The sequence below is a fragment of the Perognathus longimembris genome, chromosome 14 (genome assembly GCF_023159225.1).
Source record: "Perognathus longimembris pacificus isolate PPM17 chromosome 14, ASM2315922v1, whole genome shotgun sequence".
In the NCBI taxonomy this organism is placed as follows: domain Eukaryota; kingdom Metazoa; phylum Chordata; class Mammalia; order Rodentia; family Heteromyidae; genus Perognathus; species Perognathus longimembris.
In genome coordinates, this window is record NC_063174.1 from 17407983 (window position 1) to 17465253 (window position 57271).

The 57271-nt window shown below is 42.1% G+C and overlaps 1 protein-coding gene across 1 annotated transcript; it reads right to left on the bottom strand.

Annotated features, from left to right (window-relative positions):
* Positions 1-24161: 24161 nt before the first annotated feature.
* LOC125362877 (melanoma inhibitory activity protein 2-like) lies at positions 24162-40784 on the bottom strand. The gene is given in 7 exon segments (XM_048361791.1): positions 24162-24432; positions 24545-24742; positions 29558-29707; positions 29710-30808; positions 35294-35380; positions 38192-38325; positions 40400-40784. Coding segments are annotated over 7 exon segments (2073 nt in total). The 5' UTR covers positions 40677-40784; the 3' UTR covers positions 24162-24304.
* Between the last annotated feature and the right edge of the window lie 16487 nt (positions 40785-57271).

The following is a 57271-nucleotide window of genomic DNA, read 5'->3' on the forward strand; positions in this document are numbered from 1 at the left end:
ATACATGAAGCCCTGGGTTCAATTCCCCAGCACTACATATACAGAAAATGGCCAGAAGTGGCGCTGTGGCTCAAGTGGCAGACTGCTAGCCTTGAGCAAAAAGAAGCCAGGGCAGTGCTCAGTCCCTGAGTCCAAGCCCAGGACTGGCCAAAAAAAAAAAAAAAAAAATAGAGAGAGAGAAAAAAAATTTGAATACATTTTGGAAAGTATGAGCAGTAGGAATGCTTAGAATAAGATAATAAGGGAAAAGTTAGTTTGGGGCCAGTAAGAGTGAGAGTAAAACCATCTATAATAAAGTGGGTAGCAAGTTATGGCACATCGGGAGAAAGTTTCATGTGTAGAGAGTGGTTAGAGAAGCCTGTGTGTGAAATGTTTTAGCTGATACCTGGTGGAAGTGAGGGAGGCAAACTGGGGATTTCTGGAAGAAGGATTACTGTAGGCAGAAAGAATAGCATGGTCCAAGGACCCTATTTGTTAGTTTGGTTAGTTTTATTAAAGATCAGTGGACTAGATTAGGATGAGTGAGGGTAAGAGGTGTGCAGATGAGCAGTAATGAAGGCCAGATGGTGTAGGGCTTTTATTTTCCCCCTTCAGTTCTGGGGCTTCAAACTCTTGGCCTGGGCACTTGCTAGCACTCTACTACTTAGAGCTACAGTGTCACTTCCTGTGTAGGGCTCAATTACTTATTTGGTGCTGTTACTAAGACTTGAATTCAGGATCATTCTCTTGCTTGGCTTTTTTTTTTTTTGGCCAGTCCTGGGCCTTGGACTCAGGGCCTGAGCACTGTCCCTGGCTTCTTCCTGCTCAAGGCTAGCACTCTGCCACTTGAGCCACAGCGCCGCTTCTGGCCGTTTTCTGTATATGTGGTGCTGGGGAATCGAACCTAAGGCCTCGTGTATCCGAGGCAGGCACTCTTGCCACTAGGATATATCCCCAGCCCCTGCTTGGCTTTTTTGATATTCAGTGTGATGTTCACCAGATTGATAGTTTGGAGACCAAAGAGGGTCTAGAAGGGTGTCCTGAAGATTAACGTCTACAGAGTTTAAAGCAAAGCAGTCACCAAGGAGTTTGAGAAGGAAATGGAGAAGTGTATGGGAGAAGTAGGGAAGAAAACAACAGTAGCAGTAGAAAGAGTAGACTCTGGAACGCTTAAGAGAAATGTCACAAGAACTACCAAGTTTTCCTTTAATATGGCAGTGTGGAAGTCATTGATGCCTTTGATAGAGCCTCAGTGAAATGAGAGTAGAGAGGCCGGCGCTAGCAGGTTAGAGACTGGATTTGCAGTGAGAGTAGCAGGTTGTCAGGTATTGATCACACGCAGAAACTTCATGCTACAATGATTCAGAGCAAGTATGTTTAGAATAAGTTTATTTGCTATAGTTGCTTCTCTCAGCTCTTACTTTTTGCTTCTTTTGTATTGTGAACTATCACTGTATGGATTCCCGAGGAATAGTCTGAGCCAGTTCTTAATAAAATGGATTATTGTGAAAATGAAATTAATTAATTAATTAGTATATACAGTGTTTGGTTACTGGCATTTGTATATGATGAATAAGGAAGGTAAAGGCATTGTCAACCTGACTGTACAAATGTGCAATCTCAGCATACAAGAGGTTGAGGCAGAAGGAGTTAAGAGTTTGAGGATAGGCTGAGCTACATAGTGAGACCCTACCTCAAAAAAGAAGAACATATAGGCTGGCAGCTGGTGGCTCACACTTGTAATCCTAGCTACTTAGGAGGCTGGGGTCTGAGGATCCTGCTTCAAAACCAATCGATGAGACTCTAGACTTTATCTAATAAACTACTCAGAAAAAGCCAGAAGTGGCACTGTGGTTCAAGTGGTATAGCAATAATAGCCTTGAACAAAAAGAAGCTCAGGGACAGAACCTAGGCCCTGAGTTTAAGCTCCAGGAGCAGTACAAAAACAAAGAAAAAAACCACAGACACAAGGAAGAAAAAAAAATTTCATTTGAAGTTCCATACCAAGCTTGAAAGCCAAGGCAAACAATCACAAAAATATCTGTGTAACTACCTGGCCTTTATTATCCCATTCATACTTCCATTTTCTATTTCATTTAGTTGCCAGTCCATTTTATTTCATGTTTTAGATTATTACCTTATTTTCAATGTTTTCTATTAACATGAAGTAGTAGGGATAATAGTATATTTTAGATAAGACATATCACTTAGAAAATATGTTGCTTGATCATAAAATTCATGTTCATCTTCGTGCATTCTGCTGGTTACCAAGAATAAGCATTGGCAGCAGCTTTAGAATTGACTAGAGGGTATTCTGCAGTTATCTTTTGTGAAGTTGAGCATGTGTGGCCAGGTTAAGAAGGCCTTTAGTGAACAGGAGGGAAAGTTGTAGGAAACTAGTGGTAGCTCTGCAGTGTGTTTTTCTGTCTGTCCAGAAAGTTAAAGGGGAGAGTCAGTCATGCCCTGTGTTAGGGGCTACTCAAAATGACTCAGACACTTAATGGTCTTCTTTGGAACTTTATATTTCATTTTATGGGTTATAGGGTTTGAACTCAGAAGCTGGGTGCTGTCCCCGAGTTCTTTTCTTCGATGCTAGTGCTCCACCACTTTGAGCCACAGCTCCACTTATGGTTTTCTGGTGGTAAATTGGAGTCTGATCGACTTTTCTGCCCAGATAGGCTTTGAACCATGCTCCTCAGATGTCAGCCTCCGCTGAGAAGCTCGGATTACAGGTGTGAGCCACCTGTGCCTGACTACAACTTTATGATAGCCTATGAGAAATGGAGTCAAGATTGTTAAAATTACTGTGTAATGCAGTAGAAAAAGACGTTAAAACTTCTTACGTATATATTAAAAATGATTACTTAATATTAATATATGGCTTCAGGGTAGTGTTTTAAACTAGTTCTTCTGTAAAGACTTTTGAAAAGTTGTAACTAAAGTATTTTCTGTTCCACAGCTACAAACACCTCTGAAAAGAAATATGATGACACAAGAGTTATGATTGTTTTCTTGATTTCGAGACAGTGTTCAGGAAATTGCAGAAATGCTTTTTTTTTTTTTTTTGGCCAGTCCTGTGCCTTGGACTCAGGGCCTGAGCACTGTCCCTGGCTTCCTTTTTGTTCAAGGCTAGCACTCTGCCACTTGAGCCACAGCGCCACTTCTGGCCGTTTTCTCTATATGTGGTGCTGGGGAATCGAACCCAGGGCCTCATGTATAGTAGGCAAGCTCTCTTACCACTAGGCCATATCCCCAGCCCCAGAAATGCTTTTAAAGCATCAGCCAATTATTAGAGTGATGACGTTTGTTGGCCATGCTTCAGGGAAAAGCATGAAAGGTTTTACCCAGAAGGAGCAGTTGGAGGTAATTTTGTAGATGGTGAAACAGAAATAAAACCAATTAACATTTAACTTTTTTTGTAAGCACTAGTCACTTGGCTACTGAAATAAAATTTTATAACAAATGTGAAAAAAAATGACAAAGTACGTTTTGAATAGCCAGATAAAGTCCTTTATGAGACTACATTTTTACTCAATGATGATACTTTAAAAATTATTATTAGGGGGCTGGGAATATGGCCTAGTGGCAAGAGTGCTTGCCTTGTATGCATGAAGCCCTGGGTTCGATTTCCCAGCACCAGATATATAAATAACGGCCAGAATTGGCTCTGTGGCTCAAATGGCAGAGTGCTAGGATTGAGCAAAAAGGAGCCAGGGACAGTGCTCAGGCCCTGAACCCAAGACCAGGACTGCCAAAAAAAAAATTATTATTAGGGGGCTGGGAATATGGCCTTGTGGCAAGAGTGCTTGCCCCGTGTACATGAGGCCCTGAGTTTGATTCCCCAGCACTACATATATAGAAAATGGCCAGAAGTGGTGCTGTGACTCAAGTGGCAGAGTGCTAGCCTTGAGCAAAAAGAAGCCAGGGACAGTGCTCAGGCCCTTAGTCCAAGCCCCAGGACTGGCCAAAAAAAAATAAAAAAATAAAAAAATATATATATATACCTATATATTATTATGGTTATTCAGTTTACTCAATCAAATTTTTAAACCTTAGCTTTCAGTTTGCAAACTTTTTTTTCCTCTTCTCAGTCCTGGAACTTGAACTCAGAGCCTGGGTGCTTGCTATCCCTGAGCTCTTCAGCTCAAGGCTAGAGCTCTACCACTTGAGCCACCGCACCACTTCCAATTTTCTGGTGATTAATTGGAGATAAGAGTCTGACAGACTTTCCTGCCTGAGCTGGCTTTGACATGTGACCCTCAGCTCTCAGCCTTCTGAGTAGCTAGGATTATAGGCATGAGCCCACAATGCCCGGCGTTGAACTTTTCTTTTATCACTCAGTAATAAACAGCTTTTGGACTGATCCAGATTCTTGGACCACACTTTGAGTAGCGTCATTAAAAATGAAGTGGAGGGGCTGGGAATATGGCCTAGTGGCAAGAGTGCTTGCCTCGTATACATGAGGCCCTGGGTTCAATTCCCCAGCACCCCATATACAGAAAATGGCCAGAAGTGGCACTGTGGCTCAAGTGGCAGAGTGCTAGCTTTGAGCAAGAAGAAGCCAGGGACAGTGCTCAGGCCCTGAGTCCAAGCCCCAGGACTGGCCCCCACCAAAAAAACAACAAAATGAAGTGGAAACATTGAAGAAATAATTGAGTATGTAAGTCTTGAATTTAGGGGGAAAATTCATGGAAGTGAATATTCATTCAATGACAGATCAATGCCAATAGGAGGTACATAAATAACAGCTTCCTTTCTCTCTTTAGAAATATGTTAGCTATAAAAGAATAGTATTTTTTCAGGTGGGATTGGCTTATACCTATAATCCTGGCTGTTTGGCAGACAGAGAGCAGGAACATAAATGTTTGAGGCTAACTCCAATAGAAAAGTTCTCAAGACCCTATAGCTCAAAAATTTCCAGGGAATAAAACAGAGCTGGAGATCATGTCATCTGTGAATAGGGATAGCTTGATTTCTTCCTTGCCGATGTGGATCCCTTTGATATCCTCCTCTTGCCTTATTGCTATGGCTAGGGATTCCAGCACTATGTTGAATAGAAGTGGGGAGAGTGGGCATCCTTGTCTTGTTCCCGAGTCTAGGGGGAATGATTTAAGTTTCTATCCATTTAATATGATGTTAGCAGTTGGTCTGTTGTATATGGCTTTTATTGTTTTGAGGAATGTTTCATCTATTCCTGTTCTCTCCAGAGCTTTTAATAAGTATGGATGTTGTATTTTGTCAAAGGCTTTTTGGGCATCGACTGAGATAACAATGTGATTCTTGATTTTAGTTCTGTTGATGTGGTGAATTACATTGATTGATTTACGGATGTTGAACCATCCTAGTGACTGTGGGATGAAGCCTACTTGGTCATGATGTATGATTTTCTTGATCAGTTTCTGGATCCTGTTAGCTAATATTTTATTGAGGAGCTTTGCGTCTGTGTTCATTAGTGATATTGGTCTGTAGTTCTCTTTTTTGGTTGGGTCTTTGCCTGGTTTGGGAATGGGTATGATATTAGCTTCGTAGAATGAGTTTGGGATTTCTCCCTCTGTTTCTATTTTGCGGAAGAGTTTGAGGAACATTGGTATTTGGTCATCACTAAAGGTTTTGTAAATTCATTGGTGAATCCATCTGGGCCTGGGCTTTTCTTTGTTGGGAGGTTCTTGATTGCCTCCTGTATCTCACCGTAAGTTATTGGTTTATTTAGTTGATTTATTTCTTCTTGGTTCAGTTTGGGCAGTTTGTACTTCTCTAAGAATTGATCCATTTCTGTAAAATTATTGTTTCTGGCTGAGTAGAGGTTTTGGAAATAGCTCCTTATGATTGTTTGAATATCGTGTCTACTTGTTGTAATTTTTCCGGTGGAGTCCTTGATTTTACATATACGAGTCTCTTCTTTTTTTTGTAAGTCTTGCAAGGGGTCTGTCAATTTTATTTATTTTCTCAAAGAACCAGCTTTAGTCTTATTTATTTGTTGAATGGTCTTTCTATTTTCAATCAGATTTATCTCCTCTTTAATCTTGTGATCTCTCCCCTCCTAGTCGTTTTAGATTCTGTCATTTCTTGTTTCTCCAGTTGTTTTAGTTTCATCGTGAGGTTATTCACCTGCTCTGCTTCCATTCTTTTAATGTGAGTGCTGAGGGCAATGATCTTGCCCCTCAGTACTGCCTTAGCTGTGTCCCATAGGTTTCTTTGTGATGTGTTTTCATTGTCATTGTGGCTTATTAATTCGTTGATTTCATGTTTAATTTGGGTTCTCTGACTCAGAAGTCCCAGTTAAGAACTTACACCGCACATTTGCTGGCCCACGAATCAGAGGGATTGTGCATCACCACAGTGAAAGATTAGATGCCGCCCACATGTCTAAATAGATGGTGTCCATTTTGTGCCATTATATATGCTTGTGAATTAAATGTTGGAGGTTTTCTTTGGAAGTGGGGGCAACAGTGAAAAGGAACCCAGGGATTTGGGTATAAAAGGCCAAACCTTTGCCTCTTGAGTGCTGGAATGACAGGCATACACCACCATGCCTGCCTATGAGCAAACTGTTGATGTGTTGTCATGGGGTTATTTCTGAGCTATCTTAAGCAAAGAAGGTACCCCTGAGCAATTAGTAGTATGCGACTTCATGTGATCGTTTTATTGATTAGGGTTTCATGTTTTGTTTTGTTTTTGTTTTGCCAGTTCTAAGGCTTGGACTGAGGGCCTGAGCACTGTCCCTGGCTTCTTTTTGATCAAGGCTAGCACTGTGCCACTAGAGCCACAGTGCCACTTCTGGCCTTTTCTCTATATGTGGTGCTGAGGAATTGAACCCAGGGCTTCATGTATAGGAGGCAAGCACTCTTGCCACTAGGCCATAGTCCCAGTCCCTAGGGGTTGTTTTTTTGTTTGTTTGTTCATTTTGTTTTAACAATAACTCTTGATGTTCTGATGCATACGAAAGGCTTTTTATCCCTTTACAATAAAAAATACATCTAAAGGAAATAAGAGAAAATGTCAAGGTCTGACAAAGCTGTTGTGATGGCTTCCTAAGTATTCAGTATTTCATTGTCTTCCCTCATTCACCTATACACAAAAATATCTTATATCTTTCAAATATCAAAGTCAGAAATGCTTATAGATGTCCTGAGAATAACGACAACTAAGCAAGTTACATATAAAAGCATGGCATACATATGACAAATAAAAATCATAGCTTATATTCATAATTTTTGAAACACATACTGTCATTCAGATGCACATATTTTTGGTAAGTTCAGTTCTGTTGATCAAAGATACAATGGAAACAATTTTGCGCAACTATGATAGATGTTTAGAAATAAGCCCCACTCTACCTGTACCATCTTTCCTGTAGATGAAGTCAATTCTTTTAGTGGCAAAATTTCACTGCAGTCAGTCTGAGTGGCGTGGTCTGTGGTGAAAAAGCCAATCTTTAGTTCATCAGAAATGTTAAGTCTGAAAAAAAAAAGAAAAACTGAAAAGGTCAAATGTGCCTTGTGCTAGAAATAGGTGTCAAAAATGTCCTCATGAGCTGGGAATGTGGCTTAGCGGTAGAGTGTTTGCCTAGCATGAATGAAGCCCAGGGATTGATTCCTCAGCACCACATGAACAGAAAAAGTCAGAAGAGGTGCTGTGGCTCAAGAGGCACAGTACTACCCCTTGAGCAAAAAGAAGCCAGGGACAGTACTCAGGCCTTCAGTAACAAGCCCCTGGACTGCAAACAAACAAACAAAAAGTACTCATTACCTGACTCATGTAATTGGACTCTTTCTGTAACAACAATAAATTAGTAATAATAATAATAATAAATTAAGAATAATAATTTTTAAAAAAGAAATAGGTGTCATGCAAACACTTTGGGGTAAATTCCAGACTCTTTCAAAGGAATGGGGTGTGGAAGCTAGTGGATTATCTGCTCTTACCCATCTACTGCAGGAAACTATTATAAGTTTTGCATGGGTATATCCAGCAGAAATACTTTGAGATAGGTCTTACATCTAATGTGAGGACACAATGTTCAACTAACTTCCTTCCTTCTTTCCTTCCTTCCTTCCTCCTTCCTTCCTTTTATCTCTTTCTCTTTTATATTTCTGTGAGGTACTAGGCTTGAATTCAGAGCCCAGCTACTCAGAAAGCTGAGACCTGTAGTAATGAGGTTCGAAGCCAGCCCTAGAAGAAAAGTCTTCAAGTTTCCTTTTCAAATTTATCAGGAAAAAGCCAGACTAGAAGTGTGTCTCAAGTAATAGAATACCAGCCATGAACAAGAAAGATGAATGCAAGTTTTTAAGGCCTGGTACTGGCACGTACACACACACACACACACACACACACACACAGACCACACATACACACACACCATGGGTGGTATGGTAGTGGTTGATTCCATTATCCACATGATGTTTTGGAACCTCACAATTTTTTCATCATCTTTGCAGAAAACTAGGCAAGTGCAGGTAGAAAAGTCCATGAGATTCTTATTTCCAATTGCAACAGCCAGAAATGGAGCTGTGGCTCTAGCAATAGAGTGCTAGACTTGAACAAAAAGAGTTCAGGGATAGTGTCCAGGCCCCAGTCTAGAGACATGTACAAATATTGAATCCCCATGCTCATCGCTCCTCTCCTTCAGCTCAACTCACAGTGCCTGTAGGCAAGTGATGGAACTTTTGTGCCACCCTGGTCCATGTTAGGGGTAGGGAGAATCCGTATGGAAGATCATGGAGCTCTAGGTCACTGCTTTTTGATAAAGTCCTTTGTCTCTGACCAAGGAATCTTGTGTTTTCTGCCAAGGGTCACAGAACAGTTACAGGCAAACTTACAACTCCTTAAGTAAGGCAAGAGCTCAAATACTATTCAGTACTGGACCATTATCTAATTTAAAACCAATCCTTCCAAATTCTACTTGCAAACTGAGCATGGTAGAATATGCCTGGAATTCCAGCATTTGGGAAGTGGAGGCAGGAGGATTGTGAATTGAAGGCCAGACTAGGCTAGATGGAGTGAATCTGTTAAAAAAAAAAAAAAAAGGAAAAAGAAATAAAGAAAAGAAGAAAAAACTCCTTCTTACATTGTGTGTGTGTGTGTGTGTGTGTGTGTGTGTGTGTGTGTGTGCCAGTCTTGAGGCTTGAACTCAAGGCCTGAATACTGCCTGGGAGCTGCTTTTCTCAAGGCTAGCACTTTACCACTTTTTTTTTTTTTTTTTTTTTTTTTTTTTTTGGCCAGTCCTGTGACTTGGACTCAGGGCCTGAGCACTGTCCCTGGCTTCTTCTTGCTCAAGGCTAGCACTCTGCCACTTGAGCCACAGCGCCACTTCTGGCCATTTTCTGTATATGTGGTGCTGGGGAATCGAACCTAGGGCCTCATGTATACGAGGCAAGCACTCTTGCCACTAGGCCATATCCCCAGCCCCGCACTTTACCACTTTAGCCACAACTCTGCCTCCAGCTTTTGAGTAGCTCACTGGAAATAAGAATCTCATGGATTTTCTTGCTTAGTCTGGCTTCAAACTGTGATCCTCAGATCACAGCCTCCTGAGTAGCGAGGATCATAAGCATGAGCCACCAGCACCTGGCTGAATGCCTTTTACGATCATGATGAAGTGATTTACTGAACTGAATACCAATATTTATGTTCTGTCTACCTAAATCTATAACCATCCGTGAAACTCATGTGTGCAAACCACCAATAAATTATAATTGTCACACTAAAATTACACTGTATTAGGGAAATAAATGAGTCATATAATAAAAATCAAATAAACTTTTTTTTTCCAAATAACTTATAACAAACTAGGAGAAAAACAATTTTTTTTGTCAGTTCTGGGCTTGACCTCAGGGCCTGAGCACCGTCCCTGGCTTCTTTTTGCTCATGGATAGCACTCTAGCACTTGAGCCACAGCGCCACTTCTGACTTTTTCTATGTATGTGGAAGATGGAGTAGATATTGGAAAGGAATCAAACCCAGGGCTTCATGTATATGACGCATGCTCTGTACTAACAGGCCAGATTCCCAGCCCAAGAAAAACAATTTTTAAGCAAGGATGACATAAAATATTTTTGGTACTTTTCAAAATGACAATTTTTATCCATGACAAAGGTACAGGTAACACCTCCCATCCTCTACCCAACACATGGAAGTTTTAAGTTTTCTTTTATGATATACTTGAGAAAATTAAATAAAGCAAAAATACAAACATTATACTTACAAATACGTATCCTGGAAAACTCAGGTAATAATGAAAAGTTTTCTAGAAATTATTATATATCTCTAAACTTTATGTATTTCTTATCAACTACTCCCATTACCCTCAAGATATTTGACTAAACATTGATTTCTACAGTCACCCTTTTACAAAGCTTTTCTCTTTCAAAGAGAGAAACTCGGTCTTCTAATTCTGACTCTGCAAATCTGGGCCCAAACTACCCAAGCTTCATACATTTAACTTATTAAAAAATGAGTGCTAACGTTTTACCAAAGATAACAGCCATATTGAGTTCGGTAGGGTTTTAGGAAGCCCAGAGACTGAGAAGATGGATTAGATGTTGGAAAGGTATCACATCCTGGACTGCTGACATTAACAGAACAGCTTATGCCACCCTACAGGACCTTTCTGACATAGAGAGCTCCCAGAAAATGATAGTCCCAATCTGACCATTCAAGACCAAGAATTCCCTCTTGTCCACCTGTAGGAGGAATTGATGATGCATCATAGCTCCCTCTCCAGAAGTGCATGACTTCTACGTTTTCGAGAACCACCTTCATGTCCGCAAACTCCAGTAAAAGCTTCCTGTGATCACCTGCTGACAATCCTATCAAAAAAAAATAATCTGCACTTGCGGACCGGGGGAGAGCTGAGAGAAGAAACGAGGAAGAAGCCCGAGTCCGGTCCAGTGTGCAGGAGGCCCGAGTCCAGACCGGTCGGAGGAGGAGCGGAGCAGTGACCCATACTGGACAGGCCGGAGAGCTGAGAGAAGAGAAGAGCCTCAGGAGGAGGAGGAGAGAGGAGTGAGGCAGAGCGGAGCGAAAGCAGACGGGCCCGAGGAGCAGAGCTGAGAGTCCAGCCGTGCCAACGGGAGAATGGAGCCTTGAACCGACCCTGGGCCGGCCAGAGGAACGGGGCAGAGCTGAACTGGGCTGACAGGAGGAGGTCTGAGGACTAAGGCCTGAGGGAGAGTGTGAAGCCTTAGGCCTGAGGAGGAGTCTTAGGCCTGAGGCCTGTGGGAGAGTCCTGAGCCTTAGGCCTGAGGAAGAGTCCAGAGCCTTAGGCCGGCAGAGAAGCCTAAAGCCTGTGTGGAGGTTTGAGGAGGCTTCAATTTAAGCTGGAGGAGAGGCGAAGCCCACAGGAAGGAAGCTTGCTCCTCTGGAGGCTTGCAGATTTGGAGGCCTGGAGGCTGAAGTGATTAGAAATTAAGGTGGGGGGTCGTGGTTCAGGTCAAGACAGGTCTCAGGTCTGGGTTCTGGGTAACTAACCCAGGACAAGGTATTGACAGGCAAGCATTAGGAGGGGGAGGGTGGCTCTGGTTCTGGGTTTTAGATTGTAAATAGAATCCTTTTGTAAATAAAACCCCTTCCCACCTTATGTTGTGCCTCAGGGGATTATTCTCCCTCTCAGAATACAACACTGAGAATGCCCTCTGAGAGTTACTCTGAAATCTACAAATAACAGATACAAGTGTAGAGACCATGTCTACAAAGAATCACTACTTTTGTTCTTCCTCATTCCCCTTCAGTGGGAATAATTCCCTTGACTTCTGTAGTTTTATAAATGGGGCCTCCTGCCTCCCTCACAGCCACCCAGGGCAGGCACCCCATGCGTGGAAATCCTTTCCTTAAACTGGATTAACATCTCAGCAAATCCAGTGAAGTCTATGCTTAAGACAGGGGCAATGTTATATTCTCGTTATTGTCGCACTTCACCCAGGTTAAAGAGCAAGTGATCCCCTTAAATCTATCTACCATGGTATCTACCATTTTCTGAATAACGACAATGACGATGATAACAGCCATACTCATAGGACAATAATGACATATCAGCTATTATAGGATAAAGAAGGATTATGGACTGAATATCTGAGGACTCTCTAACTTTATATGTTGAACCCTATAATAGCTTTTGTTAGCATGGCAAAATAGCCGAAAGGAAAAAGGAAAGAATTCTTTTTGAACATGACTTCAGGGGTTTCAGTCAGTGATTCACTGGCTACTTTGTTTAGAAAGTAGAAGCAGAACTTCATGGCAGAAGGTCATGGAGAGCAAAGTCACTCACCTCCTGGAGTCCAGTGGACAGAGACAGGATACCCTTCAATAAGTCATCTCAATGATTTACTACTTCCTCTAACTAGGCCCCACCTCACATCACCTCCCAATACTGCCAGCGAATGATGTATCCATTAATGAATTAGTCCATTGATTAGGTGTGATCTCATAAGATCATCACCTCTCAATGACTGGATCCAGCCGAGGATCAAGGCATAAAAATATGAGCCTCTTGAGGGGATACCATAACCAAGTCGTAACATCTGTTGGGGTAGTATTTGAAGATGGAGCCTTCAAGGAGTAAGTAGGGTCCTCATGGGTTTGTAAGAAGAATTGTTACCTTCAGTCATTGAAGGCTATGTAAGAACATAGAGAGAGGCAGATTTGTGCAAATCAGGAAGAGAGCCTTGATTGAACTTCTCAGCTTCAAGAACTGTTAGAAATGAATTTTTATCTTTTAAGCCAGCCACTTCATTGTAATTTATTGTGGGAATTCACAAAGACTAGAACAGTATCCAGGAGAAAGACACTATCTGTAATTTATGACCTTTCTTTCCAACCCCTGCCTCACACCTGCTAAAGAGAAAAGCCTTATATGATTGCTGACATTGGAGAAAATGTTGAACACAAATGACTATGAACCTCTTAAGCTCTTCTTACCAGCCTATTCACGGAACAAATAAATGTGTTCTGATTCTTTCTCAAAAAAAATCTGCAATCACCTTCTTTTCCATCTTTCCTTTCATTTTTTTCCCTTCTCTAGTGGAGGCCAATGACATGAGATGATGAGAAAGGACAGGAGCTGTACAGAGAAAGTCAGCAGGCAAGAGGAGGAAGAGTGGACCGGCTTAGAAGTGACATGGAGAGGAAACAGCTACAATGGTGGGAAGATCAGATATACTGAACAAGAAGGTAAGTGAACTGAAGATGACAGAAGTTAAGCCTTTTCACTCCCAGGAGAGGTATTTATAAACATAGAGAAGGAGGACACTAGCTACTGCTCTGAGACAATGGAATGAAATTGAAAGGATTGGTCTAAGTGCATAGTCAAACCACTTAGCAGAGCCTAGAATAGTTTTTTAGCTAGAAAGTGAACAAGTACTCAGAAAATGATGGGGACATGAAAATGATGAAAAATCATATTGAAGCGTGTCCCACTGGCCATATCCAAGACAATGTAAGCATCAGAAAAAGCAGAAAAATAGAGAGTAAGATGCAATTGTTGGCTGGAGGAGGAGATACATGCCTATAGACCCAGATATGGAGTAAATGAAGATGGGAGATTCACGGTTTAAGACCGGCCCAGGCCCAAGACCTTACCTCAAAAATAAACTGGGCATCAAGATACATACCTGTATTTCCAGTGATATGAGAAGTGGTATAGGAGAATAGCAATCTGAGTCAGTCCAGGGAAAAAGTGAGAGACCCTTTCTGAAAAATAACCTAAAGTAAAACAATATCTGGAGCTTGGTTCAAATGGGAAAGCATTTGCCTAATTAGTGCAAGGCACTGAGTTCAAACCTAATTACCACCAAAAAAACAAAACAAAACAAAAAAAGAACCAAAGGAAGGAAGCGAGGGAGGGAGGGATGGAAGGAAAACATGGATAATGATGGGTAGACTGATCAGTTGAGTTTATGAAAAGGAAATCTTGTCATCCCTATGAACAATTTAGTCACTTATTACAGAGGGAAGTGTCACAAACTTAAAGTAGAGAACCTTAGAATCTACCAATTCCCAAGGTCAAAGTGAGTGGAGAGAAGTTGCACAGTGGTCCCACTAGCATTGGAGCCCTGAGAGACATCTGGCTTCATTTCTGTGGCACTCCTGCCATGGATGCCTGACTTCAGTCTGGATTTGATAAAACAAGATATGAAACAGGGTAGAGCTGATCATCAGACAGAATGGAACATCTGTACTTTTAAAGTGACAAGGATATAAAAGACAGGGCAAGGCTGAGGAACTCTCCCAGACTGAATGTGGCATTTGGCCGCAAGGGAAGTCAGGATCACTTGACTGAAGGGAAAAAACTGAAGCCTGATTAGCAAATGGATCTGTCACCCAACAGTAGATGTTAAGCACCTGAGTCTTACCACCCCACTCAGAGGCAATCCTGAAGAGCATACCTCGCACTGAGCAGAACTTGAAGAAGAGCATTTGTTTGTGTACTTCTTAGATGAGAAAGGGACAGAAACACATCTCCATGTTAATTTATGGACAAGTGCAAAAGGTTCAGCTGAATGGTCAGGAATCAGGGAGGAACAAAATGAACAGGTTGATGACAAGAAGATTTATGTGGCTGAAACTTTAAGACTGAACAGAGACATTTCTAAATGTCACCATATCCAGGTAGACACAATGATACACTCTAGCTATCAGTCATTTTCCTTAGCTATTCCAATGTCTGCCCAATGATCCTTGAATAAAATGACCTTGGTGGCAGGGATAGAGTTCAAGGCAAGGATTTTCCTTTATTAAGACTGTCCAAGGGGCTGGGGATATGGCCTAGTGGCAAGAGTGCTTGCCTCGTATACATGAGGCCCTGGGTTCGATTCCCCAGCACCACATATACAGAAAATGGCCAGAAGTGGTGCTGTGGCTCAAGTGGCAGAGTGCTAGCCTTGAGCAAAAGGAAGCCAGGGACAGTGCTCAGGCCCTGAGTCCAAGGCCCAGGACTGGCCGAAAAAAAAAAAAAAAAGACTGTCCAAGTCACCCACCAAAGTGCAAGAGAATCTCATCAGTCAACTGTTCAACCACAGACATCAATACAAGGCAATATGAACCAGAGAAGTGAGCTGGCTACCTAGTGGAAGGTTGATAGCATTGAATCTCTGCCATCATTCTCAAAGGGACAGACAGCAACAGTCTGGGTATGAATTGGCGTTTCCTGAATTTGCATCTGCCAGGCCCACCATACATGCACTTACCCAGGTATCTTATCACCCTTACATTATTCTGTAAAGCATCACTTATAATCACAGAATTTATTTCACAGTAGAAAGAAGTACAGTAATGACCTCATGCCCTAGGAATTACCTGGTCTTATCATGTAACTCTTGGCCCACAGCGGGTGGCCTAAGAGAACAATGCAATAGATTGACTGAAGATTCAATTGTGAGAAATGAAGAGACATCTCCATGAATGAGTGCAGTTCTGTCTTTAGGATCTGCTTTGAATGAGTATATGGTGCTGCCTCCCCTACACTCCTAGATCCAGGACTTAGGAGAAGTGGAAGCAGAATCAGTTTTCTGGTCATGATCAATCAGTTTTCTGTGAGATATCCCTATTAATAACTACGTCCATAGAAAAAGGAAAGGGGCTGGGAATATGGCCTAGTGGCAAGAGTGCTTGCCTCCTACACATGAAGCTCTTGGTTTGACTCCCCAGTACCACATATATGGAAAATGGCCAGAAGGGGCGCAGTGGCTCAGGTGGCAGAGTGCTAGCCTTGAGCAGGAAGAAGCCAGGGATGGTGCTCAGGCCCTGAGTCCAAGGCCCAGGACAGGCAAAAAAAAAAAAAGAAAAGAAAAAGGAAAGAAGAAGCAATATAGAATGCAGATCCACAGAGAGAAGGAACAGAAAAAACCAGAACACTGGTAAGATAATCATAGGTAAAATGATTACAGCAAAAGAGGAAATTACCGTTCAAAGAGACTGGCTTCAAGACACATTCTCCTGATTCTTTCCTGCTTCACAAACCTCTTGCTTTCTCCATAACTTTCACAAACAGCCAATGGAATCGCCATCTGTCTTGCTGTTTCAGAAGAGAAGCCATCCTGGGATTTTTAGAAGCAGGAGAGAGACATCAGATTTAGACTTCAAAAAGGCTACTCTAGCTCCAATGTGGAGACAGCAGATTGTGCAGAGGGAGAGAGGGTGTTTGACTTTCTTGAGGAAATCCCGTTCCGAGCTACTCTTTTCTCTTGCTTGGACTTTCAATTGAATTAGCGGACCATCAAGCTTTCTTTGGGACTTCTTTCGGGAGTGGAATCAGTGGAGATGGCATTAGATGTGCTAAGTTGCTTGGGGAAATATAAGATCCATATTGTTGCCATTTTTTCCCTCTTCAAAGAACATCAGACTTTGCAGTGCCCCATGGCTTACAGACATCTCTATTTCATGGCCCATCTTACCAAATCTCACAGTTCTACACACCATCTTTATGTCAATTGTTCCTACATTGGTGAATCAAGTTGGTTCTTTTACTAGAACTTGGAGCTCCTAATCAACTACTTATTTAGCAGCTTAAATGGGTGCTTAATAGTCCCACTGGCATTCTGTGTCTCTAGCTTTATCATCTTCTTATCTTTCTCAACAGAGTTAATGGTGACTGCATTCTTTCAGTTAACAAAGTAGGTCCAAAACCCTAGAGCTTTTTTTTTTTTTTTTTTTTTTTTGGCCAGTCCTGGGCCTTGAACTCAGGGCCTGAGCACTATCCCTGGCTTCTTCCTGCTCAAGGCTAGCACTCTGCCACTTGAGCCACAGAGCCGCTTCTGGCCGTTTTCTGTATATGTGGTGCTGGGGAATGGAACCTAGGGCCTCGTGTATCCGAGGCAGGCACTCTTGCCACTAGGCTATATCCCCAGCCCCCTAGAGCTTTTCTGATGCCATCAGCCCTACCAGTCATGCTTTCAACACATATTTAGACATTAACTGTGCACCTCAGGACCTCCAACTGCTGCTTTCCCATACATTTTTCTGTAGGTAATAATTTCCTACCGGGTTTCCTGTTTCTGTTCTTGTCCCTATAATAATCTAACACCAGTCATGAAAATCTCACAGACAGCTAAGTTAGACAATGAGATTTTGGTCCTCTTGCCCTCCTGCGGTCCCATCTCATTCTGAGTGACAGCTGAACTCTACCAGGCCTTGGTGGCTCACATCTATAATCCTAGCTACCCCGGGAGGCTGAGATCTGAGAATTACAGTTCAAAGCCAGCCCAGGCAGGATAAGCTCCTGACACTCTCATCTCCAATGAACCACCAAAAAGCCAGGAATGGAGTTGTGCTTCCAATGCTACAATGTTAGCCTTGAAGGAAAAAGTTAAGGGACAACATCCAGGACTGGAGTTCAAGCTCCAGTACTTGCCAGGGAGGGGAAAGAAAGGGGAAGAGAGATGAAGGGCAAGAGATGAGTGCTACAATGCAAGTCTAGTATATACATGCATAAAACCATCACAATGGAACTGTCCTAACCCACCAGGCAGGGGAATTCTGGAACCTGCTGTGTCGTGGCCTAGGACATAGAAGGGGGCGTGGCATTAAGCTATTTCAGGTGCAAGGAAGGAGCCCCCAGGCCTGGGGTAAGGAGAAGCGAGGCCAGGCCGGGATTACAGAAGTGAGGGCCCGGGGAAGGGCAGAAGAGAACCCGGGCCCCAGGGATAGGAGGATGGGGGGCCCGGGAAACTGGAGAAGAGAACCCGGGCCCCAGGGACAGGAGGATGGGGGGCCCGGGAAACTGGAGAAGAGAACCCGGGCCCCAGGGACAGGAAGATGGGGGGCCCGGGAAACTGGAGAAGAGAACCCGGGCCCCAGGGACAGGAAGATGGGGGGCCCGGGAAACTGGAGAAGAGAACCCGGGCCCCAGGGACTGGAGGATGGGGGGCCCGGGAAACTGGAGAAGAGAACCCGGGCCCCAGGGACAGGAAGATGGGGGGCCCGGGAAACTGGAGAAGAGAACCCGGGCCCCAGGGACAGGAAGATGGGGGGCCCGGGAAACTGGAGAAGAGAACCCGGGCCCCAGGGACAGGAAGATGGGGGGCCCGGGAAACTGGAGAAGAGAACCCGGGCCCCAGGGACAGGAAGATGGGGGGCCCGGGAAACTGGAGAAGAGAACCCGGGCCCCAGGGACAGGAAGATGGGGGGCCCGGGAAACTGGAGAAGAGAACCCGGGCCCCAGGGACTGGAGGATGGGGGGCCCGGGAAACTGGAGAAGAGAACCCGGGCCCCAGGGACAGTAGGGTCAGAGCCCCAACAAATGCACATTGCTGGGGTGCCCCGGCCTGTGCACCTAAGCATGCCGGCCCAGCCTGTGGACCCGAAGGCCAGAGCCCGGGTCTGCAAAGATTCGGAGAACGGGATCCTAGTCCTAGAGACAGGAGAGCCCCAGCCCTGGCCTGGGGGCAGGAGCGGCCCAGCCTGGGGTTAGAAGCTGAACCAAGCAGAAATCCACACCTTGACACCAAGGGGAGCACAGCGAAGGAACCCAGCCAGCCTGAACAAGAGCGGAGATTAACCAGGAGCCAGTGGAGGAGCGGGGTGGAAAACACTACACACAGCAGGTGAAGGAGAGGAGGAGCGGGACGGAGACCACCAAAGGCAGACGAGCGGAGGAGAGGAGGAGCGGGTGGAGACCATCAGACAGTGGAAGGAGCGGAGGAGGAGCGGAATGGAGACCATATTAGACAGTGGATGGAGCAGAGGAGAGGAGGAGCGGGTGGAGACCATCAGACAGTGGAAGGAGCGGAGGAGGAGCGGAATGGAGACCATATTAGACAGTGGATGGAGCAGAGGAGAGGAGGAGCGGGTGGAGACCATCAGACAGTGGAAGGAGCAGAGGAGGAGCGGAATGGAGACCATATTAGACAGTGGATGGAGCAGAGGAGAGGAGGAGCGGGTGGAGACCATCAGACAGTGGAAGGAGCGGAGGAGAGGAGGAGCGGGACAGAGACCACCAAAGGCAGGCGAGGAGCGGAGGAGAGGAGGAGCGAGCGGAGGAGAGGAGGAGCGTGCGGAGACCACCAAAGGCAGATGGAGGAGCGGAGGAGCGGGACAGAGACCACCTTAGATACGGGAAGGAGCGGCGGAGAGGAAGAGCGGGATGGAGACCATCAGACAGTGGAAGGAGCGGAGGAGGAGCGGGACAGAGACCATCAGACAGTGGAAGGGGCGGAGGAGAGGAGGAGCGGGACAGAGACCACCTTAGATACGGGAAGGAGCGGCGGAGAGGAAGAGCGGGATGGAGACCATCAGCGACAGTGGAAGGAGCGGAGGAGTGAACACCACCCACCACTCAGCCGGCGGATGACCAGGGCGGGCAACACCAATAATCCGCCGGCAGAGGAAAGGGTCCCCCCCTTCCACCCCCACCCCCAGCACAGGACCACCAAGCAGCACCCTCAGGAGCAGCAGGGTGCAGACACCACCTCACTGTGCCTGATAGCCAAACCCTGGGGGCGGGGGAGACCAAGCGGCCACAGAGAGGAGCTGCTGGCCCGCGGAGAGGAGCGGATCCCCCTCCTGGCAATAAACCATCCCTTTGTTTAGCTACACCTGATGTCTGCCTGGTTCCTGGCATAGTCTAGTATAGTCTAACAGTCAGGACATCAGGGTTCAGTTTTGCGCTCTACCATCTAGTGTGGAAGTCTAATGATAGAAGTTCATCTTGAAGGGTGAAAGGGTTGTTTCAAATTGACAACTGACAGGGGAGGCTCATTCTGATATCAATAGGTCATGGTTGTGATTTAGCACTTAAGAATTCTCCATCTCACTACTTGGGTCAGCAATTTCTTTTTGGTCTTCTCTCCCTTATGCATACACAAAAGCAGGGCACCAATGGCTCACACCTGGAATCCTAGCTACTCAGGAGGCTGAGATCTGAGGACTGAGGTTGAAAGCCAGACTGGGCAGGAAAGTTTATGACGCTCTTAATTCAACTAACCACCAAAAAGTTGGAAGTGGAGCTGTGGCCCAAGTGGTAGAGTGCCAACCTTGAGCAAGAAAAGCTAAGGGACAGCACCTAAGACTTGAGTTCAAGCCCCAGGAACAGAAATAAAATAAGTTAACTTGACATTAGGATTTAAAAATAGAAAAGAAAATCCCTAACATTATCATTAATCTTACATTTAAAGGTAGAAAGAAAAAAAACAAATGCCAAACAATCATCATAATCAAATACCCAAATATTCTGCCATGAAGAATTATTTTCAAAAATCAAACTCAAATTTTATTTAGAATGGCTTTAATTGCTTAAGCATAAATTATTTTAAAAGAAATGTATATGTCTGTAAGAACTTGCTGCTGTGTGTGTGTGTGTGTGTGTGTGTGTGTGTGTGTGTGTGTGTGTGTTGGTCCTTGTGAAGTTTGGAGAAAGAATGGAAAGGAAAGGAAGGGAGGGAGGGAGGGACGGAGGGAGGGAGGGAGGGAGGGAGGGAGGGAGGGAAGGAGAGAAGGCAGGCAGGCAAGATCAACCATCAAACTGCCTGCCCAAGCTGCTGAACCAATTAATAGCTTTAAGCAAGTTAACTTTCTGTGCTTCAGCCCCCTCCTCTGCCATAAACGAAAAATAATGATCTACTTGATAAGGTACGTGTGAAGATCAATGGCTCACATACAAAGCTAGAAGTTCCTCAGATACAGAAAAGCTTTAAGTAGAAGCTGTAACATGAGTCACAACCTAGGAAAAAATTTCTTCCCTGTTTAAGTTACTAAATTCAGCACTGCAGTGTGCATGTGTGTAAGTAGCTCAAGCCACACAGGCAGAGAGAACACGAAAGTCTACCTGGCGATCATGTTTTTCAATAGCCCTGATCCTGTCATAGATGTTAGTGATGATATTGAAAGACTCCTCTTTAAGACGATCCTCAAATTTCAACGGAAGCAAATCTTTGATGAACACAAAATCCACCTGGCAGGATGTAAGCATCTAAAAATGAAAAGCATACTTTATTGTAAATACATAGTCCAGTGACCTCGCTGCTCTTGAGCGTATGGCCTGGTATCTGACTAGAATCTGGTTGGGCTTTCCAGAATACCTCTCAGATGCCATGTACTTAGGAAATTTCAATTATTCTCTCTTGGTGTGGATCTAAGCTTTCAGAAAGAGGAACTTGCAAAATAAGGCATATTATGGCTTGGATAGGTTTCATTCCCTCCATAGCTGAACCCAGGTTTCATGCATGCTTGGCAAGCGCTCTACCGCTAAGCCACGTGTCCACCCCTTATGTTTGGTTTTCTCGGTTTTGTTTTAGTTTCTTTGCCAGTCTGGGAGCTTGGACTCAGGGCCTGAGCACTGTCCCCCTGGCTTCTTTTTGCTCAAGGCTAGCACTCTGCCACTTGAGCCACAGCACCACTTCCGGCTTTTTCTATATACATGTGGTGCTGAGGAATCAAACCCAGGGCTTCATGTATACGGGGCGAGCACTTTACCACTAGGCCATATACCTTGCCGCATTCTTTTCTTTTCTTTTTTCTTTTTTTTTTTTTTTGTGTGTGTGGTGATATTGGAAATTGTGTTCAGGGCCTTCTATGTGCTAGCCAAAGCTTTCTACTGTTCGAGCCATACTTTTAATGTAACTTTTTAATTTTTGATATTTCATTATCATTTCAGCCTTTCAAGAAGTTTATAAATCTTAGCTGGCGGCTCTCACCTCAAATCCTAGCTACTCAGGAGACTGATATCTGATGAATGTGGTTCAAAGCCATCCCAGGGAGAACAGTCCATGAATTTCTTATCCTCCAGTAACCAGCAAAAAGACAGAATGGCTTAAGTGGTAGAGCACCAACCTGAGTGAAAGAGGGAGAACTTGAGGCCGTTATTTCAGGTGCCAGTAACTACAAGGAAGGGAGGAAGGAAAGAAGGGGTGGGGAGGGGACGGACCTTTGTAAAACTAGTGTACATTTCTTTCCAGTGGGCAGCTACTTTGAAACTTTGTGTGGGTACTGTTTCTTTTTCTTTCTTTTTTTTAATATGATTGTCATTTTCTTTTTTTTTTTCTTTCTTTCTTTAATTGATTGATTGATTTGTTTTTGCCAGTTCTGGGCCTTGAACTCAGAGCCTGAGCACTGTCCCTGGGTTCCTTTTTGCTCAAGGCTAGCACTCTGCCACTTGACCCAACCACCACTTCTGGCCCTTTCTATCTATGTGGTGCTGAGGAATGGAACCTAGGGCTTCATGTATACAAGTCAAGCACTCTTGCCACTAGGCTATATTCCCAGCCCCGGGATACTGTTTGTAATAATATTGTCCCACTGATTTAGCTTGTCATGATGGCTGTTAATGTGTAGCTATTGTTTCTGTTGTGTTTGCCTAATAGTTATTTCATTTTCAAAAGTTCTCAAATTTGTTCATTTGAATTATTCAGTAGTGAAAAGCTGTTTGTTTTTTTCTACCACATACTAATTAATTCCACTGGAGTATAGACTTGCTGATATATTTTCTAATGAGCTACAACTTTGCAACCAGGGGATCCAGTGAGTCCTTTAAAGGTCACTTTTTGGCAGCTTGTTTTCCTCTCCTGCCTGACTTCCTGGTATCACAAGATACTTTGTTTAGCTGGGAATATGGCCTAGTGGCAAGAGTGCTTGCCTCCTACACATGAAGCTCTGGGTTTGATTCCCCAGCACCACATATATGGAAAACGGCCAGAAGGGGCGCTGTGGCTCAGGCGGCAGAGTGCTAGCCTTGAGCAGGAGGAAGCCAGGGAAGGTGCTCAGGCCCTGAGTCCAAGGCCCAGGACTGGCCAAAAAAAAAAAAAAGGTACTTTGTTTATCTAGTACTTCTCTGTGCCTGCTAAGAGATCTATCATTTCTCCAAGGAGCCTTTGTTTCTTAGGGAAGAATGATGTTTAAAATCCAATATGTGATCTAGATTCCAGTGACTTAGGCGATAGTCCTAGCTACTCAAGAGCCTGAGTAGCTGGAAGTTGGTGGTTCAAAGCCAGTGAGACCCCATCTTCAATGAAGAAGCAAAAAGCTGGACTAGAGGTGTAGCTCAACAGTAGACCACTCACCATGAACAAGAAAGCCTAAGGAGAACATAGGACTCTTGATTTAAAGCCCCAGCATTGGCCTAAGAAACCAAAAACAAATAACAATAACAAAGTATGACTGGATATTATGGCATCCACTTGGAATTCCAGCAGGAGAATGACAGGTTTGAAGCCAGAAGAGTAGATAGCATGAGTTTAGGACTAGCATGCTCTACATAGTCTCAAAACACAAACCAATGCCTGTGTTCAGTGTTACTGTGGTATGATTGCTTCTAGGCTCCTCAGTTCTCAGCTTGAATTTTATCTCCAGATTCAGAATTATGAGTAAACAAGGTGGCAGTTGTTTTAATCTCCTATTTCAAAAGAAACTTTAATATAACAATAGATGATACAGCATCTTAGCCCTTATTCTTACTGAGTCTTTGTTAAAGAGCTAGTTCACAGAAATGTGGTTTATTTTTGTTTGGTTTTTGTGGCCAATCCTGCGGCTTGAACTCAGGGCCTGAGCACTGTCCCTGGCATCTTTTTGTTCAACGCGAGCACTCTACCACTTGAGCCACAGCCCCACTTCCGGCTTTTTCTATATACATGTGGTGCTGAGGAATGGAACCCGGGGCTTCATGTATACAAGGCAAGCACTTTACCACTGGGGCCGTAATCCCAGCCCCTGTGGTTTATTTTTGTTGTGAAATTCTCCATTATAAAAGACAAAGGACAAACCAATGCATCAGTGATAGTTATAGGACATTATGTTGGGGCTGGCAATCTGGCTTAATAGTAGAGTGCATGCCTAGCATGCATGAAGCCCTGGGTTCGATTCCTCAGCAACACATACACAGAAAAAAGCCAGAAGTGGCGCTGTGGCTCAAGTGGCAGAGTGCTAGCCTTGAGCAAAAAGTAGCCAGGGACAGTGCTCAGGCCCTGAGTCCAAGGCCAAGGACTGGCCAAAAAAAAAAAAAAAAAGAAAAGAAAAAGAAAAGAAACTGTGTGTGGGCTGGGAATATGGCCTAGTGACAAGAGAACTTGCCTTGTATACATGAAGCCCTGGGTTTGATTCCCCAGCATCACATATAGAAAACAGCCGGAAGTGATGCTGTGGCCCAAGTGGCAGAGTGCTAGCCTTGCGCAAAAGGAAGGCAGGGACAGTGCTCAGGCCCTGAGTCCATGGCCCAGAACTGGAAAGAGAAAGAAAAGAAAGAAAGAAAGAGAGAGAGAGAGACAGAAAGAAAGAGAAAGAAAGAAACTGTGTGCATGTAAGATTTCAAAGAGAAACCAATATTGTAAGAAGTTTATATAGGATAAATCTACACAAGCATATGTTGAAATCACTCTTCTACTTAATAAAACAAGTAAAATTATTGCTAAACAAAATTGTAAAGCCAGCTTACCCTTTCTAGCAACATGATAACTGATGAAAATGCAGAATTCATGAGATTGTAAATGTCAATTTGAAATAAGTACTTCAGAACCCGAAACCCTGTAACATCATCTGTTGATTAACCAAAAAAAGAAAAAAAAACAATAAGTTAAAGTTTGCTATGTAAATTTGAGTGCATTTCTTCCTTAAGTGGTGAATTGGAGAAGGAATACCCCATTATTACCTTTCTGGAGAATGTGGTTTTGCAAAGATAAAGCATTATCAAGGGAAGCCACCTGGCTGCTTTGGATAAAGTTTTCCACAGATGTATCTGTTTCCCCCTGCTCAGACACTTCAAGGTCTCCCAATGATGTTAGTTGTTCAGCATTTTTACAAGATGAGGTTTGGCCATGTGTTTTTTCAGGTATTCTCTCAGGTAAGTCTATTTCAGAGATAGTAAATAAATAAATATAAATAGATAGATAGATAGATAGATAGATAGATAGATAGATAGATATGTCTTTGTGAAAATACTTGCTTTATATGGGCATCCCTTTATTTTTCTCAGAGGTCGTTCTTGAACTTTTGTCTTCCTCTGTGAGGAAGAATGCACAACAGCTTAAGGGTAGCCAGCATTTGTTTCTGTTGTGGTGCAATAAATTACCACAAGCTTGCTGGCATGGTTTGTAGAAATATGTGTGTGTGTGTGTGTGTGTGTGTGTGTATGTATGTATGTGTATATATATATATATATTACAAGTGTGCACATAAAAATCCAAATGTACCGGACCACATTCCTACTGGAACTCTAAAGGAAAATATTTTGCCTATCCTTGCCTTTTCTAGAAGCCTCCTACATTTGTAGCCTACATCTCTTGAGCTCAGGATCCTTAAGCACATCTGCAAAGTCGCGTGTGTGTGTGTGTGTGTGTGTGTGTGTGTGTGTGTGTTTGTAATTTTATTGTTATTAACATTTTGTACAGAGGGGTTGCCATTTCATAAGTCAGGTAATTTCTTATTTGGGACAATGTCACCCCTTCTTTGGCTTTCCCCCAGTTACCTCTCCTATCATTACCCACAGGTTCCATAGGTCATTTTCCACACAGAGTATACAGAATCACACCATGCAAAGTCCAGACCCTGGCACCATGGAGGGACCTTTATTCAACCTACAACCTAGCCTCGCCTTTATTCCTTGGCCAAGAAAGAATTATAAAAGCTGTACAATTGCTGAGGAGGTAGCTTAGTGGTAGAGTGCTTGCGTAACATGCATGAAGCCCTGGGTTCAATTCCTCAGGACCACATAAACAGAAAGCGTAGCATGCATGAAGCCCTGGGTTCAATTCCTCAGGACCACATAAACAGAAAAAGCCAGAATTGACACTGTGGCTCAAGTGGTAGGGTGCTAGCCTTGAGCAAGATGGGGAAAAAAAACTCCATTGTATTCAATTTTTCACTTTTTAATCTTAAAAACCATGATTTAAATAAAAATAATAAACTGGAGATGGTGGTGCACAACAGTAATCCCATCAATCCTGAGGATGAGGCAAGAGGGTTGTGTATTGAAAACCAGCCTAGGCTACATTACAGGACCCTGTCTCAAAAATAAGCTGAGTGCCAGTGGATTGTGCCTGCAATCCTAGCTATTCAAGAGGCTGAGATCCGAGGATCCCCATGCCCAGCCAGCTCAGGCAGGAAAGTTTTGTATTACAAAGTTTAAGCAATCCTAGAACTTACAGCAGTTAATCTCCAGGTTCCAAAAGCTAGTCCCCTGTAGCATGCATGTCTGCCTCTTGCACTAGAGAATATAAAAACAATTATCACTCCAAAGTCTCACGGGATTGCTACAGAGGTAGAAGATTCACTCCACTACTGAAGAAACTTTATATGCTATTGGCACAGGAAGGCGCCTGTCTCTTTAGGATGTTTGAAACATCCTAAACATGGTAATGAAAAGGCGCCAATCAAGCGTCATGCATTTTCCTTTTTCTGTTGTCTTACAGGTTCACTAATTTCACATTCAAGCCTTGGCTTCCCTGTTCATGCCATGTCCATTTATTATATCATTATTTACTCTATCAAATCACACCATTGAGAAAGTACATTAAAAGAGACAGTGGGGGTGGGGGGCATGCCTCAGGTCATAGTGGCCAGCCAATGAGTGAAGAAAGCAAGCATCAGATACCCAATTGGAGTCCAGTATAGAACAAAAGGAAAGAAGGCTGGAAGTAAAGGAGGGAGGGAGAGAGGGAAAGAAAGAAAGAAAGATGGATGAGAGGAAGGAAGGAGGAGGGGAGGGGAAGGGAGGGGAGAACCAGCTGAGCACCTGGGGCTTGTGCTTGTAATCTTAACTACTCAAGAGAAGGCTGATGGGCTGGGAATATGGCCTAGTGGTAGAGTGCTTGCCTCAAGAGAAGGCTGAGATCAAACCCAGCCTGGCAGGAAAGTCCATGAGATTCTTAACTCCACTGAACTACAAAAACAAAAAAGAAGCCAGAAGTAGAGCTGTGGCTCAACTGGTAGTGTGCTGGCCTTGAGCACAAAAGCTCAGGGACAGTGCACAGGGCCAGAGCAGAAAAGAAAAGAAAAGAAAAAAAAAAACCCAACCCTGGGCACTGGTGGCTCATAGCTGTAATCCTAGCTACTCAGGAGGCTGAAATTTGAGGACTGGGTTTCAAAGCAGTTCAGGCAGGAAAGCCCATGAGACTTTTACCTCCATTTAACCACCAAAAACAAAAAGCAGGGGTTGGGGATATGGCTTAGTGTCAAGAGTGCTTGCCTCGTACACATGAAGCCCTGGGTTCGATTCCCCAGCACAACATATATAGAAAATGGCCAGAAGTGGCGCTATGGCTCAAGTGGCAGAGTGCTAGCCTTGAGAAAAGAAGCCAGGGACAGTGCTGAGTCCAAGCCTAGGACTGGCAAAAAAAAAAAAAAAAGAAGCAACAACAAAGTGGTACTGTGGATCACAGTGGCAGAGTGCTGGCCTTGAGCTAAAAATCAAGCTCAGGGGCTGGGAATGTGGCTTAGCAGTAGACTGGTCGCCCAGCATGCATGAAGCCCTCATTCCTCAGCACCACTTAAACGGAAAAAGCCAGTAGTGGTGCTGTGGCTCAAGAGGTAGAGTGCTAGCCTTGAGAAAAAAAAGAAGCCAGGAATAGTGCTCAGGCCTTGAGTTCAAGCCCTAGGACTGGGGGAAAAAAAAGAAAAGGCTCAGGGGCAGTGTTTAAGCCCTGAATTCAAACATCATAACTAACCCTATCCAGCCACCCCCCCAAAAAAATGGTGTCTGATCTGATTTAGAGGAATTCTGATCACTTACATTAACAGATGTCATATATTTTAGAGGACACCGTGTTAGTTACTAATTAACGAGACTGGGTTGTGTAAAACAATGACACAAAGTAAGTCCAAAATGTGTTCTTTCCAGTTAGTGCTCTACTTGCAGCATTTTACCTATTAACTGGAGATAAGAGTCTCTCAGATTTGTTTGCCAGGGCTGACTTGACTGGCTTCAAATTGCAATCCTCAGATCTCAGAGTCAGCTTGGTTTTGAATTGACTAATCAAACCAGATTTTGTTTTGTTTTGTTTCCAGACTGAATGTGAAAACCAAACATTCCTTTAGAATGTCAAAACTTTGGAACATGAGAATCTCCTTTCAACTAGCCTTTAATAATCTCTGCTGTTTGTTGTCATCCACCTTTCTCATTTGGAAAAGGATTGGAATCTAAATGTCCACATGCTGGAAGAGGGAGGATGTTGGTGAAATGCAGAGTTCACATTTGGGGGAATGGTAAGGTGTGATACGCAGTTCTGGCCAGTTCAGAAAATCAACTGGTTCTAATGGAAATGGGTTTCCTTCAGAGTTTGCACTGTTCTTGGCCTCTTATGAAACATTTGCTGTCATTCTACAGCCCAATTGTTGCTGTATTATTAGTCAATATTTGCTAAATTTCACATCTATCCATCATAGACACCTCAGTATGGAGATGTGCAGAAGCCAAGTAAAAGTTCCACACAGTTTACAATCCTAGTGTTTTTCTCTTTTTATTTGGATGTGGATCAGAGCGGCTGTTTTTGTTTCATTTTGTTTTGTTTTTACTTATTTATTATTCGTTCTGGTCTGTTTCTTAGCTTCTTTACTCGGGATACTTGACCCTCCACTACTTAAGCCACAGCACCATATCTGGCTTTTTGATGGACCTCACTGACTTTAACCTGCTTGGACTGGCTTCGCCCAGCCTCCTGAGTGGCTAAGATTATGGGGTGAGCTTCCAATGCCTGGGTTGTTTGGGTTTTAGTTAAGACTTTTGCTTTGTAATCCAAGCTGTTTTACAACTCGTGATCCTCTTGCTTCCCAATTGCTGGCATTCCAGCTGTGCACCACTGTGCATGTCTGATCCACATGTGTTGAATCCAAAGTTGCTAAATTTCCTGGACATTTAGAAATAGAAGTGTCCTCTGATGTTCACTTTCTTCTACCGCCTTCTGGTAAAAATCTCAGAACTAAGAGACTTGAGGAAAGCTGAAAACCTTTTACCTTAGTCTTGCTTGAAATCCCTACTACCTTGTATACTTAAAAGCCTTGTTATTGTAGTGCTCCATATGAAAAGTAAAGCATAAATGCAAGCCTCAAATTAAAAATTTTGAGAGGCAATGTATGGCGATACATACCTACAATCCAGCATTGGAAGACTCAAGCGGGAATCATATCTCAACTTTGAGGCCAGCTTGGACTACACAGCAAGACTCTCTCTCTCTCTCTCTCTGTCACGCACACACACACACACACACACACACACACACACACACACACACAAAATCATGGTTAAAACTAACCTGGACCTGACCCTCATCTTCAATTAATCGCCAAAAAAGCCAGAAGTGGAGCTATAGCTCAGCGGTAGATTACCAAGCCTTAAATAAAAAAGCTAATCAAGTCCCAGTATGGGCTCACACAATAAAATTACAATTTATGTTCCAGAGCCAACTAGAAACTGATAGAACGATGGTTGTTATGGGCTAAGGAGAGTTTAGGAAATGTGGAATTTCTCAACTTTTCTCATGTGTTGAAAATGAACTATGTGGGTGGGAGGGGAAAACTGGGAGGGAAGGAAGGGGTGACAGTGCCGCAAAAGAAATGGAATCTTCATGGGACATATAACTTTAACTCCTATGTATGTCACCTTTAGAATAATAATTTTCAAATGTTTTCATTATGTCAACAAATAAATTCTAAATCTTTTCATACCAACCTGACCAACGGTGACTGCTTCTCAGTAGCATGGATTCTTCCGTGTCATCTGTGGCATGATTTTCAATTGAAGACTCTTGCATTCCATCATTTTTACCTTTATTATTTTCATCCAGTATCTGATTTGAATATGGCAATTCTGCTTCTCTGAAGTGTTCTGGAACCTCCAGGGGTTATCAAAATTATGTAAGATTTTCTTCAAATATAGTGTGTCATCAGAATCATCTGTTTCCTCTAAGACTCCTTCCTTGTGTATTTGATCTTCTGCTTCCATCACTTTGATTATGTTTATTTCCTGTTCTTTATCAGGCTCAGAATCACTGGCTGGAGGATGTTTGTGTTTATCTAGCCCACTATCACTGTTTTGTCCATCATCTGTTATCATTTTCTCTTCATCAGCATATACAAAGCCTAGCATGCCAAAACCAAAATCAAACCAACTTGACTTTTGAGTGGAGCTGTCGTTCATGATTGTGTCCTCTTTCCCTGTTGTTATTTCTGTCCATGGAACAGTGGCATCTTCCTCTGATGATTTAGCATCAGGAATATCTTGGAGTAGTGGATGGCTTTCTTTGGACAATAACTCAAGTTCTGTACTCTCCTCTCCAAAACCTAAATAACTTGTAAATCCACCACCAAACCAGCCAGTGGCTTGAGATTTGAGAGTGTGCTCTAGCTCTGCAGCTTGTTCTGAGTCTTCCTGTGTCATTGAAACGAGATGGGGTGGCTCTGAATCCAATTCAGATTCAGGTTCTGAGGCATGTTCTGTTTGGGACTCAGCATTGTGTGATTCCTCCAGATCGTTTCCATCTTCCACTGCTAATTTTCTACTTTGAAAAGAGTTTTTATGTACAGATTCAATAACTGGTTCAAAAGCCTTGTCTTCAATTTGTTCTTCTCCCAGTCCAAACTGTTCTCTTCCTTCAGGCAGGGTGGAGGAGGTCACGACACCTTCCACTTCTGCAATCTGGTCCTGCCCCCTTCCAGCTGCCACTTCTTCCCAATCTCTTGGCTCACTGGCACTTGGGATTTTTCCAGGAGCCTCTGATGCTACAAATTGGTCTGGAAGTACAGTACTTGCAGAAGTTTCATAAAATCCAGACTGTCTTAGGAAACCACTTGCAAATGTACTATATTTTTGGTCTCCATCTTCTTTATATGAATACATTTTTTCACCATTGCCGCTGTTTAACTCACTATCTTCACTTTCAAATATATAGCTCTCTCCATGAAGACAAAGAAAGTCAGATTCCTGAAAGAAAAAAAAAACATAAATGTACTCAACCATGGTTTCTCCCCAAACCATGCAAAGTGGATGACAATGATTTTCTTAAGATGACACAACCAGCTCAGCCACAGAACAAAAGCTGAAACCAGATCGTCTCATCTTAAATACATTTACAACTGAAATACATATTACAAATACATATTAGAACCGAATTCTAGGAGTGAATGTAGAAACGTAATGATAAACATCCTTTTGTGTATGACTTATTATTACATAGCTCAGAATCAGAGAGTATCAATGCTTTGATCTTGTACATAAACGCTGATGGCCAGACATACTTGTTCATATAACCTTGCACTTCCTACGAGTATTCTGAGTGGACTCAAGGATTATGATCTGCATGTGGTCCTCCCATGGCTGTACTGGAAATTCAACCCCCAAAGCAACAGTGTTAGGAAGTGGGACCTAAAGAGAAATGCCAGGGGAATACCAGAAATACCAGAGGGAATGAATGCATCCTGCTATTATATAAGCAGGTTCATGATCATCAGTAATTCCTTTAGAAACATCACGGAGGACTTTCTATGGGTATTATTTTTTGCTTTTTTTAACTGTTAATTTTTTTTTTTAGCAATACTGAGCCTTGAACTCAGGTCTTTGTGCTTGCTAGGCAAGTGCTCCAAGATCTGAGCCATATGATATATATATATATTTTTTTTTTACATATATATATCATACACACACACACACACACACACACACACACACACACACACACACACACATATATATGTCTTTACATTTGGTTTGAGGGGCTGGGGATATGGCCTAGTGGCAAGAGTGCCTGCCTCATATACATGAGGCCCTGGGTTCGATTCCCCAGCACCACATATACAGAAAATGGCCAGAAGTGGCACTGTGGCTCAAGTGGCAGTGTGCTAGCCTTGAGCAAAAAGAAGCCAGGGACAGTGCTCAGGCCCAGAGTCTAAGCTCCAGGACTGGCAAAAAAAAAACAAAAAACAAAAAAAAAACCAAACATACATTTGGTTTGAAAACTCAGCATACTTTTTTTTTCCTGCAGCTCTATGGAGGAATTAGCACAGAAAAAAAAAACTGCATGTAATTACTGTATCTAATTTAGTGATTCGAGGACAAATTTAGTGATTTGGGGACAAATTTAGTGAATTTTAATACTGATATTAAACATCACCTCATCCAGGCAAATAAATAACTTATTATGCCTAACATTTCCTGAGAGAGAATAATATCGAAGCTGTGGACTAAGGGATAAGAAAGGAGGAGGAGAGACAGGTGGGGGGCAGAGAAAGCCAGAGAAAAATGAGAGGGGGTAACAGTGTTGGATAAGAAATGTCCTCATTGCCTTTCTTGTATAACTGCAACCCCTTTCTACAACACGTTACAATAAAAGTTGAAAAATAAAAATAAATTTTAAAAAAGAAAGAACCAGGAGGCTGGGAATGTGGTTTAGCGGTAGAGTGCTTGCCTTGCATGCATGAAGCCCTGGGTTCGACTCCTCAGCACCACATACACAGAAAAAGCCAGAAGTGACGCTGTGGCTCAAGTGGCAGAGTGCTAGCCTTGAGCAAAAAGAAACCAGGGACAGTGCTCAGGCCCTGAGTCCAAGCCCCAGAACTGGAAAAAAAAAGAAAAGAAAGAAAGGAAGGAATCCAAGAATGGTAATGCATGCCTATAATTCCAGCACTTGGAAGATGGGGACACAAGAATCATGACTTCGAGGCCTGTGTCCTATATAGAGTGACTCTGTCTCCAAACAAAAGCAAAAAAAAAACAAAAGGAGGCTGAGCTCTAAGGATCGCAGTTCAAAGCCAACCCTGGCAGAAAAGTACCCATGTGACTCTTATCTCCAATTAACCACTCAAACACTGAAAGTGGCACTGTGACTCAAAGCGGTAGTATGCTAGCCTTGAGCAAACAAGCTCAGGGGCAGCACCCAAGCCATGAGTGCAAGCCCCACAACCTGAAGAAGGGGAAAAAAGCCTAGGGAAGTGAAGAATGCAGAGAAAGCCTTCTAACAGGTAGAAGAAAGAGAGTGCAAAGGCCACTTTGTCTGGTGAAAAAGGGAGATGGTTCTGAGGCAGCAGCCGGGAGCGAAAGGAGAAGCACGAGCAGGGGAAGCTGATCCAGACCTGGGAGGCCAGAAGGATGAAGGGCATTGCACCAGGTCCAGGGAAAAGCCAAGAAGGGATTTAATGGCCTGAATTTTTTTTGGTTTTGTTTTTCCAAGATCCACTGCTTTTGGAGAATGGCTTGAAAGATGGCAAATTTTAAGCAAGCAGAGCAGTTGGCAGTCTATTGCAGTATTATAATCAGTGGGACTAGGGCTACCATTCGAGAAGACAGTTTACCTACAGGTATATTATAGAGACAGAACTGAGAGGACCAGTTATTCTACAGGAAACAGACAGCTGGTAGTTGATCCCAAAGTGTGTGTTGGGAAGAGCCAGACAATAGATAATTGAACTTAACTAAATAAGCTCACTTCATGCTGAGGTTATTTGTGGTCAATTGGCTTAACGTGGAATCTGAATTCAACTGACTGATCACGTTTTTTTTTTTTTTTTTTTTTTTTTTGCCAGTCCTGGGCCTTGGACTCAGGGCCTGAGCACTGGCCCTGGCTTCTTCCCGTTCAAGGCTAGCACTCTGCCACTTGAGCCACAGCGCCGCTTCTGGCCGTTTTCTGTATATGTGGTGCTGGGGAATCGAACCTAGGGCCTCGTGTATCCGAGGCAGGCACTCTTGCCACTAGGCTATATCCCCAGCCCCTGATCACGTTTTTTTAGAGTTGTTATACAGCTGATATACAGAGGAGTTACAGTCACATAAGTCAGGTATTGAGTACATTTCTTTTTGGACAATGCCACCCCTTCTCTCACTCTCTCCCAGTTTTTCCCTCCCATCCTCACCCACAAGTTGAATAGCTCATTGTCAACAACGTGTCTAGTGAGTATCACTGCTGCATTTGTTGACCCTTTGTCCCATGATTTCTGTGCCCCCTCCTCTCCCCCAAAACAGATAAATGAACAATACCAAAAAAGAAAAGAAAGCAAAGGAACAAAACCTCTTGTTTCCATCTCTTAGAGTTCATTTTGATAAATATTATTTTGTATGATGAGATGCACATAGGTATTGCCCCTTTGTATTCCTCTCCCATTTGGTCTCACTGCGTGTGAATGCCTACAGTCCTGTATAAATTATCATATCTAGGTCTACCTTCTCAATATGAGAGAAAACATATGCCATTTGTCTCTCTGAGCTTGACTCCATACAAGTGTACACATTAAAAAGATACCTTTTTTTTCCAGTGGGACCAAAAGTTTCATTCAAGGGAGTTAAATAGCTCCCTGCTAGAGGAACTATTCCTCTAGCTCATAAGTCAGTTGTTTTTGAATTCCTGTTCTTATTATCAAGTTTAACATTATTAAGATTATGAAACTCCAGCCAGGGACTGGGATTATGGCCTAGTGGTAAAGTGCTCACTTCGTATACATGAAGCCTTGGGTTCGATTCCTCAGTACCACATACATAGAAAAAGCTGGAAGTGGTGCTGTGGCTCAAGTGGTACAGTGGTTGCCTTGAGCAAAAAGAAGCCAGGGACGTGCTCAGGCCCTGAGTTCAAGCCTCAGGACTGGCAAAAACAATAACAAAAAAACTCCAGCCAGACACTCGTCCTGGTTTCTCAAGAGGATGAAAGCTGAGAATCATAGCTCAAAGTCAATTGAGGCAGACCAATCGCTGAGACTTTTATTTCCAATTACACAGCAAAAAGCCAGAAGTGGAGGTATGGCTCAAGTGATAGAGCACTGACGTTGAGCAGAAAAAGCCAAGCAAAAGCACAAGAACCTGAATTCAAGCCCTATAAAGGATATATAAACATGAGATCTAGGGAGTGTTGTAGGAATAAGCTTCAACCCTAGTAGGACAATGGTGTTCGTAATTATACCTGACACTCACATAGTGCTTATTACTAAGTGCAACTCTATGTACTTTTCGTATACTCATGTTTTCCTCAGTAAATTTGAAGTGACACTATATTACAGCCATCATTTCCATTTTACAGATGGCAAAATTAAGGCACATAGTGCCACTTGTACAGTGAGTCGTTGAGTCAGGCTTGAACTCAGTCCATCCTAGTATCCATTCAACTGTCTGTTAATTGTTCAAAAAGTAAAATCCTTAACTGTAATCAGTTCCATCTTACCATCTTAGTCACATAAATTATTCCAAGAACAAGTCCTCCACTGTCCAAAAAGAAATGTACTCACCTGACTTACATAACTGTAACCCCTTTGTACATCACCTTTATAATAACAATTTAAAATTTTATAATTTTCATCTTTAAAACATTTCAAAAATGAAAAAAGTCCTCAGGCCAACTATTTTATACATCAATTGTACATGGTACACAATCAATGGACACTTAGTCAAGAAAGTTCCATTTAGTTCACAGCTGAGAATGAGTTGACTCACTTTAGCTGATATTTCAGCTTCTTCATGTATGAACACCTCTTGTTCCTGGACTGCATCTCTGGGGAAAAATCCAAAGTCTTTTCCTTTCTATCAAAACAAAGAAATGAGATTATCAAAGAAGACTGATCAAACAACGACTACTAAGCTCAATTTATCCCTGTGATGATAACTTTCATCTATATCAAGTCACAAAACATTAATTGGCAATCAATTGCCATCTAAAGAAAGTGAGTCCAGTAACTTGTGGCTCATGCCTGTAATCCTAGCTACTGAGGAGGCTGAGATCTGAGGATCATAGTTTGAAGCCAGTCCATGCAGGAAAGTCCGTGAGACTTTCACCTCCTATAAAACTTCCCAGAAAAAGCTGAAGAGGTAGCTCAAGAGCTCAGAGACTCAGTGACCGCGCCTGGGCCTTGAGTTCTAGCCCCAAAAAGAAAGAAAAAAAAAGATAGAAAAGAAAAGCAGCAAAACAAAAGAACAAACATGGGTAGGAACATGCTTTTATTATTTAAAAAAAAACAATAATTTAAGGGCACAATGAGCTAAAGTATAAAATGACACAATTTTAAATTAAACTTTGGAATGTGGGCTGGGGATATGGCCTAGTGGCAAGAGTGCTCACCTCTTATACATGAGGTCCTGGGGTCAATTCCGCAGCACCACATATACATCAAATGGCCAGGAGTGGCGCTGTGGCTCAAGTGGCACAGTGCTAGCCTTGAGCAAAAAGAAGCCAGGGACAGCACTGACACCTGAGTCCAAGGCCCAGCACTCGCCAAAAAAACAAACAAACAGACAAAAAAACCTAAACGTCAGAATGTAAAGTATCACACACACACACACACACACACACACACACACACACACACACATCTCCTTTAATGATCTTCTTTGCCCATGTGTTCTTAAAATTTATACTAATAGACTTAAGATACCAAACAAGGAATGGGATGATAGCCTACATGGAGCTGTAATCTATGTGACATTTTCAAACTGTCACAATCAGGTAAGAGCTTTTAACACTAAAGACTCACAAATGAATTCATCAAGATTGCAAAGGTCCACAAGTCCTTAAGGGAAGATTCAGTGCTAGTCAATCTTCCTGAACCTAAGTTGGTAAAACTAATTATATTAACCCCGATCAAGAGCATGTAAGACATTCTTTGTTTTTCTTTGTGCCAGACCTAGGGCTTGAAATTACATTCTAGGTGCTGTCACTGAGCACTTTTGCCCAGGCTAGCCCTCTACCACTTGAGCCACAGCTCCACTTCTGGCTTTTTAGTCATTAATTGGAGATAAGAGTCTCATGGACTTTTTTGCCCAAGCTGGCTTCAAACTTCAATCCTCATATCTCAGCTTCCTGAGTAGCTAGGGTTACAATCATGAGCTACCAGTGCACAGCCATTCTAGTATTTTCTCTCTTAATAAACCAGGAAGAATGCTTTCTTTGCCTCTTAGGACACCTATTATGTTATTTCTTATACCTGCGTTATATTCTTCCAATGACTTCAATATATAGGCATTTGTAAGTCCTCATAAGTTGTAAGGAATACTGGGCACTGCAAAACAGGGCAGGTCTGGCCAGGCAAAATTCAGCCACCAGCTTCAGATAGAATTTGCTTCTCCAAACAAGGATCAAAAATCCCAGAAGGGAGAAGTTGGTGTGTTTGCAATGTGGAGATGATGTTGGTCCTGCCTGTTCAGTTTGAGAGTAAATCATTTAGTGTAGATTGTTATTATGAAGCATAATAATACAAGCAATGATATACGCCATTTTCAACTGAAAACATTAATCACAAGTTTCCTCTATTGTATAATCTGAAAGAGAATTCATTCTTCCAGGTATCTCGATAGACTAGGAATTTGGGCCAAGTAAAAGGGTCTCCCAATTGATAGTTGGTTTTCTATAAAGTTTAAATACTTCACTTCTCTAGGCTACCAGCTTTTCTGATGATCTTTTCAAAAACAATCCAGCCCTTAAAAAATATTAACTAAAACTTCCGAAGATATGGTTGGGTCCCACCACATAATCTATCTAAGTACCTCTAAAGTATCTCCAAATAAATAAAAAACTTAAGCTCAAAGAATCATAAATTCTCTGAGTACTGATGTCTCTCTCTCTCTTTTTGTCTCTCTCTCACTCTCTCTTTCTCTTTCTCTCTCTCTCTCTCTCTCTCTCTCTCACACACACACACACACAATCATAAATGCAAACCAGGTACCAGGTGCTCACTCTTGTAATCCTACTCAGGACTCTGAGACTAGATGATTGAGGTTTGTAGCCAATCTGAGCAAAAGAGTTTAAACAGCCAAAAGGCAGACTACAGGTATGGCTCAAGTGGTAGAGCACCAGCCATGAGCTACATGCCCTGAGAGAGCTCTAGGCCCTGATTTCAAGCCCCACTAAAAAAAAAAAAGTATGTATGATGTGTAAAAAATAAGTTTAAGGTATTCCCTTTTTTCCTCTATCTCTTTTTTTTTTCTTTTTTTTTTTTGTTTTTGTTTTTTGGCCAGTCCTGGGCCTTGGACTCAGGGCCTGAGCACTGTCCCTGGCTTCTTCCCGCTCAAGGCTAGCACTCTGCCCCTTGAGCCACAGCGCCGCTTCTGGTCGTTTTCTGTATATGTGGTGCTGGGGAATCGAACCTAGGGCCTCGTGTATCTGAGGCAGGCACTCTTGCCACTAGGCTATATCCCCAGCCCTTTTTCCTCTATCTCAAGGAAACTGTTTTCTCAAAGGTTTTTTCACAGGAATTTTGGAATCACTATTGTCTGTGTAAGGTCTCTTCGCTCTTGTACAGTCCTTTGAAATTCTTAGTTCTTTTAGAAAGGAAAAGCAGATATCCTTGGGGAAGTTGGTCATTTTTTTTCTACATCTAATTCTTATGACGAGATACTTACACTTCCTGCCCACAAATCTTCTCTCTCTCCCGAAAGTTTAATATAAACAGATATTTCTTCTCCCTCATTGAAGTTCAGGTATCGACAATCAGGTCCTGTGAAATCTTTCATGGCTAAGACTCTGCTGAGTAAAGCTATGTACATGTGTAAAGAAAAACATATATACTTCAAATTAAAATGTTATTGTTCCTCTTTTGAACTACTTACTTTTTATTTAACGAGAATCGCCCAGGCTGGCCTTAAACTAGAGATTTCCCTGTCTCTGCCTCCCAAATTCTGGGATTATACACATGTACTACTCTGCCTGCCTCTTCTCCCATTTCCCTTCCTTTAATGCATCCTACATTTTGTTTTCCAGTGCTGGGCTTGAACTCCAGGCCTGAGCACTGTCAACTGAGTTTCTTTTGCTCTAGGCTAGCACTCTACCACTTGAGCCACAGTGGCTTTTCCTGTTGATGTGGTATGGAGCAATCAAACTCCGTAGGCCAGCACTCTACCACTAAGCCACACTCCCAGCCCCACACCCTACATATTTTGAAATGCCTATTTCTTGACGTTCTTTACATTCTCAAAAAGCTACATGAACTTCACGATGGGAACAGAATGAAGCGCAGAGCTCAGTATTCAAGAATATCCATAAACGATTTTAAAAGAACCTCCTTCTATTCCTTTACACAGATGGGGCAGGGGCAGGGGAGACTCTAAGTAAGCTAGTAAATCTGTCATCTCTGGAATATGTCACCTTCATTCTTCAATCTGTAGCCAAGGGAACTTTTTACTTTCTTGTACTGTTATGTTATGTATTGTTATTTCCAGACATTGCAATAATCTAAGGAAAAGAATCCATCTCCAGCCACAAATGAGCCTGTTAGCTTAGGTGAGAGAGTGGAGCCAGGTTTGTACTGAAGATTTGCAGAACAAAGTCCTGTCTGCTAAGCGTTTCCTCCTGCTTTCCTCAGCCTAGAAAGCCCCGTCTCTCTTCATGCCAAGCTCATGTCCTGTTTCCTCCTTGAGGCTTTCGTCATCCCAGCCTTCTCCCAATGTCCACTTGACCTGGGGCCCTTCATGTGCACCACTGTGCTCTGCTTCGTGGTGATCTGAGTTATCACCATTAAGTGCATCGGACACAGAACCCACCACTCCCCTAGACCAAGCACCTTCAGTAACCATGAATGAATCCCATCGACCATGCTAGGGTCCACCCTCCAATTCAAAAACTCAGATAATAATAATCATAGCGGTGCTCAAATGATACTACATGTGTAAAAGTAAAACGCTGTGATTGTTATGCAATGACAGTTAAAACATTATACAGTTACTAGACACTTGCATGTTCTCTTTTCGTGTCAGGCAGTAAGAATTCTAAAATATGAGATGAAGGAATTACTACTGTAAAATACCATCTCTGCATATTATACATACACAACAAATTAAGACAAATCTTCACTTGTAAGTATGTTAGTTGGAAATTGTGTATGTATCGACCATATTTCACATTTTTGTTTGAATGACACAAAATTAGAAATAATTCACATACTAGAATGTAACATATTTATAACTTTAATATATTGAGATGCAACTATTTTGTACAATAATTCCAGTACCAAAAAGCTAAATTCTCAAAGATTAAAATGGAAATTCATTTTTCTTCATGGTAAATCAAGTTTAATATTTCATGGCGTAAAATTATATCCTACACTTATTTTAGCATTTTTACATAGTTAAAGACACAGAAATGACTAAATAAATCATGATATTTTGAAATGAAGACACTAAATTTATCATGATAATTTGAAATGAAGACTTTTTATAAACTCATGAGAATCACAAAGATCTAGGAGAAAAGAAACTTTTCTTTGTTGTTTTAAAATTGCTTTCTTTTTGTTTTAGTGAATTTTAAGAAATTGATTTAAAGAAATCAGTCCCAGTTCTCTTTAAAAATGGGTGGGAGGAAGACTGATTCTTATGGTTTAGAGGGAACATAACCTCTGATATATTTCTATATTAACCTTGTCTTTGGTCCTTTTATACTTGTTTCAAACAGAATCACAAAATATTTTGTCACTAAAATCTTTTTTTTTTTGTATCAATCTCTACTTCAGGATTCAAAGCTTTCTCAAAAGTGTTATTTTTAACACACCTATCTGCAATAACATTTGTATGAGATTTCAGAGCCTTCATTTAAAAGGAGAAGAAAAGTGGACTTACTTGCACATTCCAGGTCACCACATTTTTTAAGGTGTGACAGAAGCTTGGTGCCTTCCAGGCACTTTGCCAGAGAAATAACCAGAAGAAGGATTCTGTGCAGCGAGAGCTCAGCCATGCTAAAATAAACCGGGAATCCCAAAGGACATCTACACCAGTGGTTCAGATTGTAGACATGCCAGCCACAGCACCAAACGTTCTTCACCAAATACCAGAGGAAAAAGTCTGGCAGGTGTTTGGTTTTTTTTAAGTCTCTTGATAGTTTCATTCCTCTACTCATAAATAGGCTTAATGTGAGGAAGAAAACACTCTGTTCTCAAGCTGTAGAGTCAGGTCTCCGGTAGTACACCAAGGGTTAATAATTAACAGGGATTTTTTTTGTTGTTGTTGGACTAAAGTCTTATATAAAGGTGGCCCCAGGAAGCAGACTGTTTAAAGGCCCAGGACAAGCCTCCCTGAAAAGGCAGTTCATCTCTTTCCCGACAAGAAGTACAAACCACGTATTTGCTACAAGCAAATGCCAGCTTCAACGGAGAAAGTGCATGGTTGTGCATAAAAAGGATGGCTCTAAATTCGGATTTCAACTTATCTCCAATTAGCCAGAAAAAAGCCAGAAGGGGTGTGGTAGTGAGCCAGCCTTAAGCAAAAAATGCAAAGTGAGAGTCCAAGGTCAGAGTTCAAGCCCCAGTACTGTGCATACACCCACCCCCCCATACACACACATGCACATACACACACGCACACACACAAACACATGCACACACACATGCACATACCCACACACGTGCACAAACACACAAACACATGCACACACACTTCTCCAGTGTTACTCTGAAGTTACCAAGAAGTTAATAATGACTAACACAAAACAAAAGCTTACTAAGTTTCAACAACTTTTTTTGGGGGGGGGGCAGTCCTGGGCCTTGAACTCAGGGCCTGAGCACTGTCCCTGGCTTCTTTTTGCTCAAGGCTAGCTCTCTGCCACTTGAGCCACTGCGCCACTTCTGGCCATTTTCTGTATATGTGGTGCTGGGGAATGGAACCCAGGGCCTCATGTATACAAGGCAAGCACTGTTGCCACTAGGCCCTATCCCCAGCCCCACCAACTTTCTTAAGATCACAGATAGATCTATGGAGAAAATAACATTATCATCACCATATTTGCATTTAAAGAAACAAAAGCACTTAGAGCCAGGTCATAATGCAATGTCATGTAGTCAGTGGAGAAGGAACTTAAACCCAACACTCTAACAGTAACAGTAACAGTAGTGTTCACAGTCGAGAATCAAATCATCTACTGTGGAAGGAGGTCTACTTAGTTTGGACAAACAGCATTACAAAAGCAGCAGAGAGTATTATTCTATATATGTCAAATTATCTGCATAGTTCTCTAAGTGGAGGAAGAATGAGAGGTGGAGAGGTGGGGAAAATGTTTTCCCATACAGTGAGGATGTATATGTATGATTTCTCATGGCATTTTTTTCCAGTCTTGGGGCTTGAACTCAATGCCTGGGCACTGTCCCTGAACATCCTTTGCTCAAGCTAGCACTCTACGTCTTGAGCCACAGCTCCACTTCTGACTTTTCCTGTTTATGTGGCACTGAGGAGTTGAACCAGGGCTTGATGCGTGCTAGGCAAGCACTCTACTACTAAGCCACATTCCCAGCCCTCTCATGGTATTCTTAGTAATTTTCTATGTTGTATGGCTTTCTGTTTCTAAAAACCACAGCATGTATGGGGTTAAAATGACAATAGAACTTTAAAAATCAATTCATTTGAATTTTGCTCTCACTTTAAAAGGATCAAAGTCCAATAGAAATGCTTGTAATCTAATGGGAATTTGGGGGAGATACGGGTGCCAGTCCTGGGGCTTTAATTTAGGGCTTGGGGACTGTCCCTGAGCTTCTCTGTTCAAAGATAGCACTCTAGCACTTGAGCTACAGCTCCACTTCCAGCTTTGTGGTGGTTAATTGGAGATGATAGTCTCATGGATTTTTCTACCCAGGTTGACTTTGAACTTTGATCTTCAGATCTCAGCCTCCTAAGCAGCTAGGATTACAGGTGGGAGCCGCCAGTACCCCGTTTTAGGGGAATATTTGTAGAAGACACTAGTTCTTCCTGTTCTCTTGAGAATGCTGGCTGCACTTGTAGAAACAAACACCGTCCTCCCTCTAGTGGCTAGGGGACAAATACCTAGAGACTGAGCATACCCAAGGTAGCACATTTTCTTTCTTTCTTTTTTGTTTTTGTTTTTTTTTAAATTATTAATGTTATTTACATTTTATGTATGTGGTATCAGGGAATTGAACCCATGGCCTCTTGCATACTAGACAAGTACTCTACCACAAAAGCACATTCTCGGCCCCAGGACCTTTTCTTTTGATGTCCTAAAGAAAATATATTTATTTACTTGCAAGTTTATTTTTGTGTGCATGTACCATTATGGGACTTGAACTCTGGGACTAGGTGCTGCCCCTGGGCTTTTGTGCTTAATACTAGCACTCTACCACTCGAGCCACTGTTCCACTTCAGGCTTTTTGGAGGTTAACTGAAGTTAAGAGTCTCACAGACTTTACTGCCCAAGCTGGCATCAAACCTCAATTTTCAGATCTCAGGCTCCTGAGTAGCTTGCATTAAAAACATGAACCACCGGTGCCTGGTCGGTTTATTTTTTTAAGACTCTGACCAACATAAGACTTTTTACATCATCCAAAAGAATGATAGAACATGCGTCTGAAAGTTAATTAGCTTGTAACAGACCAATACACAGTTGTACAAAACATACACACACATACTCTCACCAATCTATAAAGCTATGTTGTCAAGACATTTACATAAGGATCAGCTATACAAGATCTGCCACAAGATTACTCTTATACTTTATATTATTATAGCCAATATTTAAATAAGAATATTTAGTAGTGAGCACTGGTGGCTCATGCCTATAATCCTAGCTACTCAGGAAGCTGAGACATGAGCATTCCGGATCAAAGCCACCCTGGGGAGGAAAGTCCATAGGAGCCTAACTCCAATGAATAACCAATAGGCCAGAAATGGAGTGGTGGCTCAAGTGGTAGAGTGCTAGCCTGAACAAGAAACCTCAAAGACAGCATCCAGATCCTGAGTTCAAGACTCAGAACTGGCACAAAAAAAATAAATGATGAAAAAATTAGTAATTAATGTTGTTTCGCTTTTTTGTTTTGTGTCCACTATTAAAGACTTTAAGGCTAAATTCAACTAATAAGTAATGTTCTAAATTAAGAGCAATGAGAGTCCACCAAACCTTACTTATTTCATTGGTACTGGGAATCGAGAGCAAACTTTAAATTCATCTTTTGATTAGCCTAAAGGAGATGTGAATCAAAATGAAACACCTACCATCCTGGAAATATCAGCTATTGCTAGAAATGTGCCCACATTTCTTCAAGAGGTAAGAAAAGCAAGGAATGTTTATTGAACAGCAACTTTGAACCAATAAGTTTACTTGCTCTCTCCTAGAAAGAGAACCCGGCCTGCCAAATGCCTGAGATGTATCAGGCACTCCTGAAGGGACTGGAGATACAGGAGCGAACAGGACAAAGTTCCTGTTCTCCTGGACCTTGCATGCTACAGAAGGTAGACAGACAAGAACAAGCAAACAACTGAGCAAGAGAAGTTTGGAAAGTGATATGTCGTTATGGAGAAAATGTCTAGATAAGGTTGGCAGGGAAGACATCTCTGGAGAGTGGCATTTGACTTCAGATAGGAAGTGGAGAGATAGAATATCCCCTGCAGAGAAGAATTAATATGAAAGATGTCACATGTCATTGCCTGAAGCGTCTTCATTACTACAGATTTTAAGAAAAAATAAAGCACATAAATGCAGAGCAAAAGATAGTAATAAATATTCCTTAAGGTAGAAGCTGATTCTGCATAGACAGTCTTCCTCATCTGAATCAAAACTATTCAGGGGGTTGGGCGCCAGTGGCTCACATCTGTAGTACTGCCTAGTGAGTAGACTCACATCCAATGGATCATGAATCAAAGACAGCCGAGACAGAAAAGCCTGGAGATTCCATTCCCAAAATAATTAGCCAAAAGCAGGGCTGAAGGGGGTGGCTCAAGTAGTAGAGCACCAACCATGACCAAAAAGGCCTCGTGAGAGTACAAGGCCCTCAATTTTAAGCCCCGGTACTGGCACACACACACACACACACACACGAAAATGTGTATGGGAGAATGTGTGCAAATTATATTCAAATATATCATTTGTTTTTTTTGTTTTTGTTTTTGTTTTTTGTTTTTTTGGCCATTCCTGGGCCTTGGACTCAGGGCCTGAGCACTGTCCCTGGCCTCTTCCTGCTCATGGCTAGCACTCTGCCACTTGAGCCACAGCGCCCCCTCTGGCCGTTCTCTATACATGTGGTGCTGGGGAATTGATCTGAGAGCTTCATGTGTAGGAGGCAAGCACTCTTGCCACTAGGCCATACTCCCAGCCCTCAAATATATCATTTGATACAAGGGATTTGTATATAAAATAAATCCCATGGAGGAGGATTCTCCTAAAATCAATCCCCCATGGACACAGAAGGATGATGGTAGGCTCAAGAAATGTGAAGGCAGAGGAGAGTGAGAGCACATACAGTAGGAGACAGGCAGGAATCAGTCAGGCCGTGCCTTCTGGCTGTGAGGTTGGAGTGGAAGTTGAAGCATAAGATGAAGCCATACTGCCAGACGCTGGTGGCTCATGCCTGTAATCCTAGTTACTCAGGAGGCTGAGATCTGAGGGTCGAAGTGCAAACCCACCTGGGCAGGACAGTCAATGGGACTCATCTCCAACTGACCACCAGAAAACTGGAAATGGTGCTGTGGCTCAAAATAGCAGAGCACTAGCTTTGAGCAAAACACAGCTCGGGAACATCACCCAGGCCCCGAGTTCAAGCCCCTTGACTCACCAAAAAGAAAACTAAAAGTCACATGGAAGAGAGTAACATGATTTGTATTTTTATGATAGAACTTTATTATTTTGCTTTACCTATACAGGACTCAAGGTTATATTCTTTAATACATTTTGTTACTAAGTAGTTTTGTGAATGAATTAACACAAGGATGAACAAATAAGCAGATTTCTTTCAAGACTCAGTCATGCCTTATGAATAAATAAAATCCTAGTATCATCTGTAAAACCCAAATGCTGTCTCTTACCAAAAAACCCCAAAGAATCCTTTTATTTTGTTTTCATTAGTGCATACTAATTGTACAAAATAGGAGGTTTTATTGGAGCTGGGAATGTGGCTTAGCTGTAGAGTGCTTGCCTAGTATGCATGAAGCCCTGGGTTCGATTCCTCAGCACCATATAAACAGAAAATGCCAGAAGTGGCGCTGTGGCTTAAGTGGTAATGTGCTGCTGGCCTTGAGCAAAAGTTCAGGGACAGTGCCCAGGCCTTGAGTTCAAGCCCCAGGAATGGCAAAATAAGAATAATTATTTGTAATACTTTTTATGAATAATAGGTTTTGTTATACTCCTATATATACATACGAGGTACTTTGATCATATTCATTTACTCCATTAAGTAATCTTTTTTTTGAATTTTTTTTATTAATTGAACATCCATTAAGTAATCTTGTTCATTAAATTATTATCTTATGTAAAATACATGTACACAAAAAATGGAAGTGAGGCTTTGTGGCAGAGTACTTGCCTAGCATTCATGAGCTCCTGGATTCCATCCCCAGCACCACAAGTTTTTAAAAAATGGGCAAAAAGAATTTGACCACACCTGGTGCTGGTGGCGCATCCCTGTAATCCTATCCATAAACTCAATAAGAGAAAATCTGCACAACAAAAGTTTAAGTATGGAAAAAGTAAAGAAAAACAAGATACAAGCCCAATGCTGGTAGCTCATGCCTGTAATCCTAGCTCCTCCGGAGGCTGAGATCTAAGTATCTTTGTTTGAAGCCAGTTCAGGCAGAAAAGTCTTGAGACTCCCATCTCCAATTAACTACCACAACGTCAGAAGTAGAGGTGTGCTTCAAATGGTACAGTTCTAGCCTTGAACAAAAAAGCTTGAAGACAGTTTCCAGGCCCAGAATTCAAGCTCCAGCACAGGCATAAAAATGGTTTTAATCTAGTTTTTCCCATATTTATCTTTGTTGTTAGATTGATGTTAGCAGTAGCACAAATATAAATATCCATCAGATCTCAGCCTCGTGAGTAGCTGGAATTACAGGCATGTGCCAACCAGCAACCATCTAATGTCTGTTCAATTTTCTACAGTCTGTAGTAGTTTCTGTCCTTACCGTGATGCTTTTGAATGTCCTTCACTTGGGTTTGATGCTTTATGAATTGACTGATGTCGTAAAATGTGGGTGGCAAAAGCCATAGAGGGGGATGCCTTTCTCACCAGAGCACAGCAATGCCTACAGGTGATAGGAATATGTCAACCACTACTGTTCCTACCCTTCGCTACTTACCTAAGGCATCCTCTGCCAGGTCTCTCCAGAGGAAGAGCACTATGTTTTTATCCTATACTAGTATTTAGAGTTACTGAGGCCAGGCCCTTTACTTTTTCTTTTCTTTTTTTTTTCTGTGTCCTTAGCCACTTTTAATGAAACTTTAACATACAGAGAGTTCTCACCCAATTTGGGACCCATTTAAGCAAATATTTATTAGCGAAAAGATAGCACTAAAAACAAAAATCCTTAAGCCTACAGTAATGCAATTCCAGTCCTTGACATTCGTTTTATTCATACATTAAAAGAAATGTCTTTAAAAAAATGTGTCTTAACATAAAGGAGCCCAAGTCTGAGAGCTTACCTTTTTCTTCCAACATAATTTCCTGCCTAGCCTTCATTTTACAGCTGCCACTCTGAACACTACAGTATGTTATCCACACCGCACCAGTTTTAGTTCGACACGATTCACTACTCAGTCAGTCCTCTAGATCCCATGTCACATATCCTCTTCTACTTATTACTCCCTTAGAGGTTTTACCAACTTGTATTACCATTGTCATTGAGCTATATACATACACGATTCTGTTTTATTGCACAGGTCACAACATAGATCACGTAATTACATAACCAACCACAGGATGAATATTGACTATTTAGACAAAAACACCAACTTTCTCCCCAACCACAAATGAAGTTAGATACAAATCTGCTACCATACAAAGTCTGTGTTTACTCTGTGGCTCAGTCCTCAAGGGCTCATACCACTATGAGTGGGTTAAATACAGAATTCATAACACATTTCTGGTGGCATCAGGCACAAAGCATGTGACACAAGACTTCATATATCTGTGCCTGAACCATTTATGCCATATGTGTAACAGAAAGGCCACTTGAAGATTCAGATATTCCATCATGTTTGCCTGTAACAAACTGTCACCACACTAGTTCACATTGAATGTAAAAACACTAGTTAGAATTTATTAGTTACACATTTTGACATTAAAATTCAGCCAAAGCTGTTTCTACAGATTCTGAACTTTTTGTCAATGTATAGGATAACATAACTGAGGTCAGCCCCTCTCCCTGTCCTCTCTGCCCAGTTAATCACTGATTTGTAACACAGTTGCCTTTCCTTGGCACAGTCTGTTGTCCTGTCCTAGTTGTTTAATTATGTTTTCATAGAGTAAATTGCTTGTAGAATAGGTAGGCATTTCTATGGCTTTGAAGCAGCACAGTGATACCTCCGCAGCCCCTGTCCCATACACAACAGTTCAGTCTTCCTTTCCTTTCTCTTTCCTTCTTTTGCTTGTACTTTCGTTCGTTCTTTCTTCTTTCTTTTCCTTCCTTCCCTCCTTTCTCTCTCTTTGTTTCTTTTTTATGCTAGTACTTAGAGCATTGTCCCCTTGCTGTTTTTTCTTCTTTTTTTTTCACTCAGGGCTGGTGCTCTACCACTTGAGCAATACCTTCATTTCTGGCTTTTTGCTGACTAATGGGAGATAATAATTTCACAGACTTTTCTGCCTGGGTTGGCTTCAAACTATGATCCTCAAATCTTAGCCTTCTGAGTAGCTAGCCACTGGCACCAGACTGCAAACCATCTAAAAGCTGATATTGCATTTCATCGAAAAGCTGATATTGCATTTCATCTGAATTATGAAAAGAATTCTTAACCTTGATGATTCTCTTCATGAGGCTCACTAGTCTTTTATTAGAACAGAAACATACTTAGGTCACTGAAATCAAAATGAATCTATCGTCATTTCTTTTCTTTTATTTGGCCAGTCCTGGGGCTTGGACTCTGGGCCTGAGCACTGTCCCTGGCTTTTTGCTCAAGGCTAGCACTCTACCACTTGAGCTCACAGCTCCACCTCTGCCTTTTTCTATATATGTGGTGCTGGGGAATTGAACCTAGGGCTTCATGTATCGGAGGCAAGCACTCTTGCCACTAGGCCATATTCCTAGCCCCTATCCTCATTTCTTAATCTTTGCAAGATAACACCCCAATAAAGGTTACCCTTGAATGGTGGCACCAGCAGTTCAAAGTGGAGAATGCTTAAATTAAGAACGGATTCTCTTTTTGAGACCTTTTGTCATTAGTCAATAATCAAATCAATAAGTCTAACACTGAGCATTCAAAAAAGAGTTGAAAATTAAAATTACTGATTACAGTCATAATATCTCATTAAAACCCATTTGGAAACATAATAGCTGCTTTTGAAATGTTATTTTTCATGAATGAGATGGTATTTCTCAAAAAAGAAAGAAAAACCTCATACACACCATTCTAATCCCAAAACATGGACAGGTAACTTCATCTGCTTTCACCTAACAGTCCTTCAACTAATCTCAGCTCCCAAGGGAGAGGTGACAGTCGGTGGCCATGAAGAAGGAATAGAGAAATGGGAGAAACACTGGGTGTGGACCCATAGTCTTAGCTAGTCAGGCTAATCAAGATACAAAGGCAGGAGTGCAGAAAAACATGAATAAAGGCATGGCAATGCATACACGGTGATATTCATATATACACAGATTGTCTGATGGTTTACTTAGGGTGGAGTCCAATGATGTAACTCTTCTGGACATCTAATGAACTATTTCACAGAATGAATACCCAAAGCTGAAACATGGCTGGGGCAAGGAATCAGCGGACGGGGTGGGGGAAGAGGAATGGAGAGAGGAAGGGTGGGCAAATTTAGTCATCATAGTCAATGAACTACATAACTTGAGGGTAGGAATGGGGTGGGGAAAGATGAGGGAGAGCCCAGTGCCAGTGGCTCAGGCCTGTGATCCTAGCTACTCAGGAGGCTGAGATCAGAGGACCAGCGTTCAAAGACACTCCAGGCAGGAAAGTCTGTGAGACTCTTGCCTGCAATTAACCACCAGAAAAATCCTTAGTGGCCTCGTGGAGCAGAGTGGTAGAGCACTAGCGTTGAGCAAAAGAGCTCAGAGACAGCACCCAGGGCCCAAGTTCAAGCCCCATGACCAATAACAACAACAACAACAAAAAGAGGAGGGAGAACAGTAGAAGGGTGACAATGACCAAGATGAGTTGCACTCACAACCTGACTTCTGGAACTGAAGCCATTTAATAAAAATAAATAAATAAATAGTATTTTAAAAATCACAATACAATTACTAGGTGCTACACTGAAGGTTAACATTATTAATCTCATATCTATCCAACTCAAAATCTCATTCCACAAGTCACAGTGCAGTACTGTTGCACTTTTTAGCATTAAAAGCTCTACTGATTCACATTCTGACACTTTCAAGCATGCGCAGTATTGGAATCAGTACGCTAAAGGTCATAAACTGACTGTAGTATGTGACTAGATGGCAGTGACTCTACTCAGCAAGACAAAGTACAAGGCATTTGTTCTTCTGAAGTCCTGGCGAATAATGAATTGCTTTACAGATGTACGCAGTTTGATTAGCAGTCGTTATGACCTTTATTCCATATTCAACCTTTTCCAGCTCCAAAACTGTACCTTTGGCTTTGTGAACTACTGATATAAATCAAGGATTCTGGAGCAAATTCCGTTTCTCACTCTAGTTGGGTGATAAAAACATAGAAATGGTGTGTCAGGTACGGCTGCTTAAGCCTGTAGTTCTAGCTATTGGGAAGGTGGAGATCAGGGTGACTGTGTTTGGAGGAGAGCCTGGACAAAGAAAAAGAAAGGAGGGAGGGAAGGAAGAAGGAAGGAAGAAAAAGGAAGGAAGGAAGGAAGGAAGGAAGGAAGGAAGGAAGGAAGGAAATGAGGAAAGGAAGGAGGTAGGGAGGAAAGGAGGGAGGAATGGAGGGAGGGAGGGAGGAAGGGAGTGAGGGAGGGAAGAAGGAAGGGAGGAAGGGAGGGAGGGAGGGTAGAAAGGAAGGAAGGAGAGAGGGAGGGATGGAAAGAGAGAGGGCAGGCAGGTAAGATCAACCATCAAGCTGCCTGTTGAACCAATTAATAGCTTTAAGCAAGTTAACTTTCTGTGCTTCAGCCCCCTCCTCTGCAATAAAGGAAAAATAATGGTCTACTTGATAAGGTACGTGTGAAGATCAATGGCTCACATACAAAGCTAGAAGTTCCTCAGATACAGAAAAGCTTTAAGTAGAAGCTGTAACATGAGTCACAACCTAGGAAAAATTTTCTTCCCCTTTTAAGTTACTAAATTCAGCACTGCAGTGTGCATGTGTGTAAGTAGCTCAAGCCACACAGGCAGAGAGAACACGAAAGTCTACCTGGCGATCATGTTTTTCAATAGCCCTGATCCTGTCATGGATGTTAGTGATGATATTGAAAGACTCCTCTTTAAGATGATCCTCAAATTTCAACTGAAGCAAATCTTTGATGAACCCAAAATCTACCTGGAAGGATGTAACCATCTAAAAATGAAAAGCATACTTCATTGTAAATACATAGTCCAGTGACCTCGCTGCTCTTGAGCGTATGGCCTGGAATCTGACTAGAATCTGGTTGGGCTTTCCAGAATACCTCTCAGACGCCATGTACTTAGGAAATTTCTATTATTCTCTCTTTAGGTGTGGATCTAGGCTTCCAGAAAGAGAGTTAATTTGCAAAATAAGGCATACTATGGCTTGGATAGGTTTCATTCCCTCCATAGCTGATGGGGAAGTTTAGTCCCTGTGGGATGAGAGGCATGGAGAAGATGCGGGTATTGCTTTTGTGATGTTTAGGAGTCAACATTAGATCATTGGGAGAGGTAGAAGGAGGGAAGGCAGAAAGAGAGAGACAGAGACAGAAAGGGAGAGAGCAAGAGCGAGAGAGAGAGAGAGAATACTAGTTAGTGCCTGCAAACCATGTCTTAAAGAAGGTTCTCCAAAGCTGACACCCCCCCCCCCCAGCCTTAGTTTTATTATAGAAGAATACATCCCCACTTGAGCCACAGCTCCACTTGGCTTTCTGTTGATTAGGTGGAGATGAAAGTCTCACAGACTTTTCTTCCCAGGCTGGCTTCAAACCACGATCCTCAGCTCTCAGCCTCCTGAGCAGCTAGGATTACAGGTGGGAGGCATTGGCACCGGACTCCACATCTCCCATTTCATCCTAAAGCCTATGAACCAAACCTCCATCATTTGGGTATACCAAGTTCCAAAGCCATACAGCTCGAAAACTTTGTTGGAAACTGTCTTTATAAAAGAAGATAGTAAATTGGCAAGTATGTTGGGAAAAGACCTCGAAAGAGTGAAAGGCGAGCAGTGGAAGCACGTGCAGGGGTCTTGGCAGCATCTTTCTAAGTGACTAAAGTGTGCGTCCTCTGACTCAGCAGTCCCAGTTAAGAACTTACACCCCACGTTTGCTGGCCCACGAATCAGAGGGATTGTGCATCACCACAGTGAAAGATTAGACGCCGCCCAAATGTCTAAATAGATGGTGTACATTTTGTGTCATTATATATGTTTGTGAACTAAATGTTGGAGGGTTTCTTTGGAAGGGGGGCAACAATGAAAAGGAACCCAGGGATTTGGGTATACAAGGCCAAACCTTTGCCTCTTGAGTGCTGGAATGACAGGCATACACCACCATGCCTGCCTATGAGCAAACTGTTGATGTGTTGTCATGGGGTTACTTCTGAGTTATCTTAAGCAAAGAATGTACCCCTGAGCAATTAGTAGTATGCAACTTCATGTGATCATTTTATTTATTAGGGGTTTTTGTTTTGTTTTGTTTGTATTGCCAGTCCTAAGTCTTGGACTCAGATCTTGAGCACTGTCCCTGGCTTCTTTTTGCTCAAGGCTAGCACTGTGCCACTTGAGCCACAGTGCCACTTCTGGCCTTTTCTCTATATGTGGTGCTGAGGAATCGAACCCAGGGCTTCATTTATAGGAGGTAAGCACTCTTGCCACTAGGCCATATTCCCAGTCCCTAGGGATGTTTTATTTGGTTGGTTGTTTTGTTTGAACAATAACTTTTGATGTTCTGATGCACATGAAAGGCTTTTTATTTCTTTACAATAAAAAATACATCTAAAGGAAATAAGGTAAAATGTCAAGATCTAGGTATTTTATGTTTTTTGAGGCTATTGCAAAAGGAGTTGCTTTCCTGATTTCAGCCTCAGTCCTCGAGTCGTTAGCATAGAGAAAGGCCGTTGATTTTTGAGGGTTTATTTTATATCCTGCAACTTTGCCAAAGTTTTGGATCAGCTCTAGTACCTTGGGAGTAGATTCTATGGGGTTCTTTAGGTAAAGGATCATGTCATCTACGAAGAGTAAAGTTTAACTTCATCTTTTCCTATTTGGATCCCTTTTATATTTTCTTCCTACCTAATTGCTCTGGCTAGGAATTCTAGTACTGTGTTGAACAGAAGGGGAAACAGTGGCCATCCCTGCCTTGTTCCTGATTTTAAAGGGAATGGCTTTAGTTTTTCACCATTTAGAGTTATGCTTGCTGTTGGTTTGTCATAAACTGCCTTGATTATATTCAGGATTGTTCCCAGGAATCCCAGTTTTTCTAGGGCTTTTAGTATAAATGGGGGCTGGATTTTATCCAACGCTTTTTCTGCATCGAGTGATATAACCATGTGGTTCTTTACCTTGCTCAAACCCTCAAAAATCAATGGCATTTCTATATGCTATTGACCTGAACGCAAAGGCTGAAATCAGGAAAGCAACTCCTTTTGCAATAGCCTCAAAAAACCTAAAATACCTGGGAATAACCTTAACCAAAGAAGTGAAAGACCTCTATGATGAAAACTTTAAAAACATGAAAAATGAAATTAAGGCAGAACTAAGGAAATGGAAAAACCTCCCATGCTCCTGGATTGGGAGGATGAATATAATCAAAATGACAATATTGCCAAAGGCTATCTACAAATTCAATGCAATACCCATTAATATCCCAACACCATTTTTTTTTTAATGAAATAGAGGAAGCAATCCAGAAATTCATGTGGAATAATAAAGGACCTAGAATAGCAAAAACAATCCTAAGCAGAAAGAACAGTGCTGGAGGAATTACAATACCCAACTTCAAGCTGTATTATAAAGCTATAGTAATGAAAATAGGTTGGTATTGGCACCGAATCAGGCCTGAAGACCAATGGAACAGAATTGAAGACCCAGAAATGAATCCACAGAACTCTGCCTACTTAATCTTTGATAAAGGAGCTAAAACAATAGTCAGGAAAAAATATAGCCTCTTTAACAAATGGTGCTGGCAAAACTGGTTCAATACATGCAACAAACTAAAAATAGATCCTTATATATCACCCTGCACCAAAATCAATTCCAAATGGATCAAAGACCTCGAAATCAAAACAGACACCCTGAAAACACTAATGGAAGGAGTAGGAGAAACACTTGGGCTCCTGGGCACAGGACGGAACTTCCTTAACTAAGACCCAGAAAGGTTAAAAATCAAAGAAAGGTTGGACAAATGGGACTGCATCAAACTGCAGAGCTTCTGCACGGCAAAGGACATAGCTCGCAAGATAAACAGAAAGCCCACAGATTGGGAGAAGATCTTTACCGGCCATTCAACGGACAAAGGCCTCATATCTAAAATATATGCAGAACTAAAAAAATTACCTTCCTCCAAAACAAAACTGCAAAGAACCAATAGCCCCCTCAACACGTGGGCTAAAGACTTACAAAGAGACTTCTCTGATGAGCAAATGAGAATGGCCATGAGACATGGAAAAGTGCTCTACATCACTGGCCATAAAAGAAATGCAAATCAAAACAACATTGAGATTCCATCTCACACCACTAAGAATGTCCTATATCAAGAAAACTAACAATGACAAATGTTGGAGGGGATGTGGCCAAAAGGGAACCCTACTTCATTGTTGGTGGGACTGTAAACTGGTTCAGCCACTCTGGAAAGTGGTGTGGAGATTCCTCAGAAGGCTAAGCATAGAGCTCCCCTATGACCCAGCAGCCCCACTTTTGGGTATCAACCAAAAGACCACAAACAAAATCACACTAAAGCCACAGCACAACAATGTTCATCACAGCACAATTTGTCATAGCTAGAATCTGGAACCAACCCAGATGCCCCTCAGTAGATGAATGGATCAGGAAAATGTGGTACATATACACAATGGAATTTTATGCCTCTATCAGAAAGAATGACATTGTCCCATTTGTAAGGAAATGGAAGGACTTGGAAAAACTTATACTAAGTGAAGTGAGCCAGACCCAAAGAAACATGGACTCTATGGTATCCCATATAGGGAATAATTAGCACAGGTTTAGGCAAGTCACAGCAGAGGATCACAAGAGCCCATAGCTATACCCCTATGAACACATAAGATGATGCTAAGTGAAATGAACTCCATGTTATGGAAACGATTGTTATATCACTGTTGTAACTACTTTCAACGTGCCATGTGTAACTGTAGCTTCTATTATTGATGATCTTCTTGTATCACCTTCCTGTGGTTGTACCTACACTATCTCTGTATCGTATCTGAGTATATTGGAAACCGTGTATTACTGGTATTAGAACTAGGAAATTGAAAGGGAACACCAAAATCGAGACACACAAGGTAAAAAAAGACAAACAACTACAAAAGCAATGCTTGCAGAACTGTTTGGTGTAAATGAACTGATCAACTCATGGGGGGTGGGGAAAAGAAAGGGAAGGGGAGGGGGAAATGAGGATTGTGGGATGAGGTAACAATCAGTACAAGAAATGTATCCAATGTCTAATGTATGAAATTTTAACCTGTCTGTAATTCAGTTTGATAATAAAAGCTTAAAAAAAAAGTCAAGATCTGACAAAGCTGTTTGATGGTTTCCCAAGTTTTCAGTATTTCATTGTCTTCCTCATTCAACTTTACATGAAAATATCTTATATCTTTTAAATATCAAAGTCAGAAATGCTCACAGATGTCCTGAGAATAAAGACAACTAAGCAAGTTACCTATAAAAGCATGGCATGCATATGACAAATACAAATCATAGCTTACATTCATAATTTTTATAACACATACTGTCATTCAGATGTGCATATTTTTGGTAAGTTCAGTTCTGTTGATCAAAGATCCAATGTAGACAATTCTCCACAATTATTTTAGATGTTTAGAAATAAGCCCCACTCTACCTTTACCAACTTTCCTGTAGATGAAGTCAATTCTTTTAGTGGCAAAATTTCACTGCAGTCAGAGTGGCATGGTCTGTGGTGAAAAAGCCAATCCTTAGTTCATCAGAAATGTTAAGTCTGAAAAAACAACAGCAACAACAACACAAGAGGTCAAATGTGCCTTGTGTTAGAAATAGGTGTGAAAAACGTCCTCATGAGCTGGGAATGTGACTTAGCGGTAGAGTGCTTGCCTAGCATGCATGAAGCCCAGGGATTGATTCCTCAGCACCATATAAATAGTAAAAGCCAGAAGTGGCACTGTGGCTCAAGAGGCACAGTGGTAGCCTTGAGCAAAAGGAAGCCAGGGACAGTGCTCAGACCCTGAGTTCATGGCCCAGGACTTGCCAAAAAAAACCCAAAAAACACAAACCAGAGATGTACTAATGGAGTGTTAAGATGCTGCCTTGAATGGCTTGTTTAATTTCCTAATCAACAGTACCAGGCTACATGTACTTCCATTTAAACAATAAATGTAGTTTTTGTATATTTGTATATATATTTTGTATATTTTTGTAGCTTTGTATATTTTTATTGTTATCATAAAGGTGATACCTACAGAAAGTTTTATTTTCTGCACTTATATATTTGGATTCAATTAACTGCAATATTATATATACATATGTGTGATCAAAGTTATATTAAACTCGATTGCATTATTTGGTGGAAACTATAATATGACCTAGTTTTATTTTTCTAAATGAACAAATAGTACAGGAAGAAAAGAAATCCTTTTTCCTATTTCCTGGAGCTCATTTACGTAAATATTATTTTATATGATCAGAGGCGTGTATGCACTGTGCCTTTGTGTTTTTCCCTTCAGAGTGTCCTCCTTTGATCTGACTGTGTGTGAATGCCTACAGTCCTGTGTAGCTTATCATGTTCTGGTATATTTTAGGAAGCAAATAGGTCTTTTTTTAAATTTTTTAATTTTTTTTTGCCAGTCCTGGGCCTTGGACTTGGCCTGAGCACTGTCCCTGCTTCTTTTTGCTCAGGGCTAACACTCTGCCACTTGAGCTACAGCACCACTTCTGGCCATTTTCTACACATGTGGTGCTGGGGAATCGAACCCAGGGCTTCATGTATATGAGGCAAGTACTCTACCACTTGGCCATATTCCCAGCCCTTAATGTAAGGTCTGCCCACCTGACATGTCCCCCACCTGGTTAAGTCTCCACCCAGTTATCTGGGTAACCAGCAGACCTGGAGGCAGTTACTTCCCTCTGCCCTGAGGTCAACCTAATTCACCTGGTGACACCCCCCTGCCCCTGCCCTTGATAAGGCAGGGCTGGGTGGGGGGTCACCCCTTCTCTCAGGTCATGCATCACCTTGGCCACAGGCCATCAGGTCAGTA